Here is a 59,674-nt window from a genome sequence, read left to right as displayed (position 1 = left end):
TTGTTTTGTGCCCTTGGTCTTGGCTAGATTGTTGAGTGAGTGATTTTGCTGTATTAAGTTTCCTGATTTGCCTATTTTTTTGGTATTTGCTTGTTTTTGTGACTTTCTTATTTTTGTCCCTGTGCTTGGTTGTCAAAGCTCTCAACGTTTGTTTTTAAAGGTGCTATATAAAGAACATTTCCCCCCTAAATACTTAATTAATATTCCATCAATAATACTTGAGAGTGAGTGAGTGAGTGAGTGAGAGATAAAATTGAGCAGGGAGTATAACGCAGTGTGTTTATTTTTTTGCAATTGAAAAGTGTACTTCATATATCTTGATGTTTGAAATGTTTGGTGTTTGTAGAAATAAATACCACTGATGATGCTGAGAGTATCAATCTTTGTCTCTTGTGTTTATTAAATGTATCTTACATTACAGTATTTTATATTGCTTTAAATTGTACTCCTACCTTCTTTTAGTAAATTATATTGCATCAGAGCAAAGGTCATAGTAACAAATTTGCTCTTCTCCAACTCCCACATTTCCTCCATTCCGCCTTTTACTGTATTATTCATTTATTCTTCATGTATTTATTATGAGTTTTATTCTACTTAGTCATTGTTGAGCGTTTAAAACGGGGCTTGCTCTTGAAAATGTTAACCAAACCTCCACTCTATTTTTATCACCTTTAGCCTGAAAATATTTTTTTCCCCAAGCATCCCGTGGTGCTGTCCTATCGGTGCAGCTGAATGGCTTACATTTTTTATCAATTGGAGTGACGAAAGCTGCGTCAGACACCCACTTCCTCAGGTAGGAGTGGATAACCTTGACAAATCCCCCCCCCCCCCCCCCAATGAGATGTTGAGAAGTCTCGTACAACAGGAGAGAGTGAGTGGCAGCTAATCGTTTGTGTTTGTTGTTAATGAGCAGCGCGCTGTGCGTCACGGTGCGTCCCGGACTCTCCTCCCTGCATGTCGGGCAGAGGAGCATGTGATCCCTCTGTCCTCCAGTGTCCTGACAGCGCTTAGTCCGTACCACAACGACTCGCAAGTGCTGCCCTACGGATGTACTCATGCCTCTCCACATTGTCTCTACAATACATCTTCATATTGTTGATCGCAGCTAAAGGAGGAGCGACATATATCTTTTTTTTTTTCCACATTTGCTCAACTGTCTTTTTTTTCTGTGAGGTAAACCAACGCGGTAAGTCATATCCTCTGGATTTGAAAAGATAAAGACAGTTTATTTCTGCAAAAAGTTGAACTACAGCTTGAAAACACATTTCAAATGCTTTGTTACATGTCGATTACGCTTCAGTCGAACTTGTCTTTCATCGTTTACAATTTGCATCTCCACAGAATTGTGCTCTAATTTACCCAAAGGTCAGAAGATAATCATGCGTGACCTTGATTGTGTTTAAAAGTCGTTGCATCCCTCCATTTGAGCAGCAGAAGCAGAGATGAGAGAGCAGATGCAGGCAGGGCTATAAGCATCAGCACCAGATGTGTGTTCTGGTGTTCACATTGACTGATCTGTGTTGTGATGCTGATAAGTCAGAACATGCAGGAGCTTTAACTCAACTGCAATTGTTTAGTTCAGCTTGGTTATACATTTAAAATGAGTTATTCATTTGAGGAGGTTGATATGATGCTTTGGCTCTGTGTAGTTTTAAAAAGTTCTGGGATGTGTTTTGGCTGTTTCCAGTAGGTTTGGAATTACAAATCAGTGGTTTGGGATTGGAAAAAAATAAGTAATTTGCATTGTGAAACAGCTGATTAATACATTTTAGGCTCAGACTTGTTTTTGAGGCTGTAATCTCAGGATCAGTAATCGATTTAAGTGTGGACCTTTAAACAGGACTGATTGCTGATACCTGCAAAGTCTGCTGTTTGAAATCCTTTAACCAAGAGAGGCTGGAAATCTCATAGAAAATATCAATATGCTTATTATCCCTGATGATGCTTGGGCACGGATGATTTTTTGACGTCCAACAGCGGAAACAGAGACATGTAAGAGCATGTTGTCACAATTAAAGATGAACTTGTGGCCCTGTTGCTGTTGGACAGTTGTCTGTTTGATTTCATAACAGGGATTTCTATGCAGAAACATACTCACAAGTCGGTCATCAGAGGCAAAAACGGATGTTCTTTAATTAAGAGACAGATCTTTAGTAGCTTAAATATGTAGCTGCTAACACACTGTGTTTAAAATATATCCTGGTAAGAGCTCAAACCAATAATCTCTTGAATCGCTGACTGAAGGTGAATGAATAAATATCTTTTTGACGTTCAATTTGTCATTTTCAGGAACTTTTAACCAGAGTTTCTTATTCCAGCCATTTATTTTGGAGGATTCAATATTTTTCTGGACCATATGTGATAAGATATCTAGGTTTTGGATTGTTGGTTGAATAAAAACCAACCATAAAAAGATGTTAACTCACCCTAATCAAATCTGGTAACACAATTTTTTTTTCCGTCTGTGCACACAGAGTCACATAAGATAAAGTTGCAAATAAATGTCAATCAAACTGTCTGTACATTAGAGCAGAAATATGATTTATCCAAAAAGGAGCTTCATCGTATTTGTCTAGTTGCTCAACACTGTCTTATTTAGAACAAGATTAAGTCATTTAGAAATCATTTTTATGATGTGGAGGTGAAAAAATACCCTTCATGTGAGCATGTTTCCCCTAGTTATCAATACAAATAATAATGGAGGTGCAGCAGGGATCAGTAAAGGGTAAAAGCAATTTTTCATTTTTTAACTTAATAGATCTTCACTGTGATCGACACAGGTCAAAGGCAACACGAGGCCCTCCAAAAGGCTCTTTCAGGCCATGAAAACATGCCTTAACTGTAGCAGAAAAATGGGCCGGGGTCGTCTGAACTTTGCGTTTTTATGGGGATTATTGGTTGGGTGAGTTGATGTTTTTTTGGTCCCCTGTGCTGGCTGGATGCTGCTGCCTCTGATTGATATTACGTGGCCACTGCGGGATGGGATTGAATGACAAGACAGAAAAGCAGGGCCGGGGTTTTACAGTTAATGCACACAGGATTATGAAGACTTGTGAATGGCGGCTGGATTATTGCATCATAGGCTCATCTTGACATGCACTGAGGAGGAAATCCGGTGCAGGTTTGGGGAGGAAAATAATACACAAAGATGTAAAGTGGATGCATATTTGGAGCCAAAAGAAGCAGGTTCTGTAAGTTTGTAGCTCCGAGAGTGAAGTTTGTACTCTTTTTATAGAAAGTGCTGTTGGAGGTAGAGTTTGTTTCAGGCTGATGTAAACTGGGAGGCTTGTGACGATGAAGGCACGTGTGTTGCGTCACTCTAAAGGTGCAGCCACTTCTTCATAGTTTCTATTAAAATACTTTTTGTTTTCTTATCTTTCCCCCCATAGGTTAAAAACAAAATACAAAGCTCATGTCATTTTTCATGGGTGGCAGATTTGTATAATGGAGAAACATGTCGCTTAATAAGTTATGAGACTACACAGAGGCTTGTGATGTTGATCGGGAGAACAGATGATCCAAAGCATCATGTTTACTTCCTTCCATTACATTTGGGTTGAACCAACCACTCCCTGGAAGAGGGGTGAGGATGGACGGATGCTGCTGCTGCTGCTGCTGCAAGGCTTCAGAGGATTATGGGATTTATAGGAGAAAAAAAGCTCCACTAAAGTTAAGCTTTGCAGAACAGGAAAATTAAATAGAACAATTTGCAGGATTGGGACTTTTTTAGGACTAAAAACATTGCGTGAGGGACAAAAATCTGTGGCGTTTTGATATTTTCTGTGTTTTATTTTTTATTCTTGAGAGAATGAGGTTAACGCTCAGGTGTGATGAATCGCCTCCTGTCTTTATGTTTGACATCTTCATGGCACAGGAGAGACATAACCATGTGTTTACAACCCAGCGTCTTTCATTGCAAGCTTAACCAAGCACTAAATGGAGGAATTATTCTGTCAGTGAGTGTATGAAATGTTATTTAAGGATCACAGCCAGAAAAAGAAAGCTGGACATTAAATGACACCATTTAAGTGCATAAAACATGATTTTATTTAAAAATGGAAATATGAAATGATGGTGCTATAATGAAACGTCATTACATTTGAATCTTGATGTTTTTCTGACACAGGCCTGAGATCCCCTTTCAACATCTCCCTAAAATCTACCTCCATCCATCTATCCTCCGTGCCTGTATCACTTCATCCTGCTCCTCCCAGTCTCTGTCTCGCCCTCTCTATTCTCTCTCTCCACCCCTGCCCCCCCTCCCCGACCCTGATGCCTAAGAACAGCAAGGTGACGCAGAGCGAGCAGAGCCATGAACACGTCACAGAATCGGTGGCTGACCTGCTCGCACACGAGGAGCCGCTGGACTACAAGAACAGCTCCCTGAACGTCGGAGGGGCCGCTGGGAAAAAAGTCCCTCAGATAGAGGTGCCCGAGAATGACGGACGTCCCGCATGGAACAGCAAACTGCAGTACATCCTGGCCCAGGTGGGCTTCTCTGTAGGCCTGGGGAACGTGTGGCGATTCCCTTACCTGTGCCAGAAGAACGGAGGAGGTGAGATACTGAGAGTGATCACATTTAAAGAAACAACAATAAACTAGGTCTTTCACTGGAAGGACTTTACACCCTCCTGTTGCCCACATAAAGGAGAACATGGGGAACGAGGAACATAGAGCCCAAGGGGTTTAATATAAATAGACATGTTATTTATTTAGTCCAGAAGCTTTATTTCCATGGCTCCGTAACTACAAATATTTGAATAATTGTATTGTTTGCCATTAAATTTTGTAGCCGCTGTACATTCAGTTCCATCACAAGATGTTTAAGAACTTTGATCTACTAGCTAATATTCTGATTTGAACAAAAACTTAATAATATTTGTATTCACCCTGCATGGTAATATTTTCCCCTGTAGCTTATATTCACATACTTACAAAATATCAGCATATCAACATTTTAGTGTCAGCATGTAGAATATTTGTCTTCATCTTCTTCTTCTTCTTCTTCTTCATCTTCTCCTTCTTTTTCTTTTTCTTTTTCTTCTTCTCTTCTTCCCATTTTATCAGACTTTCTACCTTTATATTCATTTGTGACCTTTGAAAGAATGACTCAGCAATAATTCTCATCCATCATTTGTTTCTCTTATCAAAATTAAAAAATCTCTCTAATATTTTTGCCACAATTTGACAGAGAGATAAATTAATGATTGAACATGTATGTCATTAACATCCACTTGGCTTTATTTCACATTTGGTGATATCAACCATCACAAACTACATGAAACTCACGTCCTTCCAGCTCAGAAGTGCTCACACTCAGAGAGCAGCCCCGTCTAAATATAGCTGCTCTATTGATTACTACAGGGCAGGCCGGGCTCGACTGATACTCTGGTAAACAGTGAGGAGCTCAATTTCAAAACTGAATGTAACTCAATAGTAATGAGGATTTATTTTGGTGTGGGTACATGTAGTGAGAGGAGTACATGATGGCTCCATAGAGGTGCTGCTGCTTACAACTCTGTCATGACTTCTTGTTTGCTGATTTACTGCACACAGGCAGGATTTAGAACCAATATGGGAGGATTTACTGACAGTAGGCCACCAGGTTACGTGACCTGGTGAGTGCCCATTTTTCACCCTGTAATTGTCTGTCTGGCCGCCAATTACAGACACATTAGAGCTCTGTGTTGTGTGGGCCCTTCTCTCCTCTCCGTTATTTCCCTTCCATCCGTCTCTTTCATAATGTCTTCTACGTCCTATCACTTCTAACTCGTCACTCTGTAACTCTGTATAGTTTGAACAACCTGTGATTGAATGGATTTATGTTAAGCGGATGTGAGTATCATGGCACAGGTCCAAAACGTCTCGCTACATTTAAACTCACCTCCTTTCTTTCCTCCACACCATTACTCGACCTCTATCAAATGTGTGCACCCCTCAGTGTAATTCCTACTTTGGATGTATTAATAGTCGTACATGTTTGCCTTTTATAAGTCCTGGATCATGACTTGCTTCATAAAACTCAGTAGTATCCTGATTCTCTGGATTAAGCTACAGAGGGACAAAATTAGACTTCCATCAAAATGAAAATGAAATTCAAAGAAAATTCATCTGTGCAGCAGAAACCTGTTTGTTTGAGATGGGCGAGGGAGATGGGTGCTTAGTAAGCTTAATATAGCTTACTGAATAACACATCATGCTTAGTTAAAGGGATTCTAAACTGTTTACTTGCCACTGGTACTAAAACCATGATGAACATAAACTGTTTTTGTACTCATCACATACAGGACGTTCCCTGTTAAATGTTCAGTTAATGCATGGGCTGATTTAGCTCTTAGGTTGTTGTTGAAGTTTTTGGTGATGTTTGTTCCTGTTGAGCTGTTGAACGATTTATTTGACATTTCAAAAACATTTTGTCTTGTGCATGTAAATGAGGTAGACAAAAATATAGATCACTTTTTACAACGACCCGCTCGGGTTGAAAATCGGTCATGGATTTAAAATTGTTGTTTAAAAAATCATAATGGGCTGGAATAAAAGTGCTTTAGTAAATCCATAGGTAACGTGTGTGCATGTATGTATGTGTGTGTGTGCGTGTGTGTGTGTGTGTGTGTGTGATTGTTATTATGCAATATGCAGGAATGGTGTGGCTTATACCAAAAACAGCCTCTTTTTTAAGGTTTATTTTTGACTTTTTATGCCTTCACTTAGAGACAGTAGATACAGTCGGAAATCGGTGAGAGAGGAGGAGAGGAGTCAGATTCAAACCCGTACATAGGGCACATGCACTAACCACTAGGCTACCAGCAACCCAGTAACATAACTTCTAAAGTGATTCACGACCGAACAAGCAAAGATTTAAATTTGCCATTTGGACTTTTTTCATGTGTATGAATGAATGAATGCTGAATACTCATGCAGTTTCTTTGCACCTGTTAGTAAAAATGATTATACTTTTAGAAGTTCCTTTTATTAACTAATAACTATTGGTCAAATACAACAACAACATAAACATTACAATTATTGATGTAAAACAAAATTGCAGCCTTGCTCACCAATTAGCCATGGGTGCAGAGGTAGGACGTGTGGCCTTCTTGGTTTAAATATGACCCTTGATTTTTCCTGATATATATATATATATATATATATATATATATATATATATATATATATATATTTTTTTTTTAACTTGAAATGCTTTAAAAATATTTTCCCTGTGTTTTTAAGGTGCCTATCTGGTTCCCTACTTTATCCTCCTTCTCATCATCGGCATCCCGCTCTTCTTCTTGGAGCTCGCTGTGGGTCAGAAGATCAGACGTGGGAGCATTGGGGTCTGGAACTACGTCTGTCCAAATCTGGGCGGGGTCGGGGTGTCCAGTCTGATGGTAAAGAACAAAAAAAACACATTTTTTTAATTTGTGTAACACAGATATACTATCTCTAAAACAGTGTTTCCTTTGGCACCTCATAGAGAAGCTCGTCTGGTGTGGGAAGTCCTCAGGTAACAATCATGGGGTTTGTAATGGGACAGCTGTCAGACCTGCAGTTAAATAGAAGCAAAAGGTTGCTCTACATTTGAGTCCTAATTTAAATGTTGGATTTGTCTTACGCATGTTGATGACATGTAACCATGATATTAATCAGAATGGTGTACAGGACAGCCTTCATACAGCCTCAGCCCGTCTCTGGGTTTCTGGGAGGTATTGACGTGTTTGAGAGTGAGAGGTAGCCTTTCTTCAGAATAGCACGGGCGGCGCAGAAGCAGCTATAAATATCTCTCAGAAGATCAGTGTTGAAAAGAGAGCACTTTAATTATTCATGCTTTCCCCAACCTTATTTAGCTTGTGAATGTCCTGGCTGCCATGACTGCAGAGAAGACTGACAGCAACATAAGACATGCAAGAAGCATGCTGCTTTATTAACATATCGCCCCCCCCCCCCCTTTACACGTCTTACAGGTTAATACAGTTTATTCAATATGACTCTTTAGACTGGAACATAATGTTTGATCTTTCTTTCTTTCTTTCTTTCTTTCTTTCTTTCTTTCTTTCTTTCTTTCTTTCTTTATGTGTTTCTTTCTCTCTCTCTGTCTTTCTTTCTTTCTTTCTTTCTGTCTTTCTGTCTGTCTTTCTTTCTTTCTCTCTTTCCTTCTTTCTGTCTTTCTTTCTGTCTTTCTTTCTGTCTTTCTTTCTGTCTTTCTGTCTTTCTTTCTTTCTGTCTTTCTTTCTGTCTTTCTTTCTGTCTGTCTGTCTTTCTGTCTTTCTTTCTGTCTTTCTTTCTGTCTTTCTTTCTTTCTTTCTGTCTGTCTGTCTGTCTGCTTTTCTTTCTTTCTTTCTGTCTTTCTGTCTTTCTGTCTTTCTTTCTTTCTCTCTTTCCTTCTTTCTGTCTTTCTTTCTGTCTGTCTTTCTTTCTTTCTGTCTTTCTTTCTGTCTGTCTTTCTGTCTTGTTTTCTTTCTGTCTTTCTTTCTTTTTGTCTTTCTGTCTTTCTTTCTTTCCGTCTTTCTTTATTTCTTTCTGTCTTTCTTTCTGTCTTTCTGTCTTTCTTTCTTTCTGTCTTTCTTTCTGTCTGTCTGTCTGTCTGTCTGTCTTTCTTTCTTTCTGTCTTTCTTTCTGTCTTTCTTTCTGTCTTTGTTTCTTTCTGTCTGTCTGTCTGTCTGTCTGTCTGTCTGTCTGTCTTTCTGTCTTTCTGTCTTTCTTTCTGTCTTTCTTTCTGTCTTTCTTTCTTTCTGTCTTACTGTCTTTCTGTCTGTCTTTCTTTCTTTCTGTCTTTCTTTCTGTCTTTCTTTCTGTCTTTCTGTCTTTCTTTCTGTCTTTCTTTCTGTCTTTCTTTCTTTCTTTCTGTCTTTCTTTCTGTCTTTCTTTCTTTCTGTCTGTCTTTCTTTCTTTCTGTCTGCCTGCCTGTCTGTCTTTCTGTCTTTCTTTCTTTCTTTCTGTCTTTCTTTCTTTCTTTCCTTCTGTCTTTCTTTCTTTCTTTCCTTCTTTCTGTCTTTCTGTCTTTCTTTCTTTCTGTCTGTCTGTCTGTCTTTCTTTCTTTCTGTCTGTCTTTCTTTCTGTCTTTCTTTCTTTCTTTCTTTCTTTCTTTCTGTCTTTCTTTCTTTCTGTCTGTCTTTCTTTCTGTCTTTCTTTCTGTCTTTTTCTCTTTCTTTCTTTCTGTCTTTCTTTCTGTCTTTCTTTCTTTCTTTCTGTCTTTCTTTCTTTCTTTCTTTCTGTCTTTCTTTCTGTCTTTCTTTCTTTCTTTCTGTCTTTCTGTCTTTCTGTCGTTCTTTCTTTCTTTCTTTCTGTCTTTCTTTCTGTCTTTATTTCTTTCTTTCTGTCTTTCTGTCTTTCTTTCTTTCTGTCTTTCTTTCTTTCTTTCTGTCTGTCTTTCTTTCTGTCTTTCTTTCTTTCTGTCTTTTTCTCTTTCTTTCTGTCTTTCTTTCTTTCTTTCTTTCTGTCTTTCTTTCTGTCTTTATTTCTTTCTTTCTTTCTGTCTTTCTGTCTTTCTGTCGTTCTTTCTGTCTTTCTTTCTGTCTTTCTTTCTTTCTGCCTTTCTCTCTTTCTTTCTGTCTTTCTTTCTTTCTGCCTTTCTCTCTTTCTTTCTTTCTTTCTTTCTTTCTGTCTTTCTGCCTGTCTTTCTGTCTTTCTTTCTTTCTGTCTTTCTGTCTTTCTTTCTTTCTTTCTGTCTTTCTATCTTTGTTTCTTTCTGTCTTTCTGTCTTTCTTTCTTTCTTTCTTTCTGTCTTTCTTTCTGTCTTTCTTTCTTTCTGTCTTTCTGTCTTTCTTTCTTTCTTTCTGTCTTTCTATCTTTGTTTCTTTCTGTCTTTCTGTCTTTCTTTCTTTCTTTCTTTCTTTCTGTCTTTCTTTCTGTCTGTCTGTCTGTCTTTCTTTCTATCTTTCTTTCTTTCTCTTTGTCTTTCTTTCTAGGTGTGTGGCTTTGTTGGTCTCTACTATAACGTTATCATCGGCTGGAGCATCTTTTATTTCTTCCAGTCCTTTCAGTATCCTCTTCCATGGAGCGAATGTCCAATCAGAAAGAACGGGACACTGGCCAGTAAGTGACATTATGTAAATACAATGAATGTTATAAATTCATCATGTTTCAGAGGAAAAACTCATATTTATTTTGTTCTGCATAGATCAATTGAATACTTAGATGTATACATAACTGCTTTGTACTAAGGTACCGGTGTGAGCTGCATCAGATTGTGCTGGTAATAGAATTCACTATCAACACAGAGTGCAGATGAAGCTGATGGTCAATAGTTTTACAGCAGATACTTAACTAAATACCAAAAATGGGAGTGCCAGTGACCACCAAAGTCATTCATGTATCAGAAATATCTCCAGGATCTCACCAATACTTGCTACTAGCTTGGTGGTGAATCATTGACAAGAAATCATATTTGACTGCATAACATGTTTCCCTAATCTAAAGTATAACGGAAATGTGTGTGCAGTTAAATACTATTTAAGGGCTTGATATGAGATTTTTTGATCCAGCAGATGTCGCCCTTGAGCACCAGCATGAAACCAAAACAACTTGCGCTGCATTGTTGTGTTAGCATGCTAATGCTAGCGATCTTTATTATGCTTGTATCTTCACACTGCATGTAAATTTACCTGAAATGAGCGTGATCTAGAAACACAGTTAAGCAGTGAGTACAGTATGTTATTCTTCTTTTCTCTAGTCCCTCAATTCATCAACTTTTATACGTGAGGGGAGGAGTCAGCCGGCCGTCCGGGCGATGTAAACAAAGTGAAGATAGGACTCTGAAAACTCTGAAAACATCACAGACAGTGGGACTCGGGTGTTACACCCATTGTAGACAGTCATGGCTCACAGAATTATTTTCAGAGGATATCCTTGATTTCTATTACAATTAAGTGTGAAGAATCACATAGAAAGCCTTTAAGGGCACAGAGTATCAACACTTTTGATCACTTTAGCTACGTTTTAAGGCGGCTAAAGTTGGTTTCAATCTGCATACAAAATAATATAGACGTTACTTTCATGCGTACACAGAAGAGTGTCTAAATTCAGAGTTCATCTAAAGGAAACTGTGGGGCTTATTCTTGAAGTATATAAATGTGTTTTTGCTTCAGGCCATTAAGTGGTTTTTGAGACAGTTTGTGTTCGCTTCAGTCAAATGCCATTACAGCAGATTAATGCCTTCATCTAATATCAAGAGTGTGTACATTTTCAGGATTATGCTCGGGACAATATCCATTTGTTTCATTGTTGTTGTCTGTCTTATTTTTAGAATGTATATTGTTCCCACACTAATTCCTTAATGGGCCACCATGCTATAAGATATAGGATTAAATGTTCTCTGTATGAAGCGCTGCAGCCTCAGACACACCTGCAGAGAGTAGACCAGACAAACCGTGAAACTCTCTTTCAGTTACAACTTCACATGCATAATCCAGATTAACCCCCCCCCCCCCCCCCCCGTAGTTTGATCAGAAGAGATAATCGCGTGATCCAGGGCAGCCAAGAAACACTTGTAGCATGTTAGTATGACTCAGCCGGGCAGCTGGCAGAGAGACAGGGAGCAGAAATACAGACTGAAGGAAAGCTGCAGCATAGAGAGAAAATGATTCACTGTAAGAAAAGAAACAATAACTATGAGTCAGGAAGGAACCAGACAGAATAAAACATCAAATTAGCGGAAGCCATCTTGAATTCATTAGATTTACATCGTAATACTTCTATCGAGAGTTCTCCCTACAATTATGTGTGTGTCTGTGTGCGCGCATTCATAAATCTGCGATTTACATGAAGAATTCATAACATCTCTGGCTCTTTTCTCAGCCACACAGAGTTATATATCATTTCTTCAAGGTAGTATGAGAATATAGCATGGGTTGTAAATGAGAGGTTCATGCTCTGCATACTAAACACGCCATGACCTTGTTTAGCTTTCTTTAAGTCTGAGAGGTGTAAACCAGCCCAGAATTGAGATTATGACCCTGAGCAAACACTCTCAATCACTGTATTCCCCCTCTGGTGAATCCAAGCGTCCCGCTGCACCCTCACAACTGTTCCTGTGCTTTCAGCATTCCCCAAACTTAAGCTCTGTCATCTCTTCTTTTGTCTGCGTTTCCTACAGTCGTGGAGCCTGAGTGTGAAAAAAGCTCGGCCACAACCTATTTCTGGTACCGTCAGACTCTGAACACCACCAGCACCATAGCAGAGAGCGGAGGCCTCAACATCAAAATGACCCTGTCTCTGCTGGTAGCCTGGATCATCGTGTGCCTCGCTGTCATCAGAGGGATTGCCTCCTCTGGGAAGGTGAAGGGGAAAAGGACAGCATAATGAGAGAACAATATGGAAGAAACAACTGTCTCACTTAGATGTGTGTTTTTGATTTTCTCTCCAACAGGTGATGTACTTCAGCTCTCTTTTCCCCTACGTGGTGTTGTTTTGTTTCCTGGTCCGGGGTTTGATGCTGAAAGGATCAGTGGATGGTATCGCTCACATGTTCACTCCCAAGGTGAGACCAACTTCATCCTAATCATTTGAATAGGCCTTGCTAGAAAATGCTGAATAATATATTGACCTTGTCGTTGTGTCTCTCACAGTTGGAAAAGATGCTGGAGCCGCAGGTGTGGAGGGAGGCAGCCACCCAGGTTTTCTTCGCCCTGGGTCTGGGGTTCGGTGGGGTCATAGCCTTCTCCAGTTACAATAAGATCGATAACAACTGTCACTTTGATGCGGTGCTCGTCTCTGTCATCAACTTCCTCACCTCCATTCTGGCCACGCTGGTGGTGTTTGCTGTGCTCGGCTTCAAGGCCAACATCATGAATGAAAAGTGTGTTGTCGAGTAAGTTCTTATTCATCCTGTTTTAGGACGAGAACATCTGTAAGCCAAAAACTCTAAACACTCAATATAGTTAATTTCCTGTCATTAAGTATATTTAACTAAATTTACATCACTAATAGGAAATAATAATAATTAGTTAAACACGATGTGTTGATTCTCTAGCATGTCCATGATGTCATTTGTTGTAAAGTTTCTCTGAGCTGTAGTCAGAAGATACTTTTGTTCTGGTTTCACTTGCTAAGGGTTGAAGATATTTCTTTGAATTTCCCTTTCAGGGCGCGGTCACACTGGCAATCCGTACCGTGCCGTACTGAAGTATGAGTCCACGTCCGCACATCCGAGAACATGACAGCTAACTTTGTGTCTTTACTTTGAGACATTTTAGTCAAATACAGACAGAACACTCAGGATTTCTTCATAATAAAGTTATTCTGTATGCATTGACTCAATGAAATAAAATGTCTTGTTCTTACATGCAGTACAGAAAATTCTTACATGTAAAAAGTTAATGGCTGTATCCCAATTGCCAAGTACCTACTCAGTCTGTCAGTAGGCAGTACCTACTATCTGTGCTGTCTACTGTTTAGTACCTACTATTCAGTAGGCAGATATTTGTTCCTACTTCGTCTGATTCATTCAGTAAGGAAGTGGCGTCATTTACGCTACCCGAACCGCCTGCATTCACCTGTTTCCTTTTTTTTTCAAGAAGAGTAATGGGCATACAGTCAGGTAAAAAAACAATATCACAATGTAAATCAAGTAAAAGACTAGATTAAATTACTAAATAACATACAGTACATAAAGGAAAGTACAAATGAAAGACAGTAATATACAGAATATAAAATAAACCAATAAAGACACATTTAAATAGTGAAATCATTATTTAAATAGAGGGGAAAAGGTTTTATAATAATGCAGACATTTGTTATATTTTCTGTTGTTAATTAAAAGTAGTGATTTCAGATGGGACTTTAATTCTAGATTAAAAATTGATTCAATTAATCCATGCTCGTTTGTTTTGATTTGGAGATGCACGTGAAGTGACCTTGCATGTGTATGATGATTGCTCATATTTGTATTTTGCTGGATATCTATATCTGTTTGTATGTTTCCATATCATCCTGTTAATGTCTTTTCTACACTACACCAGAGATATATGTCATCGTGTTGCATCATATTCTAGCTTTAATGTTGATTTAGAATTTGTCTTTTTCGGGTTTGTAGAAATGCAGAGAAGATCCTGGGATACCTCAACTCTAACGTGCTGAGTCATGACCTCATACCTCCACATGTGAACTTCTCCCATCTCTCCACATCAGACTACGCAGAGATATACGGGGTCATCAAGACGGTAAAAGAAGACAGCTTTGCTCAGCTGGGTTTGGAGCCTTGTCTCCTGGAGGATGAGCTCAACAAGGTGAGTCTCTGGCACAGTTTCTGTGACTGAAAGGTCCATTCCATTTCCTGAATGTAATCATTGTTACACTCCTCTGCAGGCTGTCCAGGGCACAGGTCTGGCCTTCATCGCCTTCACTGAAGCCATGACTCATTTCCCAGCGTCTCCTTTCTGGTCGGTCATGTTCTTCTTCATGCTCATCAATCTGGGTCTGGGCAGTATGATTGGCACCATGACTGGCATCACAACACCTGTGCTTGACACCTACAAAGTCCACAGGGAGCTTTTCACAGGTACCCTGCCCCCAACTTCTTCTCCCTCAGCCAGGGCATGCCATTCCTACTTAAATCCCTTTATTCAGCAAAGTATTAAAGGCTGCATTAGGCTTTGTATCATTGCCCTGAGTGGACTGAATACTAAACACCTAAAAGGAAACAAATCCACTTTCTGCCAATACAACCCTTTTTTTCATTTTACTTTCTATTGGACCAAAATCTCAAAGATTTGTACCTTCTCCATTGAACTTCTCTTCTTCTCTGGATTTGTTTTAGTGTGTTGCTGCGTTGTGGCCTTCCTCTGTGGCCTGTTGTTTGTTCAACGCTCGGGGAACTACTATGTCACCATGTTTGATGATTACTCTGCCGGGCTGCCTCTCACTGTTGTGGTCATCCTAGAAAATGTGTCTGTTGCTTGGATTTACGGCACAAAGAGGTAACACTTTTTTTAGGTTTTTTTGTTTTTGTGTCTTCAATTCACCGAGATCAAATCTGAATTATAAAAATGAACACATGCACTGGAAAGAAGTGTTTCAAATAGAATTAAACTACGCAAAGGAACATGGTCATTACTGCGATTTCACACACTACCTCATGCTCAGTTTGAACATATTACACTCAGTTTAAATTTTCTTTTTGTATATTTTGTATATTTATATATATTATTATTTTTATTTGGCTATGTTTAATTTTAATATTTTATTGTTGGCATTCATTGTGGGCAGCAAAGAAATAATTTAATTGTACAAGGAAACATGTTTCCTACTGTGCACATGACAATAAACATTTTGAATCTTTGAATCTTGTGTCTTTGTCAGGTTCATGCAGGATCTGGAGGACATGTTGGGTTTCCGACCATATAGGATATATTTCTACCTGTGGAAGTATGTCTCCCCTCTGTGCCTCATTGTGCTCATCTCAGCTACGGTTATAGAGATGGCCATCAGCCCACCAGGATATAACGCCTGGATCGAAGAGCTGGTCAGTTTCAGGATGCATAAGTACATGTGTGATGAAACCATGTCTATTTTTTATTGAGTAACTTGCTCAACTGGTGTTTTATTTTCCTGTTTACAAGTTTTTATGCCAAGAATGTCTAAAGTGAGAGGGTGCTATTTGTTGGAAGTTTGATAAAAAGGCAGAGACAGCATGCTCACAATTATAAGGCTGACTGTCTATTTCAGCAGGTTTAATACTCACCATATTTTTAGTCGTATTTAAGCATGTAAACACACCACTGTTTGCTAATTAGCTCTAAACAATATCTATATATATATATATATATATATATATATATATATATATATATATATATAAATGCTATTTATTTAACCCTCTCTGTGTGCCTGCAGGCTCAAGAACGCTTCGAGAGTTACCCTCCTTGGGCATTGGCCATGTGCTTTGCCCTCATCATAGCGGCCATGCTTCCTCTGCCAATCGTCTTCATCGCCCGTCGTTTCAACTTGATCTCGGACGGCTCCAACAAGCTGTCCGTCTCCTACCGTAAAAGCATGATGAAGGACATCTCAAACTTGGAGGAACAGGACGAGTCCAGATTTATCCTCGGAGCCAAGCCTGGGGAGGCACCATCATCAGGGACGGCACATAAATCCTACCTGACCCCGGGAGGGAACAAACCCATACTGGACCCAAACACCTTGTCTCCTAACAGCTGTTACGGCACGAGCTACCAGAACCCCGCCATCAGCCCCACCACACCAAGTACCCCGCCCACACCTGCCACACCTGAGTCTGACTCTTAACCGCTGTCCTAAGACCCCTCTGTAGCACATTCTACCTTTCAGCTGGAAAGTCTCCACCAGGGGTCACTGCAGTGCAGAGAATCCCCTCCACTGCCCTACTGTTACCACAAAAACTGTATGTATTCCCCCATCTCATGGCATGCTTCCCACTATAACACCATGAACCACTTCGGCAGGAGAGTTCACTTGTATCAGTAGATCAACACTAAAATCAGAGCGAGGCTTGCATTGACACACTGTATCTATTCTGTATTTACTATCACAGGGTGTATGTGCTTCAGATGAAGTTTGTTTTTCTGCTTTCTTTGCCTTACTTTAAAGGTCCTCAGCAGAAAAAACCCCAGCTATAATGCACATCCCTGTCTGCACAGTACAGAGGATCAAGGGTGTGGCCCAACTTGTTGAACTGGTTTTCACTCAGTACACTGACACCAAGAGCCAAGATGAACGTGTTAAATTATATTTAAAGGTTTAAAGCTTGGCATCCTCCAATATTGTACTGTGTGTCAAATCAGCAGTCTCTCACAAAACAAGTTCATGTATTTGAAGTGTCATGCAGATCTGAGCTAGAAACACTTGTAGATTTGTTTTTCACATGGCTGTGTATTGTTATAAACTATGCTTAAGGCTGCTGAAAAGACATACATTAATGCTCATTCTGTGTGTAGTCAGTATTGTTCTGGTTCAGTTAAAAGCAGTGTCAGGTGTAGTATTATGAAGAATATCATTTTTGGCCATTACACACACATTCTGACGTACACACCACTTTTTCAGTTTCTCCACCAAAGAGCAATGAGTTTAACAAAACACTTGAAACCTTCATATTTATAACTCTAAATATACTGGCTCATTTAACTAAAAGAAGCTTGTTTTGGTTCGTCAGAGACAGAAAGCACAGCTTGCTGGTGTGAATTTAAAACACATGTCCTTGCAACAAAAGCACAAAAAAATTTTTTGCACAAATTCTGTGCTCAAGTGGGCAACTTCCCCTGATTAATGACCAATCATTTTGTGAACGTCTAAGCACATGTGAAATTAAAACTATTCCTGCCATTAAATATGTCCCACAAAAAAAAGTAAGCAATACGTTCTTATATTGGAGCACAAACCAGAATGCACAAGTATTTTACAATAAACATGAAATCAGCAACGGACCCAAAGATTTGACAAAGTAAAGGCTCAACGTGTTCTAAAACACATTCACTCACATCACTGGTCCTTTATGATGAAGATCTTTGACACCTTGTTGAACTGATGTTGAACTAGCAGTTGGATCAGGTAAAGATGGTTAACTACCTTCAACATTTTTTCACTCACTGTTTGTGAACAGCTGTGAAAACTGTCTTTAAGTTTAAACTGAGCACATTCAAGTTTCTGCTACATGTAAGGTGATACCTTTATTTATTTTTGTACTCACAATATTAAAAGACATGGTGTTAAGAATTATATGGACTATATTTATATTTCTGTATATTTGCAGTGTATGTAGATGTGATGAACAACAAAGATTTATCTTTTAAAGAGACCAGTATATATACATATTGTATATTTTCATCTTGTGTGATACTTATTTAAATTGTATATTTTAAGAATTTATAGGCTATATTTTGTAGTTTGAGTAGTTCATTCTTGTGGGATGAGAAAATGCTGCTGGGAGGTGGAATTTAAGTCCTGTGAAGTGTCGTCTTGTATGAGCTGATGTTCGGAGACACCCGCTCATCGGTCTCCTCTTTGGGTTTACTGGTCTACTTGTTTTTAGGCACACTAGCATCCAACTAGTTACCATGGACGGTTAAACCGTGGTGTGAACCCTGTGACTTTTTGTTTAGTTAAGTTTGATGAAATATTATTTTTGTCCAAAAATAATTCACAACTCAAATGTTGACATTTTAAAAACATACTAACATGCTACATGTAGGCAAGGTTATCCTATTCACTCTTAGAAACACAGCAACATGCTCATAACTACATGCTAAAGATTAGCATGTTATTATATGTTATGCAAAGACAAAATCATTAGTGTTTAAACATTTTTTTTTTTTTTTTTATTTGTTTATTTTGACAGCCTACTAGGTGTGCCATAGTTAGCTATACGCTACTTTACATCTGTAGTCCCTGCAATTTGAAGGTTGTGCTAAAAAAGGTTTCTATAAGACATCAAATAGTTCTAGCATGTATGTTAAGATGCTAACATTATAGTCATCACCTAGCTAGCTGAGTGTTGAAATGATTTGTTAACGGGTGAAATCAGACCTTTAACAGTGAATAACTCTTCTCAGAGTTAGCCTCATTTTTTTTCAATCGGTGTTAACACAGGGTTTAATTCCGACCGAACTGAAAACGTAGCTCAGAGCTCTTTTGCAAACACTTTGTTGATACAACTGTTGTTCTTTTTGCTAAGTGCAATATACATTTAGACATTGAACTATAACTCAGAGAACCACATGATTGTTCTCTCGACTCAGCAGTGTGTAATTACGGTCTAAATTCTAAGACATAAATGCAGCTAAAGCCCACATCAGCATAACTGCAGCTGAGACGATAATGACTTAGAGCTTTAACTGAAAACTGAGTGCATTCTCCGTGAGAGAGAATTCATCAAGGTCTACTAAGATAATGTTTTTGGAGTGTTTTGAATTCAATTGAATTCGACAGAGAAGCTAATGTAAAAAATGAGTTTCTGTTTTGGCTATCACATTGTTTCCCTCAGAAGTTACCCACTCCCAACTTTTGCAGCCATTTAATTTGTTTGCCATCACGACTTACAAAACATTACAAGACGTAACTCGTGTTTTTTATGTAGAAGAAAATTCACTGAGCAATGAGTAAGCCCTTTCATTGATGCGACACGTTCCCACCCTCACACAAACCAGATTTTTTTTTTGCCACTTCAGTGGTAGATCTAAGAAAAGCATATTATTCTCTTCTTTTTATTATCAATTAAACTTTTTTATGCGTGTTCTATGTAAAGAGTATTACATTCTTGCAGGAGTGCTAGTGTGGCTAAAAACGTCTCATTCTTGTTTGATATCTTGTCTCCTGTTTGTGTGAGAGCCAGGCACTTCCTGCAGAGAGTGCATGATGTGTAGAGATCTCTTTGTTGTCCACACCTGTAAATAATCCAATCAAACTGTTGTCATGATAGAGTTTATCCATGTGAAGTATATCAATGTAAAAAAAAGAAGTTTAGCAGAAAGTGTAAAATAGGTTATAATGAATGTGACAAATGCACTTTTTTCACTAGGACGGCAAAATTGTTAGCATTTTGCTGTCCTTATAGCAGTACATTTCAAGGTCTGTGTATAAGCAATATCAAGTTATTAAACTTCTAAATAATTTAGGCTAAAAGAAGGGTGACACATTATTGTCAGTTCTTAGCAATGATTAGAAACTTCCCCTCGTAGCCAAGGGGACTCCTCTTACAAAGTGCTGGAGTCTGTGTGCTTATGTAAATAGACCAAAGTGTGTTTGTGCTTGTGTGTGTGTATTGGTGTGTGTGTGTGTGTGTGTAATCCATATTCCTTCATCTTACCTGTGAATGCAGGGCCTTACTGAGCACATGTTACGAGCACTGTCTGTACAGGAGTCACATTTAGTCTTTTTCTTCTGTAGGTACTCTTGCTGACGTTCCTGAGTCATAGTATGATTGTATGAGAGTGACAAATTGTTGTAAAAATTGTGAACATCACCAAAAATATTAATAATAAAGAGTGGATAAGCTGCTGTTGGATTTGTGGATTTTGTTGCAACTTTTTTCTTTTCCCCTGAAAAGTTCAAAATAAATGTCTCCTCACCGCAGACAAAGGTCGGTGATGAATTTACACACTCACTCCCTACTGCCCACATAGGCTGGACTATATAGTGCACTCATTTGGAACATTGAAAAAAAATTGTGGCCACTACCTGCTCACTCGCTGGCAGCTGACAATGACATCATTACCGTCGCACAACTAAAACGTGCAGCTTCACATCAGCCGAGGAAAGTTCATAAACCTCATCAAAAAAGGGTTCTTGCTGATTTAAAAAAAAAACATCTATTTGCTGGTTTGATGGTATTTCCAATTTCTATTAAACACTAAGTTATAAGGATATGACCACTTGTTTCCTCATGATAAAATTAAATACTTTTAACATATGATGTCAAGGGAACTGCATTAAAACACAATTTGAAGTCCCGAAGAAAAGCACCTGCACATGCACCTTATGTTTTTAGGAGTTTTACTGAGGTTTAGATGTATGTATGTATGTATGATAACATAAAAAAAGCAAGTAGTCAATGATATGAAATGATGTCCATTTCAATAGAAAATAAAAAAACATGTACAACATGTTAAAAAAAACAAAGTAAGTTAAATGTATCTGTTTAGGTGAGTTGAAAAAGTCAGAGATTTGTTTTACAACAAGAATGGTGATGTTTCTTAATCATCCACCACGTTTCTTATGTCACATTTAATATACACAAATCATTTACTCTTCATGTATAACCATATGTACAAAACAACCTGTTTAAAAAGTAAATCAAGAAATCTAATATATTAGCATTCGTTCAAATGGACCCAAGCTGTCAGAAAAAGAATCTCTGAGGCGGTTTATAGAGTGTGCCATCCCAAATCACAGCTCTTAATGCAGCATTCCTCTCCAGAAGCCTGGATACAGCGGCTCTTTGAACTGAGCTTGTACTGTGTAAAGAAACGCCATAGTGTCTGAAACCTCGTAGAAGGACAGAGTTCCCTCTGAGTGGGGGGTGTTGTGAGCTGGACACTGTCAGCTCTGTGACTCACCAAGTAGTTTGTGGAGTGATCTAGACTCCACGACTTGGCGTTCGCCCCAAAAGCTGACAGACTAGTGCATGATTTTCGGTCTAAACTTTTGTATGCAAGAGCGATCTCCACCTTGTCTCCTCTTATCTCCACCTTGTAGTAGCACCGCTCAGCCTGCAGGCCCTCTCTGCACAGCAGCTGCCGCCGGTGGGCAAACCGCTCAGGGTGACGAACAGCCGGACTCTTAACGGTCTGAGGACTCAGCCTGACTTCTTTGTCTCCGGTGGAAATGACCAGGTCTTCATGAGCTGTGTGGGGGTCAAAGGTCAGGCGACAAGCCCCTGTAATAACGAAGAAAGAGATGTTAAGTACTTTGCAAATACAGCTAAAGTTTGCTCGTTCTACATGTGGTGGTGGAAGAAGTATTTGTATCTTTTACTCCTTTACAATGATCAACCTGCAGCTGGTTAGTAAAGGAGCTAGTTTAAGTCATTTATTACAGTTAGGTTATCTGATTGTAGGTGTTGAGGTGAAAAACAGAAGATGCAAAAATACAACTTTTATTCTGATACACAAACGAAAGCTCTTTTTTTCCCATATTCAATACATTGGTAGTTTTGACCTGTTTATGTCTTGAACACTCATTTAAATGTGAAGTTGGAAGAAAATGGCAAAAATATACATCACAGACATTTTAAATCTGAATAATTCTCAGAAGGGGAAGGTGCAGGCAGCTGAGGAAGTGCAGACAGAACATGCAGACTGTTTCAGTTTCATGACTTAAAATATACAAGTTAGCGTACAGACAGGTACCGGTAGGTAGACAGGAGCAAAAAGACGAGGTAGACAGAAACACATCAACATGACCAGAGTCAGAGTGGAAAAAGGTTCTGAGCTGGTAGATGTAGTGTCGGTCTGATACAGGATGTGAAAACAGACAACAGGCTGAATGAGGAAGTGTGGTGAAGAAGTCTAAGGACACAGAGAATGACAATAAATTTCATGAGGAAGTGACAATCAACCCACATTGTTTGTGAACCACTGGTTTACTCCTGAGCCATTTGTCGGGTTTTTATAGAGCTGTCAGGGAAGTGTAGTGAATCAAAAAGTACAACCTCGAGCAGATGTGTTAACTAAGTCAAAGTGCTGATGAGTGTTGGTCTAGTGCAAAAGAAGAAAAACTTACACTGCAGGAACTCCGCTCTGGTTTTAGGCTCAGCTTCCTGATGAGTCAGAGTGCTGTTAACTTCAGGGAGACCTATGAGACACGTCAGAGTGTCACAGTTATACATCTATTGAGAAATATGCAGCAACTTTTGGTTCATCAATATTTGCAAGCCGTGTGGACAAAGTGGTAGCTTTTATCTCTTTGCTGATATATTTGTACATGTTTAAGTAGTGTTTTTTTCTGACAGATGTATCATTCACTGAGTGGAAAATGTAAATATAAAATCATTTTTCTGATGGTCTTGTTTGCTTCAGTGGCTCATAAAGTATCAGTATCGATTACAGTCCTTTTAATAACCAGCTCAAAGACTCCTCACAGGAAATCTAAAGTGGCAAACACATCTGGTCATGGTTTTCCTTAAGTCTTGGAACCTAGGCTTGAAATATGTTTTTTTGTTTGTTGGACAGCAAGCTAGGTTTTAAGAGAATTTGAAGCTGTTTCTTAAAGTCTTTATATGTGATTTTTCACACTTAAATATAATATAAATCAAGTATATCCTCTGAAAATAACTATGTGAGTCATGACTGTCTACAATGGGTGTAACACCTGAGTCCAACTGTCTGTGATGTTTTCAGAGTCCTATCTTCAGTTTGTTTACATCGCCGGGACGGCCGGCTGACTCCTTCCCTCACGTATAAAAGTTGTTTAATTGAGGGACTAGAGAAAAGAAGAATAACATACTGTACTCACTGCTTAACTGTGTTTCTAGATCACGCTCATTTCAGATAAATTTACATGCAGTGTGAAGATACGAGCATAATAAAGATCGCTAGCATTAGCATGCTAACACAACAATGCAGCGCGAGTTGTTTTGGTTTCATGCTGGTGCTCAAGGGCGACATCTGCTGGATCAAAAAATCACATATAAAGCCTTTAAAGTGTAACAGATGACAAAAAATGACTAGAAGTTTTGTAAACTCATAAATAAATTATAATGACGGGCCAGCCTGTGGTTTAAAAAATTAAACACTTAAACAGCCTTAACTGTATCCATGACTGTATTTTAGATTGGCTGCTGTGCCAAACAACTTCAAATTTTTTTCTCTCTCTGAGCATCAAAATGTTGTACAGATGACAGTGACTCATTTGGGCTGCTCAGCAGAGTATTTATACATGAATCTGCATATGACACACTAGCACCAGTTTGCTTCCATGAGTACAAACCATTGGAGTTGGAGGTATCTCGTTCAGGTATTCGCTGCATGTCAGCCTCCTCTGACTCTCCTCCAGAATTCTGCTGCTCTTCACTGTCAGCTATTTCATATGAATAGTGAACAAAGGACGAAAATGAAACTATGAATGATGTAAAAAAAAAAAAAAAGAAGAAATCTGTAAAAGGAACGTACCAGTCTGATAGATGAAAGCAAATTGGTTGTCACAAAATTCCTTCAGTTGCCTCCCCAGCTGTTCAACTGTCCTCTTGGTGAGGGCAAACAGGAGGAATGGGTCTTCTGAAGTCTCATTCAAATGATGGAGCTGATCTTTACTACAGAGGTGCTTCATAGAGGGCCATTTCTGTGAAGAGAGGATATAGGAAGACAACATGATACAGACTCAGTTATGGTATCAACTGTTGTGATGTAATCATAGTACCTGCAAGAAACGGACATCATCAGTCAGTGCCAGACGATCCAACTCAGCGTCCCTCTTCTGTAGCTCCTCCATTTTCACTTGCAAGGTTCTTAAGGAGGTCTGAACCTGAGCTGCTGCCGCCTCCTCCTGAGTGCTGATCATGTCCCTCAGTGATAGGAAATGTCTCTGGAGAGAATCCATGACCTCTACCAAGATGACCTCTACTCCTCCTGTTGCATACACAAGCGCAAGTGATCAGTGTCAAATGTTAAAAGTTTAATGTTTTCACAGGAAACTTTGAGTGCTCTATGGTCACCTCGATCACTTCAAGAGTCTTCCCCATGTCCTTCCATTTATTTTCCTGTTTCTTGAGGGTCTGCCGGGTTTTGGCCTGTAGGTTTCTCAGCTCCTCCTTTAGTTTGTATTGGATAGAAATTCACACAAGTGAGGGGAGATGATACAGCTTTTTGAATGTATATCATCAGTAACAGCAAAGTATCATGTCACTCCTTTGAGGAAAGTGGATCCCCTCCAGGATGAGGTCAGCACTGTGAACAATATATATAAATCACTGTTTTCTACAGCCGCAGCTGCAGTCTATAGCTGAAACTAAGATCTCTAGCTTCACATCCTTTCAGGTCAAAGACGAGGCACATGGCCATGCTCCCCCCACCCCCTCCCTGTGATTAGGACCATGCTGCATAACTTCACCCTGCAGTTTAGTGGGAAGCATCTCTTTGTGGTGTCAGATGACATCTCCTTGGTGGAATACTACTTGATAACCCCTGGCTCTGCTATCTCTCTTTCCTGATGACTGCAGCTATCTGGACAGGATGTCCACAGGGGCGCTACTCAAGGAGGAGTAAAGCCTCAACGGACATGGTTGCAGTTTTAGAAAACGTTCACAATATGTAATATGTAACAGGGGTGCTGTTTCTATATCTGCCACAAAAACCTTCAATAATAAGGCTCAATATCACACTATCTAGAAAACAATAGCTCTACATCTTTCTTTGGTGGGACAACATAACGACTTAAACTGGAGGGCCTCAAAGCAACTGAATGTCTCCTTCTACAGAAAACTAAATTATAACCCTACACAAGATTTCAAAGTGTGCATCAGAGGACAATTGTATTCCCTTCTAGAAATGGGAGAAATCACAAAACAAGAACCCCACGCCAGCTCTGTATACTCTCCCCAAAATCCATCAAAAATGCACTGATGTACTGCGCACTGATGGTCGTCCCTCGTTGCAGCCATTGGGTCTCAAACCGAAAACATATCAGCTTTTCTGGATCATTTTCTCTGTACCCTTGTCACCTCTTTGGCATCCTATGTAAAAGACTCCATGGAGTTCATTAAGAAATAACTAACAGGCAAACACCGCACTCTTAAGTCTCTTTACACTACCCTTTGAGGGGGGGATTTAAATCTATGCTCTAACTGCATCCCCAGAGCTCTCTGCAATGTGGACCTAATAGAAATTGTCCGTACATTTAACTTTATTCTTTTTGGCTCTGACTCCCACCTTCAGGTGTCAGGAACGAGCATGGGAGCCCCCTCGTTTTGCCTGCCTATACTGTGGCCTGTTTGAAAAGGAAATCATCCTGAATCATATTTGCAACCTGCACCTTCCTTTCATCACCACCTGGAGAAGGTACATTGATGATGTGTTCTTCATCTGGACAGGTTCTGAGGCCCAATTGAATGGGTTTTTGTTTAATTTTATGAACACTAATGGTCATCATTTGACATTTACAATGGAATATGACGAGCAAGACGAACTTCTGAGATACAGTATCCTTGTGTATAGAGACTCTCACAGACAAAATATTGACTTTGATGCCTTGTTAGTTTTTGTGTAGCATCAGATTTAAAATGAAGTTCCCTGTTTGGACATTGGAGGACGAAAATGTCCAATTTACACAAACTGCTATAAAAATAGAACAGATTGTTATTTTTTTCTACTTTCTTTTGCATAAACCTCTTAATCAACTCCCTGCTCAACACTATCAAATATTGAACAATTATCAGGAATTTAAATTCCTGATAATTCAATATTATACTTCTATTTGACAAAAAAAGTAGAAAAAAATATTATATAATTATTTTTATAGCATTTTTTGTATATTTGACATTTTCGCCCTCCAATGTCCAAACAGGGAACTACATTTTTACATCCCCTCCTTTATTTTGAGTGGAAATAACTTATTTTGTATATCAGTAGCCTACTTAAATCACCAAAAACACGGGCAAAGCAGGACAGACCAGCCAGACCAACCACTCACCGTCAAATCAGAAAAACTGTCTGCTTGTTCATTGCTTAACCACGTTAACAATTTGTCAAGCCTCATACGCTTTCAGTTCTCTTATGTTTACTGTTGTTCAAGTGTCCTTGTTGAGTTACCTGTTTCCTCTCCCTCTCCTGCCTCACCATCCCGATGGTGTATCCCGTGTGCTCAGCTGACGCGCATGCCGCACATATGATCTGCTGGTCGGTGCAGCAGTAAATATCCAGGGGGCGGCTGTGCCTCCAGCACAAAGCCTTTCCTGATGTTTCTGGGCCTGAGCAGCTCCGGGATCTCTTCGGGGCCTGCATCGGGGCTTCTTAATGCTGCTCCTGTTTTCCTGAAGTCTCTACAACGTCTGTGACGGCTGGAGTCGTTGGTTTCGCGCTTTAACTAAGGTTCGTTTGTTGTGGGTGGTTTCCTGTTTGTAAGAGAGTAGAGATGGGTGTCGCTAAATCATTTGACTTCTCGAAAGGGAGGTGCCAAGGGTTAGGATCATTTGGTTTCATTTCTGTATCTCCACGGGTAAAATTGTTCAGAGGTCTTCAAGGTCAGGTGTAGATGTAACAGGCTTCTCCCTCTCCATCCCCTCACTCGAATTCCTCATTGTGCTGTATCAGGCTGCCCATCATTTGGCCTTTAGTACAAAACTTGTAACAGAGTGTCTCCAGGCTCTTTGGTAAAAACACTTACATGAGACTCTAAGGTTTAGTTCTATTGAGAATGAGTCTGCGTTGTATGTGAATGTATACAGTCAGTCTAACCTGGGAGGTTAAACACCTAGAGACTCTTTTTTCAGAACTCATTTGGAGCTAAACTGTACCTGAACATATACTGTTTATGTCACCTTTTCTTGATATATAAGCCATCAAAGTCTCCAGAGTCTTTTCCATCTCCTCAGTCGTCAGGCTTTAACAAATTCTTCAACAGGAAAAGATGGTAGAGTAGTATATGACGTAAGAAAATAACACTATTTTTCACTAATCTTGTGTGGGTTTTTTTTGTGAAACTTTTTTTTTTTAATGCTACATTTTTTTTTTGTTCTGTTCAATTCGTATTGCTTCTTGTTTCAGTTCCAGGCACATCAACCCCAGTAACATTTCAAATACATGGGCTAAAATTCTTTGAAATATTTACAACTTTCATCTCGCCGTGTGAGGTTTTGACTTGAGTGCACATTAGATTAAAAGTGATGTATTGAAATTATAAAGTCAAAGTTTTATTTAAATCAATGAAAACGTTTAATCTGTCATGTGCCTGATGTTGTCACCATGACCTCCTGGGTGTAAAACATAAGGAACTTGTGTAGAAGGCACCTAAGTCCTAATTAGTTTAGTGATGTTGATGACATAATTATCTATTTAGTTACATTACATTATACTACTTGAATGTGACTAATGATGAATTGTAAAAGACTCAATATATGATATATTTTGGCTGTTTTACACTGGTGCTAAATCGGTCAGTCATTTTCTTTGATCATCTCAAATGTAGAGCAAAGATGTTCATTCTTAACACCTAAATATCATCTACCTATGGACATGCTTTATTCTTTACATTCATCACAGCCAAGACAAGAATCATCCAAATTCCAGGGTTTCTTTTCTCTCTTTGACTTCATTAAAATAATAATAAAAATATAATAATAATAATATAAAGGCAGCAAATAACTAAATGTATACAAGACTGACAGTATGATTTTATTACAGTATTTAAGTCCATGTAAAACAAAGAGAAAAGCATGATAAATAAGTATTACATTTCACATGTTCTCTCATCACTTAAGCCTCTTTAATAAAACAGTAAATTAAAAGGTAGAAAAAGACGAAGGAAAATGTTTCTGTAAGTAAACCGAGTTGTTCCTTTGGTTCAATCTGTGGTGAGTGAAGCTCGGAAACATCAGATCTCAGACCAGAGATTAAAAAGTGTTTTCTTTCAAACAATCTTGGGAATATGTGTGGCCTGTTTCTGTACAGAGAAAATTAAACAAAGATACTTGTGAGTTTCATTTGGTAAAAAAAAAAAAAAAATGAAGGCTGTATTTTTAAGTCCACTCACCCTGATGCCTTCATGGTCCCAGAGTAAAAGTATGTAGGCAGCACCCAGGAGAGAAAGTCAGAATGCAAATATAACACGATGAAGTGATCATTTTTAAAAACTAATGCATGTTTCTTTTTGTAAAGAAATCCTGACTAAAACCTCCTCATGTAGGCTAACTCAAGGAATGTCCGATTGGCTAACCTCAACAAAGCGCACACACCTCAGTTTGAGTCTTAGAACTTAATTCATACCATTTCTTTCAAATAAATGTCTTTAAAACAAAGAGAGAAGGTGAGTCATGTAGTGCTTCAAGGTCAAACTTTACTGACCTTCTATAGCAGGTAAGAGGCACAGGGGTAGTGCTGGGTAGGGCTCAGGTCCACATATGGAAAAAGATCTAGCTCTAAAATAATTTGCAGTAAAAACTGGGGGTGGCATTATTGAGGGCAAAGTATCCAGAGTTCATTTACAGGTTGGAGGACTGATTAAAGTGTTAAACGTGATGAATAAAAGTCTACACCTGGCCGACCTTCCAGTCTGTACAAAACATGAAACATAATGCTGTGACCTGTGATCGATTGATCTTGATTCTCACTGTAGCAGCTCTTCCCAGGAAATGGGTTTGGAGAAGACCTCACGCTCCAGCCAGAGGTCGTAGTTCATTTGGAAGTCCTCAGGCAGGTCCACCCGCTGTCCCAGTACACTCTGCAGACAGTTGTCCACAGGCAGGAAGTCCGGGTTGCTGATGCTCTTGTCATATCGGCGGCTGTTGAAGCGCTCAATGTTGGCCCGCAGAGCACACTCCTCGGCCTGGAAGTCCCAGGGACGAGCATCCAGATCTGATCCGAGAGAAGAGAGAACAGTTGACATGTGCTGCATGTAAGTCTAATCTTAGTACTGGGTTTAACTAAAGTAGGACTTTCCCCTTAAAGTTGATGATTCCTAGCATCAGTCCCTGATGAAACTGACAAAGGAACACATGCTTAAGACAGTAAATATCATGTAAAAAAAAAACTATCTGATGAAGCATCAAGCTGATGCTAACTTTAGCTCACTAGCTGACTAAAGTGTTCCACAAACTGAAAATGCAATAAATGATCCATTTCAAAACAATGGCAGCAAGACTTGTGATACAAGAAAGTAATCATCTGTGTAGTTATGATGTGTGTCTGACAGCTGGCAGCCTGGAAGTGTCAGATGAATGTGCATCAAAGAAGTGAAACATGAGCCTTGTGTAAAAAGATCTAATTAACAAGGCTTTGTATTGAACAGCTAATGTAAACCTGAATTATGTGAAGTGCAGATCTTGATGTTATTTCAAAGACACAGTTAATAGATATCATCATGGTTTCCTTTTTGCAAGCAGACATCATTAAATTGCCTCCTTAGTCTGATTAACAGACCAAAAATATTCAGCTTAATATCAAAGATGTTTCAATACCAATATTTAATGAGCTTTTCTTTTTTTCACAGCTTGTTAATAAAAGCCTCACATTTTTACTAAAAAAAAAAAGATATTAGACATTCTTTAAAGACAAAAATACAAGACACAATTACATTAAGGACCTTACAGAAAATTAAAAAATCCATCTAAAGTCCCCACATGGAGAACTAAATCTAATAGCAAAAACATTAGGGTGAGGGACAAAAAAGAAGAAGAAAATAACAGGGGAGGAAAGGAGAATAGATAAAAACAACAACAATAATAATAATAAAATATATAAAAATCAACATTTTAGTTATCAGTAATTTTTGGTCATTCCTCTCTAATTGTGTCACCTACCTCTAATCATGACCAAATACACTCCCGCAAAACATGTGGAGTAAACAACAAGGCATTGATGTACTGACACTAAAATGCACTTTTCTAACTTCAACTGAAAATTGAGTTGAGTTTAAACTTAATCTCTATATGATTCTATGTGTGTTCCAGTTTAAAGCATCTATCTAATCTAACATGTAACATTTTTAAAATGGACACATTTTAGTTTATTTTTGGATCTGAAAGGATTTATCTTGTTGTGTGTCTGCACTCACCATTTCCGTAGGCCCAGTCATCATTAAGCCGATGTCGCACCTTCTGATAGATGGCCGACATGGTCTTCATGTTGCTCTTCCTCCACTGGCGTCCGAGGTATTTGGTCTGCACTTTGAGAAGTTTGAGGACATATAACTGCATCATGGCTTGCTTGACCTTCAGCGCCCTCTTCAGGATGGGAGCAGACTTAAACACCACCAGCATCTGGGACGGGAAAACATTGTGTTAAGAGCTCGTACATCAAATATTCCAGTTTGTCACAGAATAATACAATTTGTCATGGTCAACCGAGTTTTTACCAGCGCTTACCATTGTTCTGGAGTGCTTCCACTTGGTCAGTTTGTTGAGGATCCTGAGCAGGTTAATGCAGGAAAAGAGATTCCTCCAGCAGAACTGATTATTGTCTCCAGCTTCCTGTAAACAAAACATCCACAAGGAGAAAATATCCACATTCAAAAGGGACCTTGATTCAATGTTTGACACTTTCATCGGATAATTATAAAACAACAGAAAACTCACCAAACTCTCTGCAGTCAGCTCTGGGAGTTCATTCACCACACAATGAGGAAAGTCCAAAACTGAAATGCTATTGAATGAGAAAGGCGAGGGAAGTGAAATAACTTCAATATGACAAGTTCACTGACATTTATTGTGATTAGAAAGCAGCTCTTAAAGTACCTGTTTTTAGCTGTGATGTATGACATGATGTTCTGGTTGAAGAACTTGAGGATGAGGGGGATGCAGTTGGCAAACACCAGGTGCTGAGCCATGTATTCAAACTGTGAGGTGATCATACAAAGTCATCTCTCAGAGTGAAACTAACAAGTTGGTTTCATCTTTTCAAATATTTTGGGGGACATTTTTGAACACAGACACATTTGATTGTGAGTGGTGACATGACGTGTGTGATGTGTGTACCTGGTAGATGTGGTTGAGTTTGAAGTGTTTGAGGAGCAGCAGCAGGATGGCGGAGATCGCCTTCACAATGATCTCTTTGTGTCGGTTCACATCGACCCCTAGTTTCATACTTTGCAGCACTGTGGTTCTGCAGAGTCAGACAAAACCAATCAACCACTTCATTAACCCCACTTAGAGGGCTTACTGTTCGTTATGAAACAGTCTTAATTCAATAAGGGTGCCTCTATATGAAACTCAAGAGCAACACGGCCCACCAGCTAGAAGAATGATTATGTTCTGTGTGGTCATTTTTAACACCTGTCGCCACTGCAACCGCGTTATATGAAGCAATTTACAGGATGCAGAATGGAAACAGACAATTTTTGATTTCCCTTGATGTACAGCTTTGTCCATGTCCACACAAAATGAGACCTTTTAAGTGTTCCTGTGATTCTACTACAGCTACAACCTACACATTCCAAACCAGAGTCTCTATACCATCACATTTACAGCAGACCTCTTGCGTCCTGCTCTCTAAAGTAAACAGTATTTCTAAACCACATCATTTATGAATCTATAGTACAGTGTAGCTGAAGTTAGGATATTTTTCCCTGCTCAGAAAATAATGTTGCTCTTGTAGAGAAGGTTACAGTAGAGCTGTTTACTCTTTTAAAAGGGACTTTATCTTAACTTACGGCATCTCCTCCGGCAGCACATCTGCCAGGATGTTGATGGAGTCTGTCTTGGCTTTGGAAGTGGGAGCAGCTGCGAGGAGGATCTTCAGCAGAGCGATCTGACATTCAGAGAGAGATAGGTGGATGATTACAGTACACGATATGGTGTCGTTTTGTATGGCTACTTTTATGTAGAATCTAATTAAACACATGAATGATTATACATACACCACATGAAAGTGTGTAAAACAAAACTAGTGTGATTCATTTAATATGGCTCACAGAACTGCATTACAACATCACTAACCATGTACTGAGGCAAACTGGGCAGAATTCCCTGATAAAGCAGCTCAGTGGAGGACATCTCGACTTCCTCTTCACCCTGATGACAAGGAGAAGGGAAACAGGAGACACACAACAAAGTGTGAGTTGATGAAATAATAACTCAGATAAAAAGATACAGTAAGAGAACACTTTTAAAATGAATGACTTTTAATCCACTCACCCCTGACAGAGGGGTTTTCTGAAACTCCTCCTCTTTTGCAATCTGTATCTCAGCTATGGAGACATACTTGTGCTGAATGAGAAAGGAAGACTCGCTCAGTAAAATACGTTAGCTTTCATTTACAATAAATAGGTTGATATAGGTTGAGGAGAAGCAATGTCAAACCTGCTTTAATGTCCTTATGCTCTCATGTATTGGCCTGGGCAAGCCAACAACTGTATTTGTATCACTGCAAAGTATGCAAAACAACCAAAGTTGAATGCATTTCATAATAAAGTGTAAAACAGTAATATCAGGTAATGTTTGTGTTTCAATACAACAAGATGAGAACTTACTTTCCAAGTGTGTAACCAATAAATTTACTCCGACTGGATTCCAAGAAATTCTCAATGTCCTTTTCCCTGTTTAGGTAAAAAGACAAATATTAGAAGAACATATTCTTTCTCCACAAACAAAAGTCAACACAGGGTCAGTCGAGTGGAACAGTACCTGACTTTAGGAGCCCACGGCAGACCTTTGGGGAAGGACACCCTCTCTGACGGAGGGTGGGGAATAGGTGGAGGCATGACTTCGTCCCTCTCTAGAGAGAAAGTCTCTGCCTCTATCGAGTTGTCGTTGTCGTCGTTGTCATCCTCATCCTCGCGGGAGTCATCCGCCTTGTAAGGATCCTTCTCGTTGAATGCATCAAGATTGTCCTGCTTGATCAACGCCTGTGGGAGAAAACATTTAACAGTGTTTAACAGTACTCTCTAAAAACAGTTGTAAAGGCTCCCCCCATTTTGGTCAAAATTAACACAAAGGCAAGAAGAGGGTCTACATTTGAAAGGAAACCAGGAAGTCATCTAATGCTTAGAATTGAAGGATCTGGCATGCTCTATCCCTCTTTTGTCACATACTAAAAAACCTCAAAAATATTGAATTAGAGTACAATTAAGTTGAATGTCAATAATACCGTAGCTGTGATATATCTCTGCATTACTGTGGTACAACACTGCCTCTCTTCTCTGCTGTTTACATTACTTGCTGCTATTTATTTATCATACCAAGTCACTTTAATCATCACTTGTCACTTTAACTTGTCATTCTCTTCAAATACTGTTTCAATTCTCAATTCCCCCCAGTTAACTTCATCATTCATTTTGTACTGTATATATCCCCTGTTTTTATTTTTATTTTTATTTTTATTTATCTTATCTATTCTGTTTAATGTGTATTTGAGCTTTCTTGTCTGTGCTGCTGTAACGCCCGAATTTCCCCACTGGGGATCAATAAAGTACTATCCTATCCTATCCTATCCTATCATGGTTACTGTTTTCTGTCAGTTTAATAACAATTCACTGCACTTAAAGAGGCAATAATAGATGTTTTACTTGCAGCTAGCTTCAACAAACACAATGCTGGAGAGAGCTGCAGTAATATCTACCTTGTGTTCACGGCGTGCCCGTTTCTGCTGCTGCTCTATGAGGTCAGACGCCGACGCAGGAGGAGAGGCAGCCCTCATGCTACGTATGACCCTGATGCTGTCCTCTGGGAGAGGGGGGAGACACAGCTCCTGTCGCTTACAAACCTTTATGCTTTGGAGCTGCTCGAACCCTCCCAGTGTGAACTGAAAACAGAGGACAATCATTTGTGTCTCTTAACTATGGGAACATTAAAATAAATGAAAAGCAGAGTATGGATTATTTTCTCTCACCAGTATACTCTTCCATAACAGCAATAACACCTTCTTCATTGGGAAGTGAGGGGCATGACCACTGCAGAACTTTGTAACCATACCAAAGAGCATGACAGAAATGGGTTCGTTGTTGAAAAGAGGAGAGCCTGGATCACAGAGGTGGAGAGGATATAAGATACATTTAGGTTTTTTATCCATATCAGTGCAGATTTTGACAATGAAGAAACTTACCAAGCTCTGCTCTGAATGTCTCCCTGATGATTTTCCATTCAGGTTTGTCAGCTGGGTCGTCCTGCTGTATCGTTTCCACCATCAGGTACATTATGTTAAGCAGCACCCTGAGATCAGTGCTGTCAGCGAGGGAGATGGCAGGTTTTCTCACAGCACTGCTACAAGCAGCACTATTACTGAAAGTGAGAATAGAAGTTTAAGATATGTTCTCCACACAGAAACATAAAAAAAGGATGTCTCGTCTAGCATTTTCAAGAAAAAACAAAGCAAGCATTAGTGATCTGAAGGGTTGATAACAAATGGGGGACTTACTCGACCTCCATGTTGAGCAGTTCCACCAGAGCAGAGAAGGTGCCCACATCCAGCAGTAGAAAGATGTTGTATCTCATCCAGTACTGCACCTCAGCCTCAGAGCTGCAGTCTGCAAATGTTCCTACAGAGTAGCAACGTGTGAAACTATTAACTATGGTGAGAAAACCAGAATTGGCCTCCTTGATCAACTTCCCTCAAGGCAGGATTTCATCCTCTTCGATTCATGCTCAATTAGTTTGAAATGATGTGAACTAACCCTGAGTCATGTAAAGAATGGCTCTGGCGGCCTTCAGCCTCTTCTCTCGTGCCGTCACCTCCAGACCGTCCAACAGGCGCATGGCGTGAGCTCTGTGCTCGGCTGCATCGAGCTCTGTCCACTTCTTCTCAGAAACTAAAACAAAGAAAAATGCAAAGATAATAAACTTGGTTTACATGCATTCTTCATCTGTTACTGGTTCTAATCCATTATGATTTGAGTCTTTTTAAGTTTATTTACATACCATGTGTCCTGAATTCGGCCTCAAAGCATTTCCTGTTAAGATCGAACTCTGGTCCTTCTGTATAACTGTATAGCTCTGAAACAAACCAAAATAAAAAGTGATCTTAACACATTTTATGAAATATTAGAGGGTTTAGTTTAAGTGGAATTCAGAAAAAGTCAGGAAATCTCAGTTTCGATCATGACAAACCAACACACATACCTGACAACTCTGCGGCCCACTTGTCTGTATCCGAATATTCAAACTCGAGGTCTGGAGACTCAGACATCCCCTGTGCACAAAACAGGAAACATTTTATACCCTGATGATTTATTAAATGAAACCAACAAAGTTCAAATCGAAACATATGTTCACAAGCTTGTTTTTCACTGAATATTTAATTATCACAAGCCAGGACTAAAAGGTTAGGCTTGGCTTGCTATAATCACATAATGTACATGGAAAGTTCTTAGTTATTGATCAAACACAAATAAGATCTAAATACATCGACGTACTAGAGTGGACTAAGGTACATATCGACTCTCTCTCCATTTTCAAATCTCATCTCAAAACACATCTTTTTAAACTGTCATATTCAGTCTGATCATTCTCCATTCGGTCTCAGAACTCCTTTACATCCTGTACATTTGTGTTTTTTGTGTTTTTAATCTTAACTTTATCCCTGTGTTGTTACTTTGTTGTTTTAATCTCTGCTCTGTAAAGTGACCTTGAGAGTTTTGAAAGGCGCCTTTAAATAAAATGTATTATTATTATTATTATTATTATTATTTCTTAAGTATAGCTTTTGAAGACTTCTGTTTTTAACCACTCAATTTTCCACTTCTGAGTTTGATGCTAGTTGGACTGCAGATTCAGTTTTGCAAACAAAACACCTTATTTTAAACAATATACACAAAGTGTCCTGTATCAAAACCAGGGCCAGCTAAACAAGAAAACCCCTACTGACACCTTCAATAATAACAATCACAATCTATGCATTAATATGATGAAACATAATGAAAGGGCCAATGACTTATTTTACATGTTGTACTTTAAGTGTGTCTTGCTGTTCTAATATATTTCTACACAATCAACATTTCGGAAGCAGAACAGTTTATTTATTTAAGTACTTGAAGTGATACTTTAACTTGTTAACAATGTAAGAAAGTTTGTAGTTTACGAGGTCATTTATTGATCATGAATGATGACAGGTAGAGACATTTCTCAGAATCACCTTTGGTAATGCTTCCTCGTCATGTCTACTTTGTGTTCATTCAAAAGATTGAGTCAGAACTCCAGAAACACAAACTCTCAAAGTGATTTTCACAAGAAATCATCACAAATCTCCTGTCGTGCAAGACAGCATTGGCTCACTATGGTTTTGTATTAATGAGGGCCAAATGGTTAACATGAAGTTATAGACGATGCACAAATCAGCTCAATATATTATAAAACGAAAGGCTGAAACAACACCTAGAGGACTCAGTTTTCAACAGGTCGCCGCTGTCAGACAGCTCAGTCTGGCCTATGACTGGCTCATATCATTTGGTTAAGACCTGCTGAATTACGATGCTAATGGATATTATAAAAGAGAGAACTTCGACAAAAGCACAGCACAAATGATTTTAATTCAATGAGCCGAAGTTGCTGTTTGTTGACATCGACGCCTTATCAAGGCAATTATAATTAAACTACAGTAAATTAGCTTAACCGGGCTAGCTAACGTTAGCTGTGTTTCAGTAGCAGCAGAAAGGGCCTCGTCTGTTAGTGAACATTCTTACGGAAAATTAATCATAAACTTATCTTTACGTACCTCTGAATCTTTCCTTGGGTTGCGGGTAAATTCGCCCCTGCTTTTGTTCGGTATCATAGCTCTCTGTTTATTGTTTACAGGAAGCCCACCACCGTTCCCACCGATGTCCATAGTTTTCTTTTCGGCACAGTGACTTCTCGCGAGATGAGAGTTGATCTGCGAGAGTCTGACTTGTTATTCCTCTCCTCATTACATGGAAAGCTGGGAAAGGGACGTTTTTATGCGTTAACCTCCCGTTTCAATATTACTTTTTTCTGAAGCTGCAACTGCCACATCTACCTAGTTATTGCAGCTATGAGGAAAACGACAACACTATCCTTATTGTGAATGTTAGGATTTTAATGAAACATCAGAGCCATTTTTCAATTTCAAACAGCAGTTTATTAAAGGGAACTGTGCACAGACATGTAACAGGGTGTATACTGATGAAATTGTGTTCTTTAAACTAAAGTACAGATACAGTGTTGAAAATATATGCCTACTTTAACTAATTTATAATTTAAAGAACTTCATATCCACATCAAAAACTTCAAACCGGCAACAGTGAACAACAGTAAAATCACAGTAGTATACTTATTTATTTTAACTAGACCAGATCCAAGCTGTTGGCTTTAATAATGACACATTCTACCGTCATAATAGAGTTAAAATCAGGCTGAAAGGGCTGTTATTAGTTCAAACCAAAGAGATTCATCCCAAAGGAAATTGCTATTAAGAAAGACCCGGGAAAGTAAATTGCTTTATTGTTCCAAGATAAAGATAAGATGTAAATCCACATATGTGTCATGTGAAATGTTGCCTGCTTATGCCTAAAACTGTTAGTCATCTTACATTAATGCATATTTTTGTTCAATATGCCTACTGTGAAACACGGATTTCCACTCCCCATCATCACACAAGTGAAATACTGTTTACAGAAGAAAACTGAGTATATTTGCTGCATAGCTGTCTTATTATTAGTATAGTTCAGAATAATATCATGACAGGCATTATCAAAGTTGCAGAAAAACACAGTTGTACATGTGAATATAAATTACTAAGTGAGTCACAAGGCACTGTCAACTGACCAGTTACCATAGTTACTGAGCTCATGTTGCTGACAATGTCAATGTCCTCACTGAACATACTCTGCAAAGATGAAAGCACCTCTTAGTAGCACTGTAGGCTACTTTACAATGAAACTTCTAAAGTAAGTGAGAGAAAGACCATTTAAGGATATGTGTAATTTTGCAGATCAGGTGCAAGGTGATGCAACAGTGAATACAAGTGAAGCAACACCCTAACAAGGTAACAACATGCCGATACTTCAGGAGAACAGTAACACTGTCAGCTGTTTGGTGTAAATTTGTACTGTAGACAAAAAATAATGAATGTTAAAGACCTTTAAATCTAGCAAGACACAACTACTACCTGTGAGGGGTATATTTAAAAAGTATTTTACAGCTAAAGTTAGAGATGAAAAGGTGGTATAATGAGTCTGTGCATTTAAAAACCCCTACTAAACAGAGCTTAAGCCTTTTGAGAATGAAACACATTTAGAAACATAACAAGTCTGTTGTGTTAGAATAGCTAAATAGTTCTGCACTAAGATAACAGAAGATAAAAAATTAAATATTTGTCAAGGTAAATGTATTGACTATCCATGTTTAGACCCCTGGTTTATGGGATTGAATACTTTTCTGTTGTTAAATCTGCAATATCCCATCTGAATATAAAATCAAATATCCTAATGACATCAGCTGATCAGAAGCACATACAGAGTAATCATACTGTATGTAGCATCAATTAACATGTAGTCTGTGACATTGTGTTTGCACAGCTTATATAAAGCTGCAGTTTACATGCAGATGAGGTGGATATAAAAAAAAATGTCTTACGCTGTTTCAAAGTTCTATGGTAATTAGTCATTTCAGGACAGTGACACTGAGACTGAGCATATTCATTATTTTCATAAAGGTGAGAAGTGCTGATATAGTAAAAATATATATTTACAAATCATTTGAGATATTTCAATGCCCTGAGGTGCAGATACTACGTTCACCCGACACCAAAACCTCATTAATGGACACTTCTTCTGTTAGAAATGAATGAAAAACTCCCTTCTGAAGTTTGCTATAGTCGAATAGAACCTTGTTTTGCCTGGATCGGCTGAAGGTAAGCATTAATGTGGATGATACTACAGAAAAAAAAGCCTTCTGTATCTTGTAAATGGAATGTTAGAAGTGAGTAAACGCTGCCACATTGAAGCAAATTAAAACACCAATGCTGCATCAAGCGATTCTTGCCAAAGGTCGTCACGTAACAGAATGACTCCACAAGTCAGAAACACGGCCCAGATATTAACCCAGAGTATCAAACTGGTATGGCTCATTTGTGGGCAAACAATTGCCTACTTAAATATCCAGCAGACAAACAGCAACATCTAATGGAGTGAAGTTTCTGGTCACCTATCAAGTCCAATATTCACTGGCTTTTTAGCCCTGATTTGGTCCCCCTACTCCTGAGAAAAACATTTGGACCTTTACTTTCCTCACCAGACAGGAGTTTAAATGTTGTACGAGGCTTAACCTTCTCATAGCACTGGTTTCCAATGCTTTCAGTGAGTCTGAGTGACCCTTTACATCCCATTACATGGAGAAATAAGATACAGTTTGTATTGTTTCACAATTTACCATTAACATTCACAACAACTATAACCCTTCCCTGTAACAGCAATTTGGCACCATTTATTTATATAATATTTGATATTAATCTGAACCGTTGAAGGAGCCAGCATGTATGAAGAAAGAAAATAAAACTCCCACTAATCAGCTGATATAAGTGCTGTGGTTACACTGAGTTTTCATAGTCAGCTGGGTGCCATGTGCAGTCCCGTGACAAGCAGCAAGTCAAGCTAAACTCGCTGTGGCAAGTAGAATACAATTAAATATAAGCTGTGCATCCTGTGAAGAGTAAAAATACAATATACATAAATCTTTCTTTTGTCCCAGGGATATGGTGTTGATGGATATCGCAGCATCAAGGTGTGCTGAGATATAAATCACCTGCAGACTAATACCTGTGAATACGAAGCAAAGTTTGGTTAGGGAAGGCTTTATACTAGATGATGTCTTTATGTCATGCCTCTCTGTGTGTGGTGTGTGTATAGAGTTAACCTGTAGTAGTTGGGTTTAAAAGGACCGTTCTTATTCAGGCCCAGGTATTTTGCCTGATCATCAGAAAGCTCCGTCAGGTGGGCATCAAAAGTGGCCAGGTGCAGACTGGCGACATACTCATCTAAAATACAAAGTTAGGATTTAGTAACAAATAGATGCACAAGACTCAACACAGGAAATCTAAATGTGTCTGGGCAGAGCTGTGCTGAGGGCTCACAGCCTGAAAAAGATTACAAGTTGGGGCTAATGATTTTAAATTTCACACACTGAAGGTATCTACAGTTTAAATCCTCACCCATCTTCTTGGGAAGCAAGTACACATCCTGCTTGTAACGTCCCTCAGGCGCATTGTACAACTCAATGAGGGCCAGGGCCTGAACATAAACATGTATAAATAATTAACAATAAAGAAACAGATTATGAACTGAATATGGAGAATCATATGTATACATGATCTTCTGATGACAGATACAATTAAAGACGTGTGTTGTGTATACTATAAATCGCATCTATAAGCAGGAATTTAATTTTTCGTTCATATTTGTTTTTCTTTTATTCTAATAACAATTCAAAAGAAAGGACAACAGTTTGTCTACAGCTGTTACATAAATAAGTGTAGGCTAGTTATTAGTATCAACTTGTTACCTGAGTTGTTGCTGTGATGGACAAGACAAAGGTAGGAACAGTGGAGCAGCTGAGATTAAGGAGACGCCCCTATGGAAAAAAAACATCATGTTAGCAAGAATATATGCTTTAAGAATCAATCAGCTTTAAGTGTTGCTCTTTCAACATAATGACAATTACATTTTAATTAGGGCTGTAAAACGTTTCCTTTTTAAAATCAAGGTTTACATTTTTTTTAATTGTCTTAATTTGAAAATTCATTTTTTGCCGTTTGAATTCAACCCTGCTTTTATTTTGAAAAGGACCTACTGGTCGATCAAAGGTTACAACATTAACTTAACCACAGAAAAAGGAACTCGTCACAGATCAAAACCTAAACGAAAACTAAAGAGGAAGGTAAAAAGTGAAACGTTTTTAAGGTGGATTGGACTTTTGACTCCTCAACTGAGCTCTGTAGGAGTTTACAAAGTGAAACAAGCCATTTAAAGTCACTGTCGTATTGTTATATAAAAAATAGCTGTAGTCGTGAAGTAGTTTTCTAGCAAACAGTTTGCTAAATTTGCAAAAAGTAAAGTCACAGTATGTGTGACATTAGACTAACACAGATCAATTGGGAATAACCGCTGGAATCACTTTTATAACATGCCAGACATCTGTCTGTATTCATCACATATAGCTGACAGTGTTATAAACATAGCCTGTTACCTCAGCCAGAAGAATGACCCTCTTGCCATCAGGCCAAATAACATGATCCACCTGAGAGCGCACCCTCTCCCAGGTCAGCTCAGGGGTCCTAAGACTTGCCTGTGAGAGATGAGAATATCTGTCAGCCTATTGTAGTTTATAAAATGTAAAGAAAATGTTGCTTACACTCCTCTTAGTACATTACTTAACCTCTATATGAACATGTTTATGCTGCATCATGTTTTAAAAAGGGATTGTTAGACTAGTTTACCACATCAATCTCAGTGTTGGAGTGTCCCATGTTGCAGACAATGGAGCCATTTTTCATCCGGTCTAACTGGTCTCTGGTCACCACATTCTTGTTTCCTTCAGAAAAACACGATCATATAATATCAGTGTACTTCATCTGACACACAGGAAGATGAACATATAGGTTCTTATAATCTCACATATATAAAGACTCAAATCTCATAAGTGGTGGCCCCCTTTACGGTTTCACATAAACATACCTGTGCATGTGATGGTGACATCAACCTGGCGAATGACCTCGTTCAGCTTGACCACCCTGAATCCATCCATGCTGTTTGCACACAAGACAAAGAAGCGGTTCAGCATTCAGCCTCATTGAAGACAGTGACAAGCAACTCCATTCAGCTGAGGTTAATGTAGTGGATTTGTATCCAAGCTAGTCATAAATATTCAACAAAACGTGCACTGCTCGAACTGGAAACAAAAAAATCATCCAGTTTATCAAGCTTTAATGAATGATGTAATGAAGCATTTGCAGTTAGAAAAAATAAAATTTACCCGAAGAGGAAAGATAAATATGTTTTACTCAATATGGCAGCCATTTATAGATTACTATAACAAAAACAACCCATATGAAAAAATAACAATTTAGTAAAATCCAGAGCACTTGACATCCTCCAAGTTGTATTATTATTACTATTTAAATCTCTTTTTTTTATCTTATTATTTTGGTATTATATTTATTTTTTTCTTGTGTTTTTTATATCTTATCTTTGTATTTATTTATTATCATTTAGTTTTCTGTGTTGGTTTGAGGTATGAATAAACATGTCTGAGATTTTTTTTTAATCTGTATTTGAAAAAAGAAAAAACCCCAATAAAGACGTTAAAAAAAAAAAAAAAAAAAAAAAAAAAAAAAACGTGCACTGCTCAATGTTATTTACACTGTTGTCTGTCCTGTGTTCATGTTTATTGACATTCAAGACATTCAGTGAAGAGCTGATCCGTGTTGTTAGTCTTCCTCACCAGGCCTGCAGGGCACAGATGGGATCAATTTCTGTAACACAGACGATGGCTCCCAGAGCTTTCAGAGCAGCACAGCATCCTTTTCCAACCTTCAGAGACAAAATGACAAAGCCAGTTATAATTCAAACCTTACGTAGATATGACACTTTGTATTTAAACACAAACCATTTCAATACAAAACCTTTGAGTCTTTGAGTCTTGAACATGATTATCAATCATTGTGCACTACAAACTTAATTAGTGACCATGATTTGTTAATTCAGTTTTCTGTAAATATATATATATATATATATATATATATATATATATATATATATATAAATATCTCTATATAATCCAATGAAAAGCTGTAGCTGTAACATGTCCACTGCCTTTGTATTGTCTGTCACTGCAATGTAATATCATAAATGCTTTTCAAGCCACAGGATTAATGTAAGTGCATAAGAATTATTTTTAAAGTATCTCACCTCGCCATACCCACAAACAACCACCTGTTTGCCTCCAAACATGATGTCTGTGGTTCTCTTCAAGCTGGGGAGGTTAGCGACATCAAATTAGCAAATGCTCATCTGAACGGTACGGTTCCAAAAACAAGCATTACTATCAAGTACTACATGTCCTAAATGACCATTTTATTTCATCTGTTTTTCTGTGACTACACTTCTTGAGGATACATGTACTGTATGTGAAATCAGTGTGTTATTAATATTAAAGAAATTCACAAATCCGATAATGGTATATTAATGACAACATGTAGTATCATTATTCATGCTGGAACACCTGCAACAAGATTTAAGTGTAGAGAATAGCAACACATTGTGGTGAGTGTACAAACGAGCAAAGAAGTAGTTAAAGCTTACCATACTATTTAATGGTTTGATAAGGACGTAAGTGTTGCAGTTATGTTCTCAGACTGTTTCTCGTAGTGTTTCAAAGAGTCCAGAGAGTTTAAAATGTGCACAGTAGAAGAATTAAAACAGAAACAGCTTTTAAAAATGCTACTACAATAGATATAGTTTTAATGATAGGCATAATGCTTATAAGGATTGATTCCAATTCATCTTATTTACTGACATGGGTTTTTCAAGTACAGGCTGTGAAATACTTGGCTCCACTCATGAATGTGTGGGTGAATTCACAGCCGGACTAACTTGCAGCTAGTTTCCATGATACAAGCGAGGGCTTTCGTTGGCTGTTACATTTCTTTTAAACCTCACAGGTCACAGTGAAGCCATCCAAAAAAACAACCTGTGTAGTGTTAAACATCACACAAACCCGGGCTCACTCACCCGTCCAGGATTGACTCTCTGCAGCAGTACAGGTTGTCAAACTTCTGCTTCGTCACAGAGTCGTTGACATTCATGGCAGGTACGCAAAGTTTTCCAGCTTTGGACAGCTGATACAGCCTACAAAGGGGTGAGACATAAGAAACCTTTCTACTTCATGTGTCACTAAATATTTCAAATGAAGCATATATCTACTAAACGTTGAATCACCTGTGAACCCCAGTGACACTCTCCTCCACAATACCCCTGATCTTCTTGAATACATTGGGGTATTTCTTGTACATCCAGTGTGTCAAGTCTCCTCCATCATCAAGGATCTAACAAAGAAGAAAAATAACATTATTCTTCATTTAATGACTGTAAGAAATAAGCCTAATATTTCTCATCACCCTTTGTACACATTAACATTTTTTTTAACAAACATTGAGGTTTGAGAAAGCTGACGCTTATAAAAACGGGTAGTTGAGTCACGCAAGTCTATATCATTAAAAAATCTGTCTTGAGCCCTCACAAAGGTTAAAAAGAAACTTTTCCACATACCGTGTTAGGCTGCCAACCCTCACTGTTGACGCAATGGTCAATGCACCACCAGAAATCATCCTCAGACTCCCCTTTCCAGGCGAATACAGCCACACCTGAAACACAACAGACAATCAATCAAACATCAATAATCACATGTTTGTCTACCAGAGGCTGCCACTAAAAAGGAATATCTCAAAGTAAATGAGGGCAAAGTTAGCTGCACTGTGACACTGAATTACTATTTTTTAAGTCAAATTTGTTGATTTTCACTTTATAATCCTACACAACATATTTGGCAACATTTCATTGAATGCATGATGATGAATATCATTAATAATGTGGGAGCAGGTTGGATAACAGTTTAATGAAAATATGTGCATTGTATACATATAAAGCCTGTAGTAAATGTAATACTGTGTACAGCAATAACTCTCCCCAACAAAAATGCATGCTCTCCTAAATCTGCTGTAAAGCCCTTAGCTTGTCACATCATGAAAAGGTCCACTGTGGTAATATAGTGCATAATTAAACCGTCACATAGCAACCACAGATAAACTTGAGGAGTGCTGTTCCTTCACTAAATGCCAATTCTTATGTGTTCACATTATCTTGAAAGGGCTGATGCTTCAAGACTTTATTTAACATTTCAGAACGTTCACATAGTGAGGAACACCTCTTAATAAGAGAACACTAATCTAATGTTGTCCCACACTCACACTGTGTTAAATCACATCACTGTGATTGTAATCAAGTGCAAGGGGTAAAAACTGTTCCTAAATATGTGTGTGGTTTATTCTCTGCATTATGGGATTCCAGGTTAAGTGAGTCATGGGGTTTAAGCTCATGTAACCACTGTGACAAATATCTGGTTTAGTAATGTGCCATGATTTGAAATGGGAACAAAGGATAAACACAGTGATCCCCCAAATTTTAGAGAGAGTTACCTCTGTATGATAGGCTGACCTGTCTTTAATTCTCTTCCTAAAACATACTTTTAATCCTTGGCTTTTTACTCAGTAAAGGTTTTTCTTCTTAGTTTTATTTTGTCCTTTTGCTTTTATTCTTTAATTTCCCTTGTTATCTTTCCAACGAGTCTCTGTGTTTAATTGGATTGTGCATTTCTTTAAAAGTGCTTTACACTTTAATAAATGTGGATTTGTAGCTCCCCTCCTCTGCTGGAAATCTTACCGGTCTCTGACAGAGCAGCAGCCACTTCATTCTGTGTGGAGTATATGTTACATGCAGTCCAACGGCACTGAGCCCCCAGAGCCACCAGAGTCTCAATCAGCACCTGAAACACACAGGTGAGAAAGCGTAGAAGAGGAATTGGCCCTGCTCAGTCTCAAATAGACCAACTACTTATAATTAAGGATTACAATCTAACATGTTTGTGTTGTTTCCGCCTCACTGTTTAAGTCTGTTACAAACTTTATTTGACTCAGTGGGATTTGCTGCTGGTTGATGTTTGACAAGTTGCAGATAAAACACACAGCCAACTGTTCATCTCCACAACACATTAAATACATTAAGATTCAGGTAGTTAGAGAGTAGAGTTACATAAAAAAGTCCTGTTTGAGGCACTGGATAGCCTAGCAGTTATGGCGCGTGTCCTATATATGGAGGCTACAATCATCATCGTCAAAGCAGCCATGGGTTCAAATCCGACCCCGGCCCTTAACTGCATGTCATCCCCTACTCTCTCCTCAGAACGTTTCCTGTCTCTCTTCAGCTGTCTTATCCAATTAAGGCAAAAATGGCCAAAAATATAAAACTTAAAAAAAAGCTAGACAGCAAGTGGTGGAAAAACTGTGAATAAAAATGATTTAAAAAATCCCTTTCTGATTAAAAAGCAGTGCCAAACTTTAGCTTGAAGCTAACTTTAGAGAGGACTTACTGCAGTCTGGGCAGTGATGTGAGTGCAGCCCACAATTTTGGCACCTGCCAATGGTTTCTCACTTTGAGCTCTCTTCCTCAGTGAGATCAGAGCTGACATATCTGAAAAACAAGACAACATGAAAAAAAGGACTAATGAGAAAGACAGCATGGTGAAAAAGAATCCAACAGCTCCTCTCAGCAGCAACTGACTCATTTTAAACAGAAACATAAAAAATTCTATAAATACACTCTCCAAAAATGTCTTAATTACAATGTTCTGACTATTGGTTTTAAATAAATAAAAGCATGCAGGATCTTTTACATCTAAGTAAAATGGTGAAATGATTGTCTATGCTGTGTTTCACCTTGTTCTGCAATCTCGATCTCACGTCTGCCAAATTCAGCCTGTTTGATGTTCTTGACACAGAAGTCGCTGCTGCCTTTGGAGTTCACCTGAGTTTTGTCCCGAGGGGAAGTCTCATCATCCGAGCTATCTGTGTATGACGCGGCTGTTAGGAAATGTTTTATTTTGTTAAACACAATTAATCAAAGCCAGTAAGGGGCAAACAGAAAACATAAGACGATGTCCAACAGTGTTTTATATACTGAGCAATTAAGAATATAAAACAAACCAAAATGGTTCTATGAGATTAGAGCTCCATCGTCACCATCTTTCTTTACTTTTCTTGCTGCGATCTTAATGTCAGTACTGTATTTACTCCTCCACATGCTATAAGAAGCATGCCTGCATGGTATTAAAGCCGACTTTATGGAGAGTGATATTGAACTCTGGTGAATACACGTCCGGCTGTCCCTCCTTCCTACCAGAGCTGTAGCTGTCGGTGGATGACTGTGAGATAGAGCGGGACAGCGAGCGGCGTCCGGTCTTGGTGGGAAACCTGCTGAACTCCTGCTTATCCTCCACAAACTGGATTTGCTTAAAACAAAAAAAAGGAACATTTTAAATCCTGTTATTTTATCATTTGAGGGTTTCAACTGATTTCCATTGGAAACAACATCTAGCCATAAAACAAAGCTGAGATCTCATTATGGTCCAGCTGTGGGGTTGACTCTTTGTGTTTCTATCTCAACATATTTTTAACAGCCTAACCTTTACCAGAATTTGACATTTTTTTATTTAACAATATGACAATCCTGCTCAAACTAGTACGCTTATATTTCTGTATCTATAAAAATAGATGTCCTGCTTGCAGATCAACAGACATCTGGCCATCAAAATGAGACAGATGTTCCTAAACTAAGCTGCCAAAGCCATTTTTTCATGTTCTGGCTAGTCCAATTTTTCTCATGATTGTGAAATGATTGTGAACATCCTCTCAGTTTCCCACAGTTTCTCTGTTTCGCTGTGTCCCAAATTATTTCTGCTAATTGCATTTCCAATATGTCATGTTGTGTTAATTCACTTTCTTAGGCATTACTTTGCAGTATCACCTGTGAAATATAATAAACATCGCAGTGCCATATTCATATTGTGTTATAACCACCATCAACTTGTAGCGTGTAGCACGGGCGCGTCTGAACAGTTGAGCAACTTCCACAACTATAGATCATTCCTTCTTAGAGGCCTGCTTGTTTTGCCATCTCACCACTGATACTTGTTTTTCTATTTCAATTCAGCCTGTTGTAGTTTTGACCCTTCTTTATTTTTCAACCTCCAAATGTGACGACAACACACAAAGGTTAACTTGTGAAGGTATGTCTTTGTTTTAGAGGAGAGAACTGGCATTTTTGCTCCCTGTAGCTTTATGCATGGTCAGCTAACTTTCTATCACTGCTGTCATCTGGTTTTTTTTCTGACAAGGAACTTGCATGCATGTAAGCAACAATAGTTAGTGAGAAAAATCTGCAGTGTGCTGTAACGTTATCTTTTCACATTCAGTGTAGCGAGTCAAGGAATGGAGAAGTGGACGGGAAGACCACTACACCTCACTGCTTGTTTTTGTTTTTGACATTTCCTTTACCAGATGTGTTCAATCTTTTCTGTCTCTGTGGAAATAAAATTAAATACAAAAAGAAGCTCTGTTATAAACAGTCCGAGTCAGAGAAAATTAGTCAACACGCTGCAGTGAGAGTAAGAAGAACGTCTCATTAGAGAATCCTTCTCTTCATCTCTGAATGAGAATCAGGTTCTTTACTCTGTGATGGACTCAGTCTCTGATTTCTGAGTTGAGGCCTGATACTGAAAATCATCCACATACCAGGGAAAAGAACTTGGCAACAAAGAACAATGTGAAGCTGTTTTCATGAGCTTAAGGTGACAAGACACCACATATTTTAGCCCAGGACAGAACAGGGTGTGTTGAGTGTCAGAGTCCCAAAGCTGGACATATTCATATTCAGACCCTATACAGTATATAAGAAGAGGACAAAGAAAACCTGATGTTTTCAGATCTTGAGTTGGTTGTTATAAAGTTGTTGTTTTTTTTAGCAAGAAGTGACCATATTGGCAAAAGGATGGAATCGCAAGGGGTTAGCAGCACGCCCTATGTCCTCAGCTCACAGTAGCTTGGTTGGCGAGGTTCAGCTTTATATCACAGAAACTGTGTTATTCATTGGGATTCTAATTTTTGGCAAGAAAGAAACAGCCTGTAAACAACAAATATTCAATGACAACATATAATTTAAATAATTTGATTATTTAGACAGTAGAGTTTGCTGGCCGTTCTACGTGTGGCACTTTAGGCTTCACAATCTTAGAGCTTCTTCTATACAGTCTAAGATAATATGAAACTTATGTTACATCTGATTTCAGAATGAAAGAGAAAAGTTACAGTTTTGAGATTTTATGTGACATGTTGAGTTGAGTTTAAGCATCTGTTTACTATGATTGTGTGTATTAACGTTGTGTTTAATGTTTCAATTGGCTAAAAGATCAATTCCCCCTGTTTGAAACTAAATTCACAGTTTAAATTTCAGGTGAATCTGGCTCAGATGCTTAAATGTATTTTGAATATTACTTGGACAAACATTATTTAGCAGGGCATGACAGATAACTGCTTTTTAAAACGTACATAAACTTCTTCATAGAACAACAAACTTTGCATCTGCTGCTAGCTGCTCTTGCGGTGTATCTTTTTATAGTTTGCATGTGTGCTTTGCATTGTACAGTATTTTGCAAAAGGAGACAAAGTCATTATCATTCAAGCTTACTCAGTTAAATGGGTAATCATTGATAAGCTCATTACTTAACATTCAGTCTAAATATTAACTACAGGACATAATAGTGCAACTAAACATCTGTAGCATAACACCTTAACATGTGCTAACATTAATAAATGTCTAACACTGGGTTTAGAGCACAGCAAACAATCCTCTTTTTTTAGTGTCAGCCTAACCTTTCTCTCTGTGTTTCAGAAAAACACCATGAATTATTTCACATTTATTCTGTTAGTGCGCTGAAGAGAAGCACACTATTTATAACCCCTCATTATGTCTATGATGAAATCCACACTGATGATTTGTAGGCTTTATTCCTATCAGGGTTATACAAAATAACTTGTAAATGATGTAATACTATGACCTGTGTTATTTATGGGTTCTTGATGACATCTATTGTTAATCACCCTTAACAAATGTGACCTAAAGCTTGCATCTATATCTGAGGATTTGAATCACATTTCAAATTAAAAGTTTTCAATAAAAAAGTTTTGAAAATGTCACATTTTTATAGTTATATCTCTTCACAAAGAGAGAAAAAAGAAATTCATAATGAGGCAACCAGGCTGAATAAATTGTTAAGATGAGGGTGTTGACGGATTCAAACACACAGATTCACTTAGCGGTCAGTATAGGAACACCTTTTAAATAATAATGGAGTCAAACTCAAAAGCCCAGCAATAAATAATGATGTCAGGTTTTTAATGTGTAGCTCTGCAGAAGATGTCTTTAGTGACGTGTTGATCCAACTGTGCTCACTTTAAAGGTTTGTTTGTGCTGCTGTTGAATTGTGTAAAACTTATCAAAAAGATGTTTCTATTACTAGATCAGATGTTTTCATTTTGTCCGAAACCTGTGTTCATCAGTCCAACTGAAATGAGGTGTGCCAATGCATTTAGTTTTTAAATCCCCAGGAACTCAAGGTGAAATTCTTCCTTGTTCCTTGAAGGTGTGCGTAAACATTGTTCTTTTGTTAGAGTTACAAGAAGGAAATCCTTCTGTTTCCTTGAGATGGACAAAGTTAGGAAATCAAGCATATAGCCTAGCCTATATGAAACTGATTGACCTCGGAGAACAAACTGTAAGAGAAATGGAACTGCTTTATATGAATACTCATTTGGACAATAGTAATATGACACATGTGGCTATTCATAGATAATCTCCTATTGCTTTATTACACTTCGAGTGCAACCTGCCTGCTCAAAATGTCTCTCCTCTCTCACAACCTTGAGGAAATAAATAAATAGCCTACGTTTTGAATAATGCAGGATTGGTAATATAGACATATAGCCTATAACATGCTAACATTAAAAACTATCGACAATAGGCTAATTGATGCGCATTGAGGTGCACAACGAAAGCCCTCGCTTGCATTGACCAGAGTGTGGTTAAATTCAATTGCACAGTGTTTTGTTCAGTGGTCTTACCTTCTTCACCGGCTTGTGAGTGGGCACAGCGCTGAAGGCGGACGACAGCTCTCCCATGTTCATTTCACTATTCTTGCTTACGGTCATGGCTGAATATTTTTCCGCTACGTTTTCGCTTTCTTTCACATCTTTGCTTGCCTGCTTCACCACCTCCAACTTAGCATCTCCTTCCGATTCTGACATATTGATGGTGTCTTTTTTAAACGTACCTGGTCTAATATTCAATAACTTGTCGGGTCTGCTATGACAGCAACGTCACACACTTTAATGATGTCCTCTCTGCTTGCAGGCGACAACAGGCGGAAGAGCTTTGAACGGGAAACTGAAAACCCTGAAAAACAGAGAGCTGCCGCGATAATTTAGTAACTGACTGACTAATGTTTGTCATAAATGTCTGTTATGGTGCGCGGAGTGACGCTGTGTCGAGTCCCTGCTTAGCTCAGCCGTCACCTGGCTGAGTTACTTTGGAGGCGGTAACCGACCACCGACAGACAGGGGGCGTTCCATATGACCTGCTGCGTTCACGGGAAATTGGACATCTGGATTATTGTGCCCTAATATTTACAGTCTATGATTGTGCCCTGATGTGACTGTTCTTGCCCAAATGTAGTGTACAATAATGTAGCGTTAATAATAGGCATATTATCTGCTGTGCAAGCAGTTTTGGTAGTCCGTTGAGTAGCCTAGGCTTTCTTACTGTTAACGCACACATGATAGGTTACAATACGCCTACTGTTCTAGTAAATTGTCGTAAAAAAGACTGAGAATATGTTTTCCCTGGAAGACACGTCTTCCTCACTTGAAGTTTAAAGTAAAAGTAAACTTATTTTTCGATGACATCATGCTTAGTCCGCATTCAGTTCAACCGTGGAAAACTCGTCAAAACTGGTGTCTATGGGGAAAAACCCGTAGTGATATTGAATAAAGTAGGCTATGTTAGTGGAGAAGCGTGAAACCCTGCAGTGTTTTTTGGCCTGGGGCACCTATGCAGAGATAAAACAGGCAATCCCCAGTAGTTATGAACGCAGCATTAAGCTCATTGGAATCCTCATTCAGCACGCATGCTCTCTTATACTGACTCGAGCTTTTGAAATAAACATAACTTCACTCCATTAAAAGTCGGCTGTCACGACACAGGATGCTTCTGGGAAAAGTTTTTTTTATTTTTTTATTTCTTAAAACAGAATATCAGACACACAACCATGTCTGGCACAGCAAGTTCTGAAACGTGTCCGTAATAGACTCAGCATTAGTTCAAGCTCGTTTGCCTTAATAAATAAACGCTTTTCCCGGCTCATTCACAAATTGTTGCTATTCAGTTTAGTGATACGCATCATTTAATTCCAGGGTGCATGTGGGTCGGAAAGAAATTGTGCTCTGTAGCCTACAAATGGTACAGCAAGCAACCTGACAAAGCAATAAGCACATGGACCTAAAAAGAAGAGAAAGACGGTTAGAGTTATAAACCAGCCGGTTGCATTAAGGCTCTGATAGGATGAGTAGAAGACAAACAGATCATCCTTCATCCAGATGCCTGTCCTCATTTGGCACCTCCTTAAATCCTAGTGCCCATGATCTTCCACAATAGTTGCAAGGGGATGAGGTGAGGACAGTATGTTTGAGAAAATTAGGCAACTGCTTTTGCTCAGTTTATGAAATTGGCATAAAAATGTAGGCTAATAGTAATTTAGCATATACATGCTTAATGTTAGAGCTCTATTTTCAGGATAAAGATCATTGATTTCCCACTACAAAGTTGTAACTGAGTTGTTTATCAGCCCATTACCAAATCTATAATTTAGGTAAAGAATATCCACAAGGGACCTATTGAATTGCTTTTATCTGACAGTATAGACAGATGTAACCTTCTGGGGAACGCGTTAGGGTCAAATTTGTAAAAGCAGACAATGTGTTGGTTTTCTTAGATTAAGTTAGTGAAATACAAAACTGGATGAAAAACCAGGGTAAAGATGCCATCAAATAACTATCTGTCATGCCATTAAATTGATAGTTTTCAGATAATGTAGCCTAATGAAAGTATACACAATCAGTTGTAAAAAGAGCAAGGATAGCATTTGATGGCATACTGCACAACTTACCAAAATAAGCCTTTGAGTACTGTCAGAATGGCAGAACTTAATGCTTTGATAGTTCAATCAACTTTGTTTTAAGGTAATAGACTAGCTGGACTTCAGTTTAGATAAGTGTCTGAATCAAAGTGTCATTAAGCTTGCAAGCTATACACACTTTAAACACGTGACATAACACAGACATACAACACAACAAGGGCTATTTGGGCTATTTGGCTTCATTGATATTTGGGTGGCAACTAATCTGGACATAATGATTGTTTGGCCCAGGGGTGCCAGGGGATCTGATTGGCCAACCCTAGCGGCCACCCTAGAAATAAAATAATGATTGCAGATTTGCCTTGTCAGAGAACTTCTGTAAAAAAAAAAAAAATACACTATCTGGGCTGTGTTGGAGGCTGCGAGTGGCTTTCTTGCAATTCAATGTAGCACTTTTCCTCTCATTAGATATTTTAGAAATACATATTTTTAAGCCCTTAAAGAATTAAGTATATACATTTATATGTTCCACTCAGTTGTGTTACTTTTCAGAGTCAATTTTTATAAAGTAACATGTTTTAAAGTCCTCATAAAAGGAACTTTGAAAATATGTAACTGCTGTGTCGGGTGTCTTTCCTACTGAAACGGGATAGAACCAATCACAATAAGGCAGGACATAATGTTGGGATGAATTTGATTGGAGCATTCGCTTCAACAAAGCTCTTAGATAATTAGTAAACGCCACTGAGTGCAGGATGAGTCAACAATTACAGTCTAGTAGTCTGATTACAGATTTTTTGTAATTACAGATTTTTTTCCTCAACTGTTTATAGGTTTTTGTTTAAATGTCACATATATTTTTATCCCTGCACAGGTTATGTACATTTCTTGTATAAATCTATTTTTAATTGCACAGTTTAAGTTTGATTCATCTAGGGGTATTATTTAAATCTTTTTGGGGGTTTATATATATGTATGAGAGGGGGGCGTCAGTTTTGTGGTTAATTTGTAACAAATGTTTAATGTCATGTACGTCTTTGTAACCTGCTACTGGATGCTTTGAATTTCCCTCGGGATCAATAAAGTATCTCTCTCTCTCTCTCTCTCTCTCTCTCTCTCTCTCTATCTAACAGACGTTTTACACGTTTTTATATTATAGGCTAGAGTCAGATGGTTTCAGCCCTTTATTTTGATTTGGTTTCTTTTTATTGGTATTATTACAACTTTGGATTGTAATATTATATAATTTTGTTTAACTATTCTTGCTCGGTATTTGTATTATATGTCTTCTTTTTGTTGCTGTTTTCAGATTGTACAATGTAAAAGATTTTTTGAAGAAAAAACAACACACACACACACACACACACACACACACACACACACACACACACACACACACACACACACACACACGCACACACACACAAAGTCGGAACAGCGCCACAACCCAATGACTGTCATGCTGTGGCCAAAGATGGTAACGCAGTGTAACGCACCCATTTTAGAGTGTGCGTTTGATAATGAATACCAGCTCAGCACGCTATTCTTCCATTTAAAGTTCTGAACGAAATTCACAAATGTATCAGAAATATTTCTCACTTATTAAGGTGACGTGAAGCACTTGTGATATGAATTATCTTTTTGCAGAAGGCAAGAGAGGCATACACACTGATACTCACTAACCCCGCCCTCCCGGGAGCAGCGACCTGGTTTTCCCACTGACAAAGGTGGCTTATTTGCCGTCACGCCATTTTCCTTCGACGACCGAGAGGAACAAACCAGCGAGGGAAGTGCGTCCTGTCTCAACTGTGATTGTATAAGAAAAGAGGTATGCTGGAACACATTTCATGTTTGTGATTCGTTGTAGAACTGTGGAAGAATCACATGTTTAAATTCAATAATCGTGGTGCTGTGTGCCTTTGTCTATATTGTTTGATATGTGTGTGTTAGCCAAATGCTGCTACTGAACACTAGGCCTCAGGATGCGACAGCCATTTTAGCTGCCGTTAGCTACATTAGCTTCAAGGTGTCGAATCAAAGTTTGAGCACGAAAACATTTAATTCAAAAACACGATATTGGTACAGTGTTAGCGTACAGATAAATAATAGTATAACAGTATTTTTAAACATACCTAGGGGCTGATGTATAGTATATGAATACTATAAAACACATGTTACAAGGACATGGTTAGCACAACGTTAGCCTGCTAGTCAAACAGACATGTCGGCCAAAGACCCCTTTTCAGTTCTGAAGCATTTCAAAAAGACTAAATCATTATAGGATAATCAGTTTTATTGTCTCATGCATCCATTTGGTTGCTTAATCTTTGAATAAAAATGTGGTGTATGAACCTAACTTACACAATTCCAGCTGTAGATATGGAAGCATTATGTTTTCCCATTATTATCTGAGTTAATAACCAATTTCCTTTCTTTGTTCATCATTTTGCAGGATCCGTCATGCATCGTGACTGTCCGCTTGACTGCAAGGTCTATGTTGGAAATCTGGGCAACAATGGGAACAAAACAGAGTTGGAGAGGTCGTTTGGCTACTATGGTCCTCTCCGAAGTGTTTGGGTGGCCAGAAACCCTCCTGGTTTTGCCTTTGTAGAGTTTGAAGATCCAAGAGATGCAACTGATGCAGTGCGTGAGCTCGATGGACGGTAGGCTAAAATCTCAACCAACGACTAAACATGTCAATAAGCATTCAAATGAATCACTCATAGCACTAAAGGTACAGTGATTTTAAAAAAGGGGTCTGCTTGTTTTGTAGCAATTTGTGTGGTTGCCGGGTAAGAGTAGAGCTGTCAAACGGTGAGAAACGCAGCCGAACCAGAGGCGCTCCCCCTTCGTGGAGCAGACGTCCTCGAGGAGACCGAGATGACTACAGGCGGCGGAGCCCTCCAGCAAGGCGAAGGTGACACATGAGTTTATTTTGCATTGGCCAGTAGAGACACATCTTGTGATTTATACATTTCTGTGACTTACTGATTCCATCCTCCGATCCACAGTATTAGAGAATTGCTTATGTTTCTCCAGTCTTGGTATAGTGTTAGTCTTCTCGATTTAGTATACACTTGTGATTGTTACTATTCCTAATGCTTATATATGTGTGTGTGTGTGTGTGTGTATATATGTATGTGTGTGTGTGTGTGTGTGTGTATATATATATATATATATATATATATATATATCTATCTTGTGCAGGTAGCTGAACTGGTTCATAACCAAAATCTGAAAAACAAAATTTGACCAGGTATCTAGTGCAGCATTTCTACTTGAAATGCATCTTAAAATCTGAACTGCAAGACTCAAACATCTTCTTCAGGCACTAATTATTTCTTCTAAGGGGACATTTTTAGGTACACATTCAATGTGTTAATATTTTACCTGCTCTTAAATGGCAGAAGTCTTCCAATGTTGGAAGAAACTGTTAACTTAACTTTTGGGGGGGATTTAAGTGCCAAATGTGATGAATTTTTTCGTTTTGTTTGAGGATGCTTTTTATTTTTCATCTATATTAATAAGAATGAAACCCGTTGCAGAGCCACCACCATGCCTCTTCTCACCACCCTCTGAGTCAATCAACTAGTCCTCTTTCAGCATCATGTGACTGCTGACCATCGTGCCCCAATCAGCTTGGCTGGTGCTGTCACATGACCAAGGCATGGCCAGTCGTCAGGTTGCACCAACCCATTGGTTCCTCAGCATGCCCTACTCAACCTCCTCCTCCTTCAGCCTAAACCCAAACGGCAGCGGCCCACCTCTCATTCCCGACCAATCAGCGTATTACGTACTCAAATGTCTACAACCTACCAACAGCAGCCTTCGGCTAACCAATTAAAGCAGGAAAAAAGCCACAGCCAGCCCCCATCTGCCTGCCACCTAATCACCTTGCAGCATCTGGCCAGTCCTATTCAGCCAATTCTACCTACCCGGCCGACAGTCTGCCTCCCTTTCGTCATATCTAGCTTGTTGAAAACCAAAAATACTAGTAAGTTTTCCTGCTTCATTCAGTACACTGCTGATATCAGTTATGAAAGTGAAGAGACAGGTGGTTTCAAAAGGTTATTCTTTTAAATTATTTGCACCAGACTTGAGATTTCGTTTATAAACAAACATTTAGTATGTCTTTTGGGGCTCTGAGCAGAATAATAAAGCCATACAAATCAAACCTCCTCTCAACCCCCCACTGAATATCAAAAGGTGTTTTTTTTCTCTCCTTTTTGTGCTGTATGGTTGGTTATAGCAGATTATAAGACTTATACTCAGTGACCAATACATTTTTGTTTCTAGCTTTTTATTCCTTAAGTGCAGTGGACAAGTTTCATACAGATGGTGGCCTCTGAGTGTATTCCCACACTAGTTCATAGCACAGTATAATCAACTAAATGGAGGGCCAGAGTTTGCTTATGAGCTCCCTTTGATTATTTCATAAGCTTTAATGCTGAGGCGCCATGAAAGTTTTTCACACTAACCATAGAGCACATTCTTCTCTACCACTTTGCACGGGTACATTTATTAAGAGATGCCTAAGGCAATGTGGGATAGGTGAGTAATGGTTCCTAAACACATTCCATCTTTATGCACTCTGTCCATTGCAAGTTAGATGTTTTCTTTGTCTTATTAAGATGATTATGTTCCTGAAATCCACTCAGGTCTTTTAATTTTTGGGTTGCTGAGATAGACAAAGGGCTGTGTTGAAGGAGGCCCGTTTAAGAAAAGGATTAAAAACAGTGTGGAGCTCTACGGGGGATCAGTTTCCCTGTGTTTGTTCTTAACGTGTCTGTATTTTCCCTGCGCAGATCCCCACGCAGGAGGAGCTTCAGCCGCAGTCGCAGCAGGTATGTCAAATTACAATAGCTACCTAAAAAGCTTGAATCTTAAGGGATAAGAATTCTGTTTTCTTGCATGTCATATTGTTAAGATGTACCGTAAAATCCGGTGTATAAGACGCACTTTTAATACCTATTTTTCGTCTTAAAAGTTGGCTACGTCTTGTACACCGGTGTGACCAATATACCAGTATAAAATACTGAAACACGTGCCGTCATTACCGCGGTTGACGTGATTAAAAAGCCATCCCCATTCATTGTGTATTGAAAGCTGAGTGCACGCTGTGCAGCCTGTGCTGGGAAAGCACAGGGCAACACAGACCAGGCTGGCTGCACAACTTTTTCCACATCTTTTCTTCCTCACGAGGTCATAATCATGCATTAAAACAGTGGTATATTGTTCCGTAAATAAACCTTGTGGAGTGTTCTTTTGATTGAAAGAGTGTTAAAGATTGACCAGCGGAGTCAGGCAGCGTGACTTGCAAGCTAGCAGGTCTGTGCCTCTGCCAACTTTCCCTGCAGGCTGAGAGCTCGACTACCGTACTGTAGCTAGTAGGAGCGCAAACTCCCGAACGTGAAAACAGATGCAACTAAAAGAACGACACAGCTGTACAGAAACTGCACGTTGTAGACATTGCTGAACACAATATAAATCCTAACATCCTCAATTGGCTACAACTGGTCTAGTCTCTACTAAGCTCAACTGAACTCACTTACAAGCTTAGGTACATGGCAGACCACAGCCTGTATCCTAAATCTGTACTGGTTATCCTAGCCATATTCTAGTAGTCCTGCATCCATCATCATTTAAATACTGTGGTTGTTCTTTTACAGGTCTTTCTCCAGAGACAGGAGGAGGGAGAGGTCCCTGTCTCGGGACAGGAACCATAAACCTTCAAGGTCTTTTTCACGATCAAGGAGGTACTGATATCTTTTTAACATCAGTCTTTGTGTTGTAACATGTTATTTTAATGTAAATTAAATCAGCCTGTGACGCGAGGACACTGCGTGTGTGTGTTTCAAAAAATCTTTTACATTGTACAATCTGAAAACAGCAACAAAAAGAAGACATATAATACAAATACCTAGCAAGAATAGTTAAACAAAATTATATAATATTACAATCCAAAGTTGTAATAATACCAATAAAAAGAAACCAAATAAAAGGCTGAAACCATCTGACTCTAGCCTATACTGTAAAAACGTGTAAAACGTCTGTTAGATACTTGATCCCGAGGGAAATTCAAAGCATCCTGTGTGTGTGTGCGCGCGCGCCCCCCCCCCTCTGATAACTACAAAAATGTCTCTTCCTTCCCCACAGCCGCTCCAGGTCTGCAGACAGGAAGTAGAGCAGCGTCTGTCAGGAGTAAAGGGAGCTGAGATGAACGGTTTTACATGCATGGCCGTTTCATGTGATGGATGATTTAAACGTGACCAATGTGGTCATTTTTGTGTTGAGTTTTTTTTTTTTTTTTTTTTTTTAAACTATCAAGCATTTTAGTCCCTCTCCCCCTCTCTTGTTTATAGAACATTTTCAAACACATCAAGTGGGTGTGTACAGGTGTGAAGTCACATCCATCTCATCTGTCCTGAAACAGTTGTGCCACCCAGCATTCCAGTTCACCAGTTAATCTCGAAAGAGGGTTTTTGTTTTGTCAATGAATGTACTGTGTAGTTTCACTTAGTGTTAGTACCTCGTTTTTTTTCCATTGTGTAAACGCCAGCAAATTTTTTAAAATTTATTTTTAAAGGGTTGGGATGATTTACAACGAGTCCCTCCTATTTGATTGTCTATAAATCCAACCGTTTTTCAATGTGCTACTTTCTTACTTCATACTGAAGGTTTCTGTCAGTTTGTTGGTTGGTTGTGATAAATGCACCCCTAATTCAAGATGCAAAACTTTAATGAGCATTGAGTTAAAAGAAGGTGTAGTCAACACAAATGATATTTTTGTCTTTGAAGTTTTTCTTTTTTTTTCTTTGTTTGATACTCTGT

General features: G+C 38.7%; 4 protein-coding genes and 1 pseudogene across 6 annotated transcripts; 2 read left to right on the top strand and 3 right to left on the bottom strand.

The window, feature by feature from the left end:
• Nucleotides 1-857: 857 nt before the first annotated feature.
• LOC109990123 (sodium-dependent neutral amino acid transporter SLC6A17) lies at nt 858-19,956 on the top strand. Its single transcript, XM_029278950.2, has 12 exons — nt 858-1,186; nt 4,127-4,555; nt 7,228-7,385; nt 9,903-10,029; nt 12,089-12,270; nt 12,362-12,472; nt 12,561-12,802; nt 14,027-14,219; nt 14,299-14,491; nt 14,750-14,909; nt 15,292-15,454; nt 15,826-19,956. The coding sequence occupies exons 1-12, from the start codon at nt 1,048-1,050 to the stop codon at nt 16,234-16,236; spliced, it is 2,508 nt and encodes an 835-aa protein (XP_029134783.2). The 5' UTR covers nt 858-1,047; the 3' UTR covers nt 16,237-19,956.
• Nucleotides 19,957-20,437: 481 nt separating this feature from the next.
• LOC109990131 (tripartite motif-containing protein 16-like) lies at nt 20,438-27,620 on the bottom strand (annotated as a pseudogene).
• Nucleotides 27,621-27,764: 144 nt separating this feature from the next.
• On the bottom strand, nt 27,765-36,894 carry strip1 (striatin interacting protein 1). Of its 2 annotated transcripts, XR_002278224.3 has the most exons (21): nt 36,750-36,894; nt 35,159-35,228; nt 34,958-35,032; nt 34,714-34,848; nt 34,458-34,578; nt 34,146-34,321; nt 33,933-34,060; nt 33,663-33,845; nt 32,729-32,949; nt 32,575-32,640; nt 32,405-32,468; nt 32,240-32,311; nt 32,042-32,116; nt 31,756-31,853; nt 31,082-31,208; nt 30,842-30,942; nt 30,683-30,749; nt 30,473-30,577; nt 30,163-30,367; nt 28,144-28,964; nt 27,765-28,053 (listed from the first exon to the last, which is right to left on the bottom strand). XR_002278224.3 is itself a non-coding variant. In XM_020642140.3 (20 exons), the coding sequence occupies exons 1-20, from the start codon at nt 36,858-36,860 to the stop codon at nt 28,717-28,719; spliced, it is 2,448 nt and encodes an 815-aa protein (XP_020497796.1). In that variant the 5' UTR covers nt 36,861-36,894; the 3' UTR covers nt 27,765-28,716. The 2 variants fall into 2 exon arrangements, 1 of the variants encoding a protein (XP_020497796.1); XM_020642140.3 differs by having other exon boundaries at nt 27,765-28,964.
• A 213-nt stretch (nt 36,895-37,107) lies between these two features.
• On the bottom strand, nt 37,108-51,250 carry LOC109990108 (S-adenosylhomocysteine hydrolase-like protein 1). 2 transcript variants are annotated; one of them, XM_020642097.3, is made up of 17 exons: nt 50,775-51,250; nt 46,996-47,107; nt 46,536-46,679; nt 46,190-46,290; nt 45,484-45,586; nt 44,314-44,408; nt 43,984-44,090; nt 43,777-43,893; nt 42,955-43,018; nt 42,488-42,576; nt 41,722-41,792; nt 41,484-41,578; nt 41,234-41,332; nt 40,550-40,618; nt 40,200-40,278; nt 39,905-40,025; nt 37,108-39,807 (listed from the first exon to the last, which is right to left on the bottom strand). In XM_020642097.3, exons 1-17 carry the CDS (start codon nt 50,955-50,957, stop codon nt 39,801-39,803), a joined length of 1,656 nt encoding a protein of 551 aa, XP_020497753.1. In that variant the 5' UTR covers nt 50,958-51,250; the 3' UTR covers nt 37,108-39,800. The 2 variants fall into 2 exon arrangements, with proteins under 2 accessions (XP_020497753.1, XP_020497754.1); XM_020642098.3 differs by having other exon boundaries at nt 46,536-46,664; nt 50,775-51,249.
• A 3,266-nt stretch (nt 51,251-54,516) lies between these two features.
• srsf3b (serine and arginine rich splicing factor 3b) lies at nt 54,517-59,163 on the top strand. The gene is made up of 6 exons (XM_020642109.2): nt 54,517-54,671; nt 55,296-55,506; nt 55,617-55,760; nt 57,649-57,687; nt 58,513-58,599; nt 59,000-59,163. The coding sequence occupies exons 2-6, from the start codon at nt 55,304-55,306 to the stop codon at nt 59,025-59,027; spliced, it is 501 nt and encodes a 166-aa protein (XP_020497765.1). The 5' UTR covers nt 54,517-54,671; nt 55,296-55,303; the 3' UTR covers nt 59,028-59,163.
• Nucleotides 59,164-59,674: the final 511 nt, after the last annotated feature.

The sequence above is a fragment of the Labrus bergylta genome, chromosome 5, assembly GCF_963930695.1.
Source record: "Labrus bergylta chromosome 5, fLabBer1.1, whole genome shotgun sequence".
Lineage (NCBI taxonomy): Eukaryota > Metazoa > Chordata > Actinopteri > Labriformes > Labridae > Labrus > Labrus bergylta.
The sequence above is the reverse complement of the archived record's forward strand: the minus strand, read 5'-3'. Positions and strand labels throughout refer to the sequence as shown.

Coding starts and splice junctions, on each gene's coding strand:
- LOC109990123 (XM_029278950.2), top strand. CDS start 1,048: ATGTACTCATGCCTCTCCACATTGTCTCTACAATACATCTTCATATTG. Junction 4,556..7,227: donor GTGCCAGAAGAACGGAGGAG/GTGAGATACTGA, acceptor TGTGTTTTTAAG/GTGCCTATCTGGTTCCCTAC. Junction 12,473..12,560: donor CTCACATGTTCACTCCCAAG/GTGAGACCAACT, acceptor TGTCTCTCACAG/TTGGAAAAGATGCTGGAGCC.
- strip1 (XM_020642140.3), bottom strand. CDS start 36,860: ATGGACATCGGTGGGAACGGTGGTGGGCTTCCTGTAAACAATAAACAG. Junction 35,033..35,158: donor GTGGGCCGCAGAGTTGTCAG/GTATGTGTGTTG, acceptor GGTTTGTTTCAG/AGCTATACAGTTATACAGAA. Junction 30,750..30,841: donor TACATCACAGCTAAAAACAG/GTACTTTAAGAG, acceptor CTCATTCAATAG/CATTTCAGTTTTGGACTTTC.
- srsf3b (XM_020642109.2), top strand. CDS start 55,304: ATGCATCGTGACTGTCCGCTTGACTGCAAGGTCTATGTTGGAAATCTG. Junction 55,507..55,616: donor GTGCGTGAGCTCGATGGACG/GTAGGCTAAAAT, acceptor CTTGTTTTGTAG/CAATTTGTGTGGTTGCCGGG. Junction 55,761..57,648: donor AGCCCTCCAGCAAGGCGAAG/GTGACACATGAG, acceptor TTCCCTGCGCAG/ATCCCCACGCAGGAGGAGCT.
- LOC109990108 (XM_020642097.3), bottom strand. CDS start 50,957: ATGTCAGAATCGGAAGGAGATGCTAAGTTGGAGGTGGTGAAGCAGGCA. Junction 47,108..50,774: donor CTCACAAGCCGGTGAAGAAG/GTAAGACCACTG, acceptor TTTTGTTTTAAG/CAAATCCAGTTTGTGGAGGA. Junction 45,587..46,189: donor ACATCACTGCCCAGACTGCA/GTAAGTCCTCTC, acceptor TGTGTGTTTCAG/GTGCTGATTGAGACTCTGGT.